The 72,089-nt window shown below is 42.8% G+C and overlaps 1 protein-coding gene and 1 long non-coding RNA gene across 4 annotated transcripts; one reads left to right on the top strand and one right to left on the bottom strand.

The window, feature by feature from the left end:
• The first annotated feature begins 24,007 nt into the window (after window positions 1-24,007).
• LOC147444124 (uncharacterized) lies at window positions 24,008-26,614 on the top strand. The gene is made up of 2 exons (XR_015190026.1): window positions 24,008-24,233; window positions 26,347-26,614. It is a non-coding gene; the product is annotated as an uncharacterized LOC147444124 (long non-coding RNA).
• On the bottom strand, window positions 25,333-55,348 carry LOC147444123 (putative receptor-like serine/threonine-protein kinase At4g34500). 3 transcript variants are annotated; one of them, XM_086526845.1, is made up of 8 exons: window positions 55,257-55,348; window positions 52,958-53,774; window positions 52,576-52,680; window positions 52,366-52,491; window positions 27,890-28,060; window positions 27,602-27,731; window positions 27,236-27,445; window positions 25,333-26,137 (listed from the first exon to the last, which is right to left on the bottom strand). In XM_086526845.1, exons 2-8 carry the CDS (start codon window positions 53,692-53,694, stop codon window positions 25,886-25,888), a joined length of 1,731 nt encoding a protein of 576 aa, XP_086382971.1. In that variant the 5' UTR covers window positions 53,695-53,774; window positions 55,257-55,348; the 3' UTR covers window positions 25,333-25,885. The 3 variants fall into 3 exon arrangements, with proteins under 3 accessions (XP_086382971.1, XP_086382970.1, XP_086382972.1); XM_086526844.1 differs by lacking the exon at window positions 55,257-55,348 and adding an exon at window positions 55,118-55,256; XM_086526846.1 differs by lacking the exon at window positions 55,257-55,348 and adding an exon at window positions 55,118-55,256 and having other exon boundaries at window positions 52,366-52,488.
• Window positions 55,349-72,089: the final 16,741 nt, after the last annotated feature.

Raw genomic sequence — 72,089 nt, 5'->3', positions numbered from 1 at the left:
CCCACAACGGCATACTGTCGGGTAGTCCGGTTTGCCAGGATGCTTGCGATCCTCGAATAAAGACAAAGGTTATTTTTTCCAAAGTATGAATGTTGTGCCAAACATGCTCATCACGAGCTTTTTCAAAGGAGCCATGGCTACACGGCATGCCCAGCACAATAGAGAGGAAGCGAGGCAAAGTGCTTTCGCATCTTTGGAAAGAAATTTCCCAGGGTGTTTTTGTTGAGATGTCGAGCTCTACATCTTGAGCTGGCATCCACTACGGGTCTTGGCCGCTTACGGCATTTACTCACAGGCGCGTTAGGTGACCGACACGGAGGATCTCTGCCAGTAATTCTACAGCTGGACTACACTTATAGTGCCAGCCTAGTACGCTTCTAGCGAGTTCACACTTAGTGACCGCATGTACATATGTGCTACTTTTCAGTTTTAGCACTTAGTCATTTTGTACTCTCTTTTCTGTGCGAAGAAGAAGAAGCTTTCCATCTCTGTGTGCTTTGTGCTTATCTTGTGTAGCTCTCTTGCATCCTCATTCTTTACATGGTATCAGAGCCTAGTGCAGGCAAGAGAGGCTAAGAGAGCAAGAGCATCACAATCCCTTCGTTCGCAATCCCTTCGTTTCTGAACAGGTCTCCAAAGTGCAGTACACAGAGATTTACTGTACAAGTACAATGGTTGTATGTACGCTTGATTGTGGACACTCGTTGAGTGTAGAAAGCGTTACAGGTACCACGATAGCAGGTTCATCAGATTTGCAGGTTTTTGCAGATTGCAGCTATTTTGTCTTTGTGCTTCAAGATGTTTGACGGTTTCACTCAGATTGTTACTGAGAAGCTTGAGAAAAATAACTACCCTGCATGGAAGTTCAGAATAACAAATTTCCTAAAAGGAAAAGGTTATTGGGACTATGTAGAAGGAGACAATGAAAAGGAACCAGAGATTCCCGAGGCAAATGCTACAGCAGAACAAAGAAAAGCTTTGAGGGACTGGCAACAAGGCCAGAGCAAAGTGATGTATTGGCTTTCTATGAGCATCATAGATGGCATGATGGGCTATCTACAGGATGCTGAAACCCCCGCCATTGTATGGAAAAACTTAGGCAGAGTGATCAAGGTGAACACCAAGGCCAGGAAGCTTCAACTAAAGTCGGAGCTAAATCAGGTTAAGAGGAACAACCTCTCCATCAATGATTATTCCTTGAAGATCAAGAGTATCATTGAGGCTCTTGGATCTATTTAAGTCTCGGTGGAAGACGATGACATTGTCCGTGCATGCTTGGATGGTCTAGGAGATGAGTATGTACATTCAGGTCTTCCATGAATACAAGAGATGACATCCTCGTGTTCCAAGATTTGATTTCTATGCTTATTCTTGAGGAGAAGAACCTTGGTCTTGACACATCTACTTCTCGTGGCAGAAATAGGTCTGAACAGGCCTTCTATTCTAACTCCAACAGAGGTAGAGCTAGAGGTCGTGGTCGAGGCCCAAGTGGTTGCAGGGTCCAATTTCAAGAAGGCCAATCAAATCAAAACAATACAGGTGGCAGGGGAAACCAGTCTCAAGGCAGGGGGAGTCAAAGAGGTCATGGTGCAGGATCAAGCAGGCAGCAACATACTGCAGATAGCAGAGAATGTTGGACTTGTGGTGAAAGAGGTCACATGTCACGTGATTGTCCAAAGGGAAAAGCAAGTGGAAAGAGAGAATAGGGCAACTATGCATCTACTAGCAGAGATGCAGATGACAACAAAAACGAGCGCATGTTTGTTATGCAGCATGTAATGAATACAATGACTGCAGAGAATTCCACCCAAGATGATGTTTGGTATGTGGATTCAGGTGCCTCTAATCACATGACATCTCATGGAGAGTGGTTTAGAGATATACGCAAACCAGATGTGTCAAGCTATGTGCAGACAGGAGATGACATAGCTCACCCCATTGCTCATGTAGGGGACATACCTCTAAATACGAAGAGTGGGAAATCAAAGTACTTAGCAGATGTACTTCATGTCCCAAACATTAAAAGGTTCGTTTCAATCCGAATGGCTGTTATGTAGAAGATTTCCAGAATGGCTATAAGCTGATCACAGAGGGCAAATGTGTGGGCATAATGTTTACGCTGAATGTAGATATGCCTGAGGTAAAAGCTGCATTATTTGCACAGGGCACAGGTGTTGTGGCTGATGTTGACATTTGGCACAAACGCATTGGCCATGTCAATGAGCAGAGATTGCGCAGCATGCAATCAAAACAGATTGTAAAAGGTTTGCCCAAATTCAAGGTGGATGGTATGCATAAAGTGTGTGCAGCATGCCAGTTTGGAAAACAGTCAAAGGGCTCATTTCCACATGAGCGCAATGTATGTAAAAAGCCACTTGAGGTGGTGCACACAGATGTTTGGGGTCCAACCGATACTGCAAGTATACATGGTTGCAGGTATTATGTCTCTTTCATTGATGACCATACAAGGAAAGTATGGGTCTACTTCATGCGTAACAAAAGTGAAGTCTTTGGTCACTTTCAGGACTTCAAAGTCATGATTGAGAAGGAGACAGATATGCAAATCAAGACATTGAGGTCAGATGGAGGGGGAGAGTACTTCTCCAACGATTTTTCAGATTTTCTGCGAATGCATGGTATACGCAGGCAGTTTACATGTAGATATACTCCACAACAGAATGGGGTCGCAGAAAGGAAAAACAGGCACATTGAAGAGGTTGCACGTGCATTGATGAATGAGAAGAACATGCATCATCAGTTCTGGGCTGAAGCTGTAAATACACCTATGTACATTATGAACAGGACACCATTGCGGTGCATGATGTAACGCCTGAGGAAAAGTTTACAGGTACAAAGCCTGATTTGGCACACTTGAAAGTGTTTGGCTGCATAGCTTACGTGCATGTACCAGATGAGTTGCGTAGGAAATTGGATCCTAAAGTAGAGAAATGTATTCTTGTGGGGTATTCCCTTGAACAAAAGGGGTACAAGTGCTACAATCCTACTACACGAGAATTACGAGTGAGCAGAGATGTAGTCTGTGATGAGATGAGCAGCTGGTACAGTAATGCACATGGCACTATTGGGGCTGATGTAAAAGATGATGTGGTTGTACAAAATGTGAGGCCACAGTCACAGCTTTTGAGTGGACCACAAGAGTCGTCTTCTCGTGGCTCTGTTGAGAAGCCATGGAATGGTAGACTACGTACGCAGGTTACTCCACCAGCAGGTACAGGGAATGTATCACGAAAAGCAAAGGAAAAGGTTGATGAACCTCCCTTTATGGCTGATGCATCATCAGGTTTTTCACATGTAAACATGGATTCAGATGGTTCTGAACAAAGCCTTGATGAGGAATTTGGAATTCCGGCTGTCAGGACACCTGGTGTAAGGAAGGTACAAGAAGATGCTAGAGGGCAAAGGAGTGACCCAGGACCTCGCAGATCTAATAGAGTCAGAAATCCAGTTCAAAAATTGACTTATGATGGGTATCTAGCGCATCACCAAGCCTACATGGCTAAGGTGATACAGGATGTGGAGCCCACATGTTTTGAGGATGCAGTTGGAAATGTGCATTGGAATGATGCAATGAATGAAGAGATGGCTGCATTGGAAGCAAACGACACATGGGAGTTGGTGCCATTGCTAAGTGGTAAGAAAGCTATTGGCTGTAAATAGGTGTATAAAACCAAGCATAAGGCTGATGGTAACATTGAGCGTCACAAGGCAAGGCTCGTTGCAAAGGGTTATGCACATACGTATGGCATAGACTATGAGGAGACCTTTGCTCTAGTGGCAAAGATGACGATTGTGAGAGCTGTCATAGCAGTGGCTGCATCTAGAGGATGGATTATGCATCAAATGGATGTAAGAATGCCTTCTTGAATGGTGAGTTGCAAGAGGAAGTGTATATGGATCAGCCACCTGGTTATGTTGATCCAGGTTACCCAGATTATGTATGCAGACTTCTCAAAGCTTTGTATAGTTTGAAGCACGGCTCTAGAGCATAATATGACAGGATTGCCAAGTATCTTGTCAGTATTGGGTTTAGGAGAGCTCATGCTGATCATTCACTCTATGTACGTGAGAGTGATGTGGGGATTGTGGTCATTACCATATATGTAGATGACCTTGTTATTGTGGGTGACAATGCTATGGAGATTGACCATGTGAAGGGTCTTCTCAAACAGGAGTTTGAAATGAAAGATTTGGGCAAGTTGCGCTACTTTCTTGGCATTGAGGTGATCAGGAGTCCAGAGGGTGTATGGCTGTCACAGAGACAATATGCTTTGGACATGTTGTCAAAGTATGGTATGGCTGATTGTAAGCCAATTTCTATTCCCTTGGATGTGAATGCAAAGCTGAGTGCAGAGAAGGGTGACGTTGTTGAGGATGTCAAGATGTACAGGAAGATTGTGGGTAGTCTAATCTACTCGACTATCACGAGGCCAGACTTGAGCTACACAGTAGGCTTGGAGAGTCAGTTCATGCAGCTTCCGAGGAAGCCACATTTGGATGGAGTACGACGCACACTTCGGTATGTGCAATGGACTCTTGACTATGCATTGTTCTACGCAGCAGATGTGCCATTAGCATTGTATGGGTATACAGATGCAGATTGGGTAGGTAGCATTGTTGATAGGAGATCTATGAGTGGCTTCATGTTCTCTTTTGGGAGTGCTACTGTTACTTGGAGCAGCAAAAAGCAGCCTACGGTTGCTTTATCGAGCACAGAGGCCGAGTATAGAGGTGCAGCAGTTGCGGCGTGCGAGGTAGCTTGGCTACGCACATTACTTGAGGACTTGGGAGTGCAGGTGGACCAGTAGATTGTCATCCATTGTGACAACCTCATCAGCATGCAGTTGGCTAGGAACCTAGTGTTCCATGCCAGGACCAAGCACATAGAGGTCCATTACCACTACGTTCGAGAGCGAGTGTTGGTGGGTGACATCGACTTGGTCTACGTCAGCACACAGGAGCAGATAGCGGATATCTTTACCAAGGCCCTTGGAGCTAAGAAGCTTCGACGTTTCCGGACTATGCTTGGACTCTGCGACATGCAGAGCTCGAGGGGGAGTGTTGAGATGTCGAGCTCTACATCTTGAGCTGGCATCCACTACGGGTCTTGGCCGCTTACGGCATTTACTCACTGGCGCGTTAGGTGACCGACACGGAGGATCTCTGCCAGTGATTCTACAGCTGGACTACACTTATAGTGCCAGCCTAGTACGCTTCTAGCGAGTTCACACTTAGTGACCGCATGTACATATGTGCTACTTTTCAGTTTTAGCACTTAGTCATTTTGTACTCTCTTTTCTGTGCGAAGAAGAAGAAGCTTTCCATCTCTGTGTGCTTTGTGCTTATCTTGTGTAGCTCTCTTGCATCCTCATTCTTTACAATTTTTGTACCAAAATCACCAATGATTTCACTTCGATCAAGGATTGCCCTCGTGGCTGAAAGCTTTTGAGAGCAAAAGCAATGCCGGCAAGGATTCAGGGGCAGCCACGAGCACTGTCTTCCTTGTCGGTCAGCTGTGAAATTATACACGTCTTTACCACTCGAGCAACGATAACAAGACTCTCGGATTTCAAAGAACGATGTCGAGACCACGGCAAATAAAGGCCATGTCTTCCAGCATGGAGCAATCCCGACAAGGAGATTACGACAAGGATGATGATTATTGGTTGATTCAAGACGCGTTGATTGAGGTAAATTAAGAGTTTGTTATCAAAATTTCCTGTGAGTACAACTTATTACAGATCAACAACACCCAGCAAGGCTGCAATCGACAAGGATATACCCTACCATGGTAAGGACCATGGTTATAGCTACAATAAGTCCTCAAGCACGACTTGAGAGTCAACATAGATCATGGCCAAGGTATGCAATAGCTTTTGTTTTGGTTTGATCACGCTTTCAAACATGCTATGTAGCTCTTGTATGTAGGCACAAGCACAACTTGTGACAATTTCCGTACACAGTCAAATGTTTACAAAGCACCATTGTTTGGTTGAGGGATCAACATCGAGCATGGCTTGAGTACACACAATCTTGACCAGCAAGTTGCTTAGCATGGCCAACTCCTTCTTCCTGTTTCTTGAAGCAGACAGACGATGCTTACCACACAGTCCTGCCCAAGCTCAATTGAAATTGCTCGACACAGTCGATTCTTTTTTGTTATGATATCTGTAGCACAAACATATGTATGTGAAACACGGCTTCAATTTACGACTCTTATATTACGATTTTTCCCGTTTGGGGTCTGCTATGAGCACACGCCCTTGGGGAATTTCTTCATATGCCTGCAGGATATTTCAGGCCAGCTTTCTCTAGCACAACAAAGATGGTTATGCTCTACATTTGAGCAAGATTTTCTCCTGACAACTGGTTTCAGTAGGATGACCAGTTCTTTGACACTTTTACATGAAGCAAGGCTTCTCCCTTGTGCCAAGGTACTGCCCAATGATTTGGGATCACGGGCAATGGCACACAAGTTCGGAAAAACTAGCAAAATAGGGAATATCACCTCACAAAATCCCTACTAGTCTAAACTGTGCAAGGCACTTACGGTTTGGTTCTCACGGTTGAGGCCATCACTCTCCGCAAGGGCTTACAATTCTGCATGCAAGGCATGCTAGTAGGTGGATTCAATTCTACCACTTCATGTATTACGCTTCCGCTATCACACTCACAACTCTGTCAAGGACAGACTAAGGATGGATTATTGATATGATTATTGGTTGCTATCAACACACAACAACACTTAAAAGAACCTACAATTTCGACTTATTTCATAGGCAAAGTGCCATATTAAGTCATTCTAAAGCCACGACCCCATACACGGTCAGAGGTTCAAGCTGTGGCTTATGTTTTCTGTTCCCTCTCTCGATGAGAGTGGTATACAGGCTGATTGCTGCATGCTTCTAGGATAAGCTGCAAGTCCGGCATAAGATGCGTCAGAGGACACAGATCGGGCACAACATATACAAACTCATCACTTAAGGAGCCAAGGTGCTTTAACTCTCAGCTAGAAATTGGGCACGACGTCCTCTACATTACTCTTCATCGTTTCATCGATTGAACACTAATGGCCATAAGGGCTATGAGCCAAACACGCTGACTAAGAGTCATGGTTAGATTTTGGGTCGGACCCAACTATTGACATTCCTTGGGTGATTGTTCTTATGATCGAACAGATCTGCCCAGTGGAGTACACATAGAATATATTGACGTTAATGGGCGAGCAAGAGTCTTGTCATTTCGGAGAATTAGGGTGTCATTTTTCCACTGTATGTTTCTAGTGCGATGCTCAAGTTGAGTTTTTGATACTATTGCACTTACATCAGCTAATCTCTACCATGGAGTCTAGAGGAAGCAACCAGTTGAGACAGCATGGCTGTTGAGCTAGGCATCTCACTTGTGTGGATATCTTGCTCTCTCTATAGCACTACGAGTGTCTATGGACGCACTGTTCTGGGGTAAGACCCCACGGGTGCTTACTGAATCACCCCATAATCATGGAGAATCACAGTTGATCTACTTTCGTTATACTTTCACAGCCGCACTACACCATGTGGTAGCAGACAAATTCACCTTCTCAAGTTGATTCTCATCATTCTGTACACAATTAACTAGGTTGGTTACCATTACCTGCTAGTCGAGCAGTTTCTACAAAAGACCTTACCAAGGGGTTTGACTACGTAGATTCTACCCAACGGGTTTGAATTGCGAAGGCAGCACCCAGAGTTTCTAGTGAAATGTTGCTTGATTTTTTCACAGGGGGAAAACGTACTCCTCTGCATTTGCATACGGTTAACTGAACTTTCAGTTCAATCCCCAGGGCCATGCCAAGGGCATGTCGAAACAAGTATTTTGGGCCGTAGTGTCCAAAGTACCTTATGCTATTATGAATCCACTTGTAGGATTCGATTTGGCACATGTTGTCACATGGGATACAACATGGTCTAGGAACTCAAGGAGTTCGGTTTAGCCAGTGTGGAGCAATGAATGAGGGTCCCTCTCACTCTTGTCGCTGAGTGTTCAGAGTTACCTCCACACACAAGTACCTCTTGTACTTGTAGGATGTTCTTTTTTTAGATATCCTTAGTTGAGACATATTCCACATGTGGCAAATATGAGTCTCTGGGACTGACACTGGCGCCCACTATTTCAAATATGTGTCACGACAAAGTCTCTAGGTGCTGGTCACATCTGTTTTCTAGACCATTTTTTAGCACGACATATCAGGAGCAATTTCAGTGGCCAGAAATTGTCGGATACTTAGAATGACTTGTTCAGCTACAAGTATTGCTAAACAACATTACAGATAGTTGTTTATACATATAGCAAGGCTATAAGTTGTTAATGAAAAAGTTTCATGGTCTGTACCAAGAAGTGATCAATGTTTCACCTTCTATTGTGATTCAGACATTTCAGCAAGGCTTGCAAGAGATTGCAACTGAAAGTATTTACTTTCTTTTCAAAACCATTTACATTCCTTTTTAATGTGTGCTAGGCACACCACATTTGCCATAAGTATTGGCAAGGATCACTATGGATATACAGGTTCGGATCTGTTTTTTGCTAAATGCATGCACACTAGGTGTTATGGGCCCTAGTGTTTAGCAAAGGCTGATTTGGAACGGCATGCATATCCCTCAGGTTCTTGCTTATGAAGCATTTTGCACTCTATGTGCACTATCTCTATGAGATTACTTTTGGGTCTACTAATCACCAATAGAGGTCATGGCTCGGTTTGGATGTTTGTGGATTTTTCAAGTTAACCATGATGGTTATTCCGGACATTGTTGATTCCTCAACAATGTTATGCGCTACTGGATTCCCCGTTTACCAGTCGTTTGGGAAGACTGTCTGTAAACCGTGGGGGAAACACACCTCAGTACTGTCAGTTATCCAAGGGGATAGGCAGATTACAAAGTGTGAGGGAAACACACCTTAGTACTGTCAGTTATCCAAGGGGATAGGTAGATTACAAAGTGTGAGGGAACACACCTCAGTACTATTAGTTATCCAAGGGGATAAACAAATTATAAAGTGTAATCTGGTGTTGAAGGATATGTAAAGTGTGTACGTTAGCACCAAGCGATTCAATCAGTAAAAATTTATTGCTCTACTTAGAATTTGCTTACTATAAGTTAAAGCATGTTTGCGACTAGGTGTAGTCTCTTCATGTTTAACTCAGGTTCTCAACCTTGGACACTCGTTAGGGTGGGGTTGTTTACTGATGATGAAAATTGGGAACAAGTCAAGGACTTAAACTTGGCTGATGAGTTCTGTCAGCAAGTTACTTCAATGGAAAGTGACAAGAGGTACTCTTTTTGGTACATCTTTGTTGTGATAAACTCGTTTACCATGCTCATGAGCATTCTAAATGGAGTCTACACACTATGTTGTGATAGGAATCGGTACCATTAGATCGTTACAAATGGACAACAATGTAGAAAATCAAGATGTTACTCTTGGTTTCATTGAACCTCCTACTGAACCGGGTTCCGCTCAAATGAACCGTTGGATCCATGAGGGATGTTACGGTAGAAAACATTAGTGTTCTTATGAAGATACCATCACTTGTGTTTTCACGGACGAAAACGCTTCTCCAAGGGAGGAGTAATGTTAGGACAAGGGTAGGACCAGTCACGGACAAGGGCCAGGATGGACATGCAGTCAAGGGGGTCCCTATATTTAGCAGGCCAAGGGCCTATATAGGGCATGGCTGGGTGGAGATTAGCATGTTCAATCCCCATGTCCTTTCAGAGAGTCATCATCATCATGCCTTTCTTCTCGTTCATCCTCCTTCTCTTCCTCTTCTGTTGCCTTATCGTCATCCTCATTGAGGTTGTTCTGCTACTCAATATAATCTAAGATAGCTTCATTTGCCAAAGCACTATTGTATTCAGAGATTTTATCCTGCAAATCACTCTACATTGTTTCTATAAGCGCTCTTAGATTATCTATATTGAAAACAGCATTCCCCTCTGGATTCAATATCTCAGCCAAATTATTATAGATATATCTTTCAGTTAAAATGGCTTTTAAGGCAGTGTGACTAGTCAGCAATGAGTTGAAATCAACTCGCTTCGCAGCATGGTCTCGAATCTGTCAGCAGCTCTTTCAGCCTCTGCCTTTTCTTCTCGAAGTGTCCGCATCTCAGACTCCATCTTGGACAACTCATCTTCTAAGTGTTGAATGGTCCTAGCTGATTGATTTTCAAGGACACAGTGCCGCAGTGACCGGGATCCTCTCTCCTGCTCCAACTTTTCAACTTGCTGCTTAGTCTCCCTCAGTTCAGTTTCAACTTGGTCAATTCATCATTTGACACTGAGGCATCCAACATTTGTCCTATGGCATTCACCATAGTGTTCCAGGATAACTGAATAAGTACGGAACATCCATCATTCACTGTTTCTGGGTCAGAGACAACTGGCTCGTAAACTGTGACAGGAGCCATATATGGTAGTGTAGTATAATCGGATTTGTGCACGAGTAGACATCCTTTAAGGGAATGTGTCTGCAGCTGTTGTAACCGGTCCTTCTTGGTTAAATGCAGAGCCGCCTCATTGTAAGGAATGAAAACCTTACCAAGTGGACTTGAAGGTACCGCTGGTCCTTTTCCTTTATTAGTCTAACCTGCTGGCTCCTCAGCAGTGGTCCTATCTGACTGACACTGGTGGTTGCTGAAACTTGCCCTGCTGTCTAGCTGATTCCACCAGTGGTCTGGATGAGAGGTTGTTCTGACTGACCAGCTGAAGTTTGGTCTGCTGGAGTTCTTCCAATAGACACTGTTTTGACTTGACTTTCCAGCTGCCTAAGGAAAGCACTCCTTTTGGCCAATGTAGTTTTTGGTCTTTTCGAACTGCCAGCCTCCTCTTGCATGGATTTCCTCTTTTTCCCAGTGATGGCTAGCTGGTTATCTGGGGCTTCTTCATATGATGACAATTCCACATTGTTAGTTATCAGAAAGGGCTTTTGGCTCCAAGGCATCCTTACATGGTCATGAGCATTCGGAGAAGTTGCCCAGTAAAGGAACTGCCAAACATACCAAGCTTTGAAAACATATTGGGACTTCAACTTAGCAGTCTGTTGAAGCACATTATGTGACAAAATATGACATAGATTGATTTGAACTGTGGCGTCCAATCTTTTTGCCAGTAACATAGCAAACAATTTTTCTGACACACAAGTTGGGTTGTTTTTGAGACTCACAACTTCAGATACAAAGTGGTAAGCAACAGGAATGTCCAGACCTACCACTGGAACCCCTTGAACGCTGGCTTTGCATTTCTTCTTAGCAGCATCATCTTCTTTCAGAGCTGCACTGATCTGTTCTGTTGTTGCTACAGATGGCTTTGGCTCATTTGACATTTTGAATGCAAAAGCAAGATTGTCAAGTGTTACCGACATCTTTCTACCATAGACCATAGCACTTCCATCCTCCACATCAAAGGTATCAAGAACATGTCTAATGATAGCTGTGTCAAACTCAATTCTTGTCGCTTGCACAACCACATGCAAGTCCCACAGCCGGAGTAATGCCTCCGCTTGCTTAGTGAGCACGTACCACTGTATTTTACTTTGAGGAATAAGTGGAAGAGAAGCTTTTGCAGTAGCAATAAGTGCTTGGTTTTCCTCTACAGTCTCTGCATTCTTTTCGACATTTTCTTCCTACCCATACACTGTGAAGACGATGACTCAGTAGAGGGAGAAGAAGAGGACTTACTTGAAGCTTCAAATCCGTATCCTAGTGTAGCTGGTAAAGATAGATAGTAATCAACAGTTCCCTTAGACGAAGAAGTTTGTGGTTGTAGTGATGAAACTTCAGAGCTTGGCGATGGCGCATGGATAACAGTAGGCAGACGTCGCACAAGAGATTTACGAGGAAAAATACCTACGCGCCTTACTGTTATACGCGTCCGCGCCATAAAATCTCCACTACTTACCATTCCTAGAGTCCTGTGCATTGCAAATGATGTGGCACACATGCATTGGCTAATCCTCTCCATCTTCTCTGAAATGATTACCACTAATAGTCCAACTGACCCTTTTCCGCATAAAAGCTGATATTGATTTCTACACTTTACTGATTCTGGTACTGCCATAGTGTTATTGTACTAAGACTTTTCTGACCATTTGACTGGTTCTGGAACTGGCTGTATATGAAAAAGGCTTAAAATAGCTGATTCTGGAATTTCCTGGTCCTCAGTTCCCAGACTACTAGTACCCTTATTTCAGGAATTCTCTTTGTCCTGTGAATAATAAAACTTGATTTTAGCCCCATTATATACCCCTGACAACTATAATCCAGATAAATATTTCAATCTGACTGTGCCACTAGAGAACACCCAATCAACTTCATATGGACCTGCCCAAGCTATTTTTAAGTTCGGTTTCTTAGGGCCTAGCTTTGATTGATATAACCGAACCAAATCATCTTTCTGAAACTCCCTGACTTTGATTTGTCTGTCATGCCAATGTTTCCTTCTTTGCTGAACAATTTCTTGTTCCATCATAGCCCTCTGCCTTAACTCATCCAACTTTGTTAATTCCTCCAGTCTCTGTTTCAGATTGTGATTAAAATCTAACCCATACTCGACTGCCATCCTGAGACTGGGTTTAACAAATTGCATAGGCACAACAACTTCGGTGCCATACACCATTCTAAATGGTATCAATCCCGTGGTGACCTTATAAGTTGTCCGATATGCCCATAGAGCTGTTTGAAGTTTCAAGTCCCACTGGTGTGACTCTTTTTGCACAATCTTAGTGAGAATAGTCTTGACAGTTTTGTTACTGCTTTCGTCTTGCCCATTGTATCTAGGATAATATGGTGTGGATTTTCGATGCTTGACTGAAAGAATATCCATGAGAATATCCATAGTGTCATTGATAAAATGCGTACCCTGATTTGATACAATCTCCACAGGACATCCGTATTGACAAACAATATTTTCAAATAGAAACATAGCAGTAGATTTTGTCGTGTTGTCGGGAAGAGCCTTAGCTTCTACCCATTTGATCACATAACAAGTGGCCATCAATATATACCTATTCTTACTTGGAGTGATTTTCTTGAAGGGACCCATACAATCTAGACCCCATTTCATAAAAACACCCAGTGGTTGAATCGGTGTGAGAGGAGTCATATCTGCTGTCGTGGGTCTGCCCATTCTTTGGCATATATCACAAGTTTTACAAAAGCTTCTGACATCATATATTAAAGTCTGCCACCATAAACCAACTTGCAGAATCTTTTTGGAAGTGATATTAGTAGAAAAATGTCCCCCAGAATCCCCATTATGTGCCTTCAAAATGACTTGCATTCGCCCCTCCATAGGCACACATCTGCGAAGAACCCCATCAACTCCCAATCTGTAAAGTGATCCTCCAATGATGGTGAACTTCAAACTCTTAATAATCAGAGCCTTCTTCTGATTCTGAGTCCAGTTATCTAGGAATCCTCCCTTAGAAAGAAACTGATATACCTCATACAACTCTGGATCAGTTGATTCTGCCGCTGTTAACTAAAACAGTCCTACATCCACTGGCTCGTCTCTTAAAGACACCTCAGAGTAACCATCCGTACTCCTCGACAGGAAATAAACACCACAATGGTTTTTGCCGGGCTTATGGAAGATATGAAATTCAAATTCCATCAGGAACATCATCTAGCGTATCAATCTGTCTTGAATAATGACTTTGTTGATCAGAAATAATAAGGCCTGATGATCCACATAAAAATGAAATAGCTTGCCCAGCAAATAATGTCTGAATTTGGTAGCACTGAAAACCATCCCTAAGGCTTCTCTTTCAGTAGTTGTATACCCTTGTTCAGCCTGACTGAACCTGGGACTGGCAAAGTATACTGGATAATAAGTTCTTCCTTCGGCTGAGCCAGTATTGCTCCCATCGCTAGTCCTGAAGCATCGACATGTACATGAAAAATGACATCCCAATTTGGTTGTCGAAGAACTGGCTTACTGATAATAGCATTCTTTAAATTCTGAAAACTCTCCTCACATTCATCAGTCCAACTGAACTTGTTGGTCTTCTTTGTAAGTTCATGCAAAGGTAATGCCTGGGAAGCAAACTTGTGCACAAATTGTCGATAAAAATTGATATATCCAGAAAAGAGCTTAACTCTGATACATTCCGAGGCGCCTTGGCCTGTTGGACACACTAGATCTTTTCATTGGCCATTTCTATACCATTCTTGGACAATACATGTCCGAGTATTGTCCTTTCTAGACTAAGAAAACAAATTTGAATGGATTCAAACAGATCCTCTTTTCCTCACAGCGCTGGAAAACCATTTCAAGAAAAAGCAAATGCTTCTCCACCATTGAATATATAGTAAAATCATCCATAAATATGGTAAGAAATCGGTGAAGAAATTCATTGAATATTTCCATGATACATCGTTGAAAAGTGGCTGGTGCGTTGCAAAGACCAAATGGCATTACCAGATATATGAATGCTCCCCACTCAGTAATAAAGGTGGTTTTACTCCAGTCTTTAGGAGCAATCTGTAACTGGTTATAGCCACTATAACCATCCATAAAGCTATACATCTCATATCCTGCAATTTCATTAAGCAACATATCCGTAAAGGGTAATGGAAATGGATCCTTAATTGTTTGAGCGTTCAGCTTCTTATAATCCACACACACTCTGAGCTTTCCATTTTTCTTGGGTACCACCACAATAGGGAACAACCAGTCACTAGCTACTTCAGTAATGAACCTAGCCTTTAGAAGGTTAAAATCTCTTCCTTGACCTTCTTCACACACACACACACACACACACACACACACACACACACACACACACACAAAGATGGAGGCAAATCTTTTACTTCTTCTTCTTCACCAACTCAAAATAAGAGGCCTATAAAACAGAAAAGGGAAAATACAACATAAGGGGAAACTAGCGATCTAGTGTGAATTGCTAGCGAGTGAGCTAGATGAATAGGTGTGCCATCACACTCTAGTAGGTGGACCAAGCTGATATAGTCCAGTTTTAGTATTATTGGTGAGGATATGTGTATCCACCAAGGCACGTTAGAGTGATGATGATTGTCAGTGATAAGTATCCAGGAGTAGTACATGTTGAGATTGACATCTCAATAGATCTACCTCAAGGGAGCGGGATGTTTCACACCATTATGCAACAAAATCCTCATTACAATTCATGTGAGGAGAGAGGAAAAGGCTTAAGGAGCTATGTCATGAAGGCAAGACACCCGAGGATGAAGCAAGGCCATTCAATAATTGTTGGAAGTGTGTTTGTGAAATTGTAATGAATATTTACGGAATGCAAAAAGTGGCATAGATGAGCTAAATGAGGAATTTAATATCATACTTATTATTGAGACATGGAAAAATGATGCCCAATTGATTCTTGGATTGGGAAAATAAAATGTAGATTCCTTGATATGGACCAAAAGTCCAAGGTGGAGAAAGAGGTGTGGCATGTATAATTAAGAAGGAACCTTAAAAATATTGATACCAATCGGCAAACCCACTTTTGTGCGATGAGAAATGTTCCAACTTTTATGCTTTCTTGGATAGAGACTTGATAGAGATCAAGATTTTGTCAACCTAAAGGATCAAATCGCTCACTCAAGGTCAAAGGTGAGATTGTTGTCTTTGGTGAAACGAATGCATGTCCAAGAACTTTGCAAAATGACATAGAACTATTTGACATCTCACATATTCAAGGAGAGTGGAGGATATACACATGTATAGTTAAACCTCTAGTGATGAAAAAGAGCCACATCAAAATGTAAAATCACTTCTACACATGTGAAATTGCTCCAGAATGCTCATTGCATATGGTGTATCTTTATGGAATGGTACCAATGGATTTATATGTAGAAAACAAAATGGAGATAGTATGATTGATTCCATGTTATTTTTGAAAGCCGTATTGGATTACATACAAAGTTTTACAGGTGGCAAATGGATCCAAAATTAGATCACATGACTTTATGTTTTGTACTCAAATGTAGGGAGAGACCCAAGCGTGTAAATTCCAACCATAGTATGGGATAATCATCTTCATACATAGATGTCACATTAACACTTAGATATTTTTTAAGGTCAAACAAATGTGATGAAAGATAAAGCTCCTAAATGATCCAACACTAGTATGCAAGTGGAAAGTTTTGCAAATCATTTGCTCTTGTGTGCAAGAATGCCTTGCTATGAAGCACATGTCTTGCAAACGAGTCAATAAAGGTAGCTCAAAGAAGAATTGGTTTGATAAAAAATGTAAAGAAGCACAAAAGTACTTGATGTGTTTAAATGAAAACAAAGGTAAAGAAGACAATAAAAAGCATCTACATGCATACAAAGCACTTCTTCAAAACAGAGAGGTGAAGGGAGGAAAGTAAAAATCAAAAGTCTTTCCAAGCTCAAGAAAAAGCACACGCATGTGGTAAATACTGGAGAAATCTAAAGGGCAAGTGTGTTGATATTTTTGGTGACATGTCTCTTATGTATATGCTTTACAAAGTAATCAAACATAGAAAAGATGCCATGCCATGGTTCTCTTGTGTTGATCACATTGTTAGTCACTCTTCTAGTTCTCATGGACACAAGGTGGTTGAAAGATAAAGAACTATATTGTTGCTTTATGAGCTTCAAGAAAGATATTGATATGCTTCTGTAGGGGAATCTTTGGAGATGTATGGAGGAGCTCCAAGTGAATACATGCATGTGATTTCTCATATTCACAAGAAGGCAATATGTTCAATGAGTGTGGGAGTGGGAATCTTAACATTTTTCACAAGTATAATGGTGTCAAGCAAGGGTGCCCAACTCTTTTTGGGCTACTCATCAACGAATTGGAGCACATGTTGAGTTTATGCGACAAGAAGGTATTGAAGGGGCTATGATTGGAAATGCAATGATCTTGCTTTTTTTAGTTGTCAATAATGGTGCTTTTGGCCCATAATTTAGAAAGTGCACAATAGATTATGATGTTTTGGAGCACTTTTGTTTGCATAGTGGTTTAATTGTGAATGGCTCCAAAAAGAAGGTTATGCTTGTATAGATGCTAAACAAGAAGACGTTTCAAGCTATATGGAAAGATTTATCAAAGAGTAAAACAAAGAATCTAGAAATTGACTTGGCATGGCCAATCGGCAAGTACTGCACCAACTCAAAAAAGCTTTGTAAGGTATTCTTTACAAGGTACTCATTTTTCTCATTAACAACAGCCCTGCACCATGGATTCAATCATAGACATGTAGAATCCTTCATTGATTAGTCCTACCATTACCACGCTACAAGATATTCTCATGGAGAATACCTACACAACAACTGGCACAAACAACAACATAGAATTGCTTGACCTTCAAGAATTTAGGGCATGTAATCATGCATGTTTGTGTTAGAAATGAACGTTTCCTATTTGAGTGAGAATGTTACTAAATTGTTTGATCTAGTAATGTTGTTTATGAATTAGTAGGCGACGATCACTGCAAGTGGGCCACCTAGGACTTTTTTGAGCTCCAAACCTAAAAATCCAATCCATAGCATGTTGAGACAAGGCTCCAATCCAGACACATTGCAATTCTCACTCAGGAAGAGGTAGATGAGATGTTGAAAAACACAAAATCACCGATCTTTCGAGGAGAGGAGAAATAACACAAGAAAGATATAAAGAATATCTTCCTTAGTAAATGGGATGGTACCTAACAAAGCACAACAAACATACAATAAATATCTTCCTTATAAATAGGATGGTATTCACCTACTTTGTCACACTTTGGATATGGTGAAAGCATTGCAAATAGCTTGACACTAGAAGGTGAAGCCTATAAATGGTGGATGTCGCTCAGGGAGAAACGCTACATACCGCACACATGGGTTGCTTTTGAGGATGTGTTTAGAAAAGAATTTCTTCCTACTAATGAGAAGGATAAAAATTGGATAGCATGGGTCAAGTGTTCTATTTATGAGCATAAAACATTTCTTGAATATATCTTGCATTGTCAAGAGGTTATCATTAGGGATGAAGGGTTTAGATGAACTCCAAAAGGGACGAGGGTTCATCCCTGGGTTAACTCATGAGCTTAAGAAGTATGTTAAAATCCAGGATCCCAAAAAACTTGAGGAAGCTATATTGAATGCATATATTCATGATGATCCTCATAAAAAATCATTGCATAACACACTGATAGTTTGCATGCACATGCATCTCATGGTACTTATCAAGCACATAATAAAATAAAATTTGTGGTAACCTCATTCAATGCATCCAAGAAGCCCAAGGGTCCTAGAGGCCATTTTTCAACTAAGAAATTTGAAAAAGCAAAGAAAGATAAGTTACGTTTTACTTGCATGAGAAGTGGGTATGGAAAAAGGAATTGTCCCAAGGGAAATTTTCTGCCCAAGGTATGAAAAAAGTGATGCATATGGTGCTCACACATGCCCATATTTTTACAAAAATATTTCTACGATTGGGGTATCATCAAGTAAGAATTAGACTTGCTAACATACCTACAATTGCTTTTTAAACAAAGTTTGGACATTATGATTTTTTGGTTATTCCTTTTGGTTTAACCAATGCTTTAGCTACTTTCATAACACTCATGGATAGTGTCTTGAAACCATATCTCAACAAGATTGTAATTGTTTCTTCTCAATCATATCCTAGTCTAAAGTGCATATAAGGAAGAGAACTTACAACATGTGAAGTAGTTGTTTAATCTTCTTAAGCAACATAGATTATATGCTAAAGTGTCTAAGTCTGATTTTTTTGAAGACAAAAATTCACTATTTGAGGCATGTATTTTCTGTTGCATGCCTTCATATGGATCAATCCAAAGTGGATACCATCAGTACATGGCCTTCTCCTAAAAATTTGGAAGAGCTCCAAATTTTCTTAGGATTTGTAGGTTTTTATTGTAGGATAACTATGTAGCAAGAACTGTTGTTTTTATAATAGACCAATTGAAAGCCAAGGGCAAAGCATTTCATTAGGAAGAAGCTCAACATCAAAATTTTGATGTACTTAAGGACACTCTAGCTATTGCACCCATCTTAGCTATTATGGATCCAATGAAATCTTTTGTGGAGACATATGCCAATAATCGAGCTATTGGACTAGTTCTTCATCAAGATAAAAGGCCAATTACTTTTGAAAGAAAGAAACTTGATTCTGCACAACATAATTATTTTGCTTATGAAAGGGAGCTATATGTAATAGTGTACGCTATGAAAGGGTAGAGACATTATTGTATGGTGCTCAGTTCGAAATATTGTTTGACAATGAAAGAAATAAAATTTTTACTCAAGAATTCGATTTGGAGACTCAAAACCTCATGTGGCTAAGATTCTTCAAGAGTATGATGCAAAGCTTTGGTATCCCGCGCAAAGGATGATACAGTGTGGTAGCTGATGCTCTTAGTCAAATGCTTGATATCAACTCTCTTCTGTTCACGAAACTTAAAAGTGAGTTTTTGGAGTCTCTTAAAGTTAAATTAGAGCATGATGATAATCCAAGGTGAGGAGTCATGTCAAAAAGAGGGACCCTTGTCATTCCAATGTTAGTAGTGTGTCTATTTTCTCCACACCCAGTTCTTCTCTTTTGAGTGACGACTAGATGGAAGAATCTTTCCACAAGGGGAGAGTATGTGTGCCGATGGATGCAAACATTTGGTGCCAAATTCTTTATGAATGTCAAATGTAGGGTACCCAAGCATAAAGAAGACTTATGCACTCATACGACGATAGTTTTACTGGATTGAATAACATGGGTATATTCAAGAATACATCTTGCATTGCCATAAATTTCAAGTTAATAAAGCAGAGCGCTTATTTCACTTTTGGCAATGCAAGAAGTAGCAAAGCGCTTGAAGGCAGAAGTCTCTTACATTCTTTAAAGATTCTCAATGGTGAATATGAGAGTATCTCTAAGGATTTTCTTGTGGGTCTACCAACCACTGTACGAGGTAATGACTTGGTATGTGTGATCATAGATAGGTTGACTAAACTTTGCAAGTTTATTCTAACCAGGTCCACCATTAAAACTCTAGGGTTATCCAAGTTTTTTGTTGACAAATGTATAGGCTATATGAACTACCTAGCAATATTGTGAGTGAGGAATGTTTTTAAACAAATGTATAGGCTATATGAACTACCTAGCAATATGTATAGGCTATATGAACTACCTAGCAATATTGTGAGTGAGGAATGTTTTTAAACAAATGGGAATACAACTCAATCTCAATACCGTAGATAATACAGAGATGGATGGGTAGATTGAACGAACTAACCAAGTGCTAGAGGATATGCTACGAGTATATGTTACCAAGAAGCAATCTGATTGGAAAGATTATCTCCCTATATTGGAGTTTCTTAATGATAATGCAAAGCCTGTTACTAGCCGATTTAGACCCTTCATACTTATGTACAATTTTCAACCTAGGTCATCACGATGGGGTTGGTTACTGAGAAAATTCAGCAAGTCAAGGCTCAGGGATAGATATAAGAAGTATGCTAATGGGAAATGTCAGCAAATTATTGTCATGGAAGGTAAAGAGGTATTCTTACGTATTCTAGAACATTCAGAAAGTTTGAAACTAGTCCTATGCCTAACTTATCTCCTAGATATTGTGACTCATTTGAAATACTCAAGCAAATTAGAGATAAACTTTCTTAACATGTACACTCTCACATTCATCCGATTTTTTATACAAAGCAACATAAACACTTACATAGAGATGACAATGTAATTGATCAACAAGTTTTGATCGATTTTATTGAAACTCCCAACTAACCACATGACGCCAAGCGTATTCTTGACTATCATGATTTACGTACTCGTCATCATGTCCATTGCCAAGCATTAGTTAAGTGGAAAGATAGACCTAAAGAAGGTTCCACTTAGAAAAACATTGGTGTTCTTAAGAATAAATATCCCACTTTTGTTTTTGAGGACAAAAAGACTTCTCCAAGGGAGAGTATGTGAGGCCAAGGGCCGAGCACATCCTAGTGGGGAACCGTCGTAGGGACCTACCTATAAGTATATGCAAGGATGGCTAGGTGGAGCATCTTGTTCCCTACCCTTGAAGCCTCTGACACTCAACATTGTGTAAATTTCTTGAAATACTGCATACGATGCACAAATTTGATGTAAATTGCATAGCATGGCAAACTTAGCATCAGTAAGATGCTCCACATGCCATCACAACTTTCAAAGATCATATTCCAACTATACCTAAAATGGCCTCAAGAGCTCGACATTGTAGTGGCAAAATCAACTCTAGAGCTGCTCAATAATCAATGTCATATAACAATCATAATAGACATAGTCAAGCTATCAATACATCAAAGCTATCACAATGAAAAATTGCATCATGGTGCTCATGAGCACATCAAAGAGCATCAACAAATGCATGTATTATTGTCAAGAGACTAAAACCAAGAGATTCAACACTCTCAAAATATGCAAAAATATGCATCTGTTTTGACATGCTCTTTCATGTGCATAGCTGAGAGCAATTTGCATTTTGTCTAGAATTATCTCATAACCTGCCAAGATTCTGATCATCACAACAAAGCATTTGACGATAGTGATGAGGAAAAATCAGATAACAACCAATGAAATGCAAAGACACTAGTGATGAGGCCGATAGAGATTCTTACTTTTTGGATAATTTAGTGGAGAAAAATATTGTGGATTTCAAAAAAGAACTTGTTTAGGAGCCTTCATCATCACAACATGTTCATTATCCTCTCTTGCTCCACATGTAGACTTGCCAAAGGAGCTTTCAAACGATAAGCAAGGGCAATGAAGAACTTGAACATTTTATCAATCTTTTATACGAATATACTCATTCCTAAAACTTAGGTAAGTTTATAAATTTTTACTATTTGGAAAGGTATTTTTTGTTGCTATTTAGTTCAATCTCTACATTTTGATTTGCCAGCTACTCGGTCCTTTCTCATACATGAAGCGGAATCACACTGAGATTCTCTTTCTTTCTCTCTCTCTCTCTCTCTCTCTCTCTCTCTCTCCGTGTTCCCACGCACCCACAGACCCCCGCTTTTGGCTCTGGTTAACTGTCTTCTGCAGCTCCCCACCCCCTGGGCTTACTTCGCTCTGCTCCTCCTCTGCGTAGCTTGCTCTGCTCCAGCTCACCGATAGCTCGCCACTGCTCTGCTCTAGCTCGTCCTTGGTCATCAGCGCTACACCCAATCCACCCTCTCTCCTGATCGTGCATCATCGAGGAGCTCGACCTTGACAATACCAATACCAAGCTTGTAGAAAAGCAAGATTGCAGAGCCTGTTCGTGTCCATGTCAAAAAGAGATGGGGAAAGAGCGTGCCTTTGCCTGTTGCTCTCTTTGGCTGCGCCTCTCTCTCCACGCCACATGCTGATGCAAATGTTCGCCACAAAATAACATAAAATAATAAAAAATATATATATCTGGCTTTGTCTCTCTCGCTCTCTCTCTCTCTCTCTCTCTATATATATATATATACACACACACACACACACATATATATATATATATCTTCCTCTGTCTGTATCTCTCTCTCTCTCTCTCTCTTCCACGTCTCCACCCCCTTTTCCTTCTATTCGGCCAAAAGAGAATCTATTAATATCTTTTAGGGAAAATTACCAAAATACCCCTCTAATATGTGCAAATTCTCAAAATACCCCTCAAATTTTAAAAATTCCCAAAACATGCCTCATATTTTGTAAAAAAAATCCCGAAATGCCCTTCAAATTTTCCAAAATTCCCTAAACATCCCTGGACAGTGGATAGGAGAGTGAACATCTCCAAACATAATTTTTTTTAATAGCTTTTCAAAAGAAGATTGATTGTCTATCATTGTAAGATGTTGAAACAAGAATTTGAGCTGGTTATGTACACTTTTAACTTCAAAAACGCATCTCTGGGAGATTCTTGTCCCGACGGGCCGCCCTCAAACACGAGAGAAAAACTCCCCGACTCGACTTGGTGAATCGCACGATTGTGATGACACTCATCACTTCTTTCTCTCTCTCCTTCCCTCTCTCTCCTCCACGTGTTATCCCCCCTCCCCAAAATACTCAAAGAAATGACAGCTTAAAACATTTAGCTTTTCTTTCCTTCCTATCCAAATAGCATTCAAATGGACTTTTCTATTTTTTCTCAATCCCCAGGTTAGCATCTAATGTGATTCCATCTAATTCAAACATTGGCACTACCTACTAGGCTAGATACTTCCAAAGTATTGGATTGTTTGTTCCAGGTGGATCATCTAATTGAGCTAGCAAGTGACAATGAGCATCCTTAATACATCGGTTAGAGTGATGCATCTTATTTCAAATTTATTCTCTTTTTTTAGTTATGGAAAGTTACAAACTATGGTGGGGTGGGCAAAAAGTCTCAAGGTGATAGCTCTTAGAGCTAAAAAGGAATAAAAAATGTGTAGTATACAGAATAATTCCTCATAATGATCCTATAAGAGCCTTTTAGATTCTAGCTTTCAAATTTGATTTATGTGCCTTAATGGTGCACTGCCCTTGCTTCATGATTTCCTAAAGTTTTCCATCCTTGTTTTGTTTTGATGTGCCTGCATGTATAGTACCCTATACACAACTTCGTTGACTAATCTCACCACAAATGTCAATTGCTAAGTATATGTGATTGCACGTGGAAAGAGATCCATGTTTTGCATCCTTGGAAACAATCAAGAGCCTCTTGGCTCTACTATCACTACATTCCAACTTCACTTCAAAGAGGGACATTTCGGATACGGAGCTCATGTCCATATTAGACTTCCTTATTGGGTGCGGCTTGGCCGCCAATATGCAAGCTTTTTCTAGCCCGACGCTACTCTAAGTATTGGCTCACAATTTTTTTCCAAGTGTCTGCCCCAATTAGAATTTGTAATAACCAAGAAATTATTCAAGCATGAACAAGCCACCTACTTTTATCAAAAGCAAGAACAATCGATCGACATATCCACTTAAATTTTACTAAGTCGACTAAATTTAGCAGGAGCAAGGAGGATTGACAAAGCTATCCTTACTAGCTCAATTGTGCAAGATCGATCGGGCTGCACCTCTAGAATCACAATCGACTGGACCGGACGGACCGACTCACCAACGTTAGAATAAATTGGTGACCATTTGGGTTGGTGTTCAGCATGCATCACATGAGCCTGCTTGGAAATTGGACTCGACAGAAGGACCCAACACGAAATTACTCTCAGGTACAAGGACCAGAACGTGCACCATAAGCGCTATGTTAATTCTAGCATCCGTTTGAGGCTCCATTTTCATGACAGGGATAGGGCACAGAAGCACAATGGATAGGTTTTTCAAATACAGGCTCACAGAGCATGCAGACATAAGGCTTATTTGCTAATGTCATCTTCATAATAACTGTAGAAGTTTCATTTTGAAAGCTGATAGAGATTCTTTTATGTTAAGTAACTGAAGATCAATGTTAATTCACCTTGCGCTTGAAGAGCAATTTTTGGGGGAAACAAGTTTAAATATAGTTTAAAGTAGAAATACTTGCACAATTTGAATGGGATAGTGCATAAATCTGTAGTCTTGTATAAGAAAAATTGCAGTGCCATCTTTTGAAGGGCAAAAGAACTTTTCTACCCTTCTTGGAGAACAGTGAGTAGTTGGGTACCCTTCCTATGAAAGAAAGTGGCCACTCTTCAAAAATGAACATGGGGGGTTGGGGGTAATGCAGCCACACAAACTTTCTACCTCTGCGCAATAATGGTACTGATGATAATGTTGTGGACCGAGATGCTTTGATTGATTTTCTTAAACCACCAAGTATAACTCATGAACCAGAACATATTCTAGATTCTCATGTTCTACATACATGGCATCGTTAATGCCATCAAGTTTTGGTCAAGTAGAAGGACAGGCCTGAGGAGGGTTCCACTTGGGATGATTAAGAATCGTTTTGCCACTTCGGTTTTTGAGAACGATATCTCTTCTACAAGGGGGGAATAGTGCGAGGACGAGTGTCCTATGGGGGCTATGAGCTCACATGGCATATTGGCTAGGGGCTCTACCTAGAAGGTCTATATAGATAGGCATAGATTCGGTGGAGACACATGCACCATAACCCAAGTCCTCTCAGTTGTGCAATTGCAGTTTCTTCAGAATGTTTATGATCTCCAAACAACAGTCCTAAATGTTTTTGTCTCAATTCATAATCAGAAGTGTCTTAACATATATGGGCCTCAATACGTCATCATAGGTGATTCCGCTTTCACCTCATCATCTACACCAGAAGAGTGAGCCTCCTTTCAACAAAGTTCTTGGCATATTTTTCCTAAGATGTATCAAAATAATTATATTTTTTCTATTTCGATTAGACCCCCGAAGTTTTACCTTGTGCAGATCATAAATTCAAGTATACAGAGGAAAATCACATTTTGTTTTTGTCTCTAGCAGAAGCAGTGGGGTTGAAGTTATGCTAGAGGCTACAATATCAAATAACTGTTATAATTACATTTCCGATCCCAATCATGATGAATTTAGAGTGTGAAAGAATTAAAATGTCAGAAAAATGTCAAGTCATTGCTATGATTCCTTATTGTGCCTTTCTAGGCTGAAGATGGGACGACTCCTTCAATTCACTTGAAGCTGTCTTTCTGTAATTTAAAAATGACAAACTCTCCAAATTGGTGGCATCAACATCAGGAAATGGAAGGAGGTTTTAGTACAAGGAGCTCCTCTATGTTCTGTGCAGCAGAGCAACTTGGTTTCTACCATATTTGCAAACATGCTCGTATGCACTAGTTGCTTTTGGTTGTGCCCGCTATACAGTATGGTTACCGTTATATTTGTGCCATTTTTTCTCGGAACCTCAACTACAACAGCAGAAAACTTTTCAGTCTTCCAATTTCTTCCACCTGGCCTTGGGATCATAAGTCACGCTACTATCAATCTCCGAATCTCTCTCCATAGGTGTGTCTTTTGGCAAAAGAGCATCTCTGCTAACTACTCTTCGTAAGGAAGAATCTCTTCTTGTACCGGTGGCTGATGTGCCGTCGAAGGAAATGCCTTGATTTTGCAAGATTGTTTGCAAATGATGTGGGTTGCTCTTTGCTCTGGGAAGGAGGTCATGGGAACTCTTGCGGTCCTTGTTTGTGTGGAAACACATGCAAAGCCAGAAGTCAGAATTTAGTGGGGACCAAATCAATTTACTTTTAAAAGCTCTTCGCTGACTCAAATATTTTGAATTTAGAATATGAACAGTTTGTCTTTTTGTACATGATTCTAAACTGTGGAGTTCTTCCTTTTGTGACGAATATTTTTAACAAGAGGATTTGCATGCTCTGTGTCTTACAGTAACAGCCGTGATGACAGAGGATTTAAAAGGAGAGACCAGAAAAAAAACGGGAGAATATTTGGAATTTTTGGCTCAGAAATCAGCAACAATTTCACTGGAATGTAGAAGGCCTTGTCCAAACTTGAAAATGTACAGGCAAGTTTGTATAGATGATCAAAACATTTCATGAACTACTGAGTACTACTCGTAGGCAGTTTTGTACTTATGGTCATGAGTGATCTTTTTAAACCATAAAATGGGCCTAGTGGGACTGCTAGGATTGACACATATGCATAGTCATTGGAATTGATTTGGATTTCTGGGAGTATTGATTTCTTAGATAACATGGAGAAACATCAGCCATTAAAGGCCAAGGTTTTGATTTGTTGTTACCTATCTATATGATGATATCATATATTCGGACTATTTGTGTTTGGTGTGAACATATGTTTGTATACGCGCAGATAAGTACGCATGTATATATGTTCCTTTGCTTCTCCAGACTCATGATTTCTGATGTATATGCCTATGAGTGTCTGTATGTGCGTATGTATGTATATATACATGTAAGTGTGTGCATCCGTGTGTTTGTGCAATGCTGTGATTTCACACACCTGAAAACAAGTATGTGTATGTGTGTGTGTGTGTGTGTGTGTGTGCACGTGCACACGCGTGTGTGCACATGCCTATCTTAATGTATACATGGGTCTGTAGAACAGACTTGTATGTAGAGTTTGGGATCCTACCACGTCATAATTGTGGGTTTCTGGAGGTTTTCTAACCGTCATCTTGTTTCTGAGTTTCTAAGTTTCAACAGTCTTTTCAAGATTATAAGGGAGAATGTAATGATCTTTTCAGAAATGGTTTCAAACGTGCTTCATCATAAAGAAAAGAGAGTAACCTGCTTACCTCACGGAAAGGATTATCATCTGTCTCTAGCATGTGAATTACATGGCTCATCTTAGGACGTTTTAATGCATCAGGGTCGACACACCGCAATGACACCAAGAGGGCCCGCTTCAGTGATCTTAGTGATGGCCTTACTTCCATCTTTGGATCTGCAACTTCCTCAGATCGCCTGCTACCTACCATGTTCTTTAACCAGTCCACCAGGTTCACCTGGTAACAAATATATAGTGAAGTTTGGCATACTTAACAAAAAATGCAGAAATATGGATCATGCAAATAGTTAAATTTATTTGGATGCCAGCAAAGCTCTCCTAAGTTATTGGCAATGAAAATGGCAATATATTGTGCTAGATAATTCTAGCTAACCTCTCCTGGTGGCCTGTTATAGTCCACTGGATCTCTTCCTGTGATTAATTCCATGAGTAGCACTCCGTAGCTGTACACGTCGCTTTTCTCGTTCAGCAAGCCTGTACTAGCATACTCTGGAGCCACATATCTGCCATGACAACCAGTAATGAGCCAGATTCATTGCATATATTGCAAGCATGCACTGCATAAGACTATGCAAACCGAGCCAGGTGCATTGCTAATTATGCAAGCATACTCTGCTTGCAAATATGCGAACAACTGAAGAAGAGAGGACAGCCTTCTTACCCAAATGTACCCATGACTCGCGTAGTGACATGGGTATTTTCAGCTCCTAACAGCTTTGCAAGTCCGAAATCAGAGATTCTTGGATTCCATTGGCCGTCAATCAGAATATTGCTGGACTTCACATCACGGTGTACCACCTTTGGCTCAAGCCCTTCGTGCAAATAGGCTAGCCTGCAATAATGATGCTTTAAGTCTACCTTCTAGAAGCACATGCAAAAAGCTCACACATAAACTCTGTTGTAAGTTGTTTATTGCTCGTTCTACATTCTCATCTAGGCCTATGTTTAAGTCGTATTAACGGATATGAAGATTTCACATTGTGAAGTTTTCCTCCCATGTTTTGATGAGTTGATATTGTGGTTGAGTCTGGCCTACATCTTCAAAGCCTTGGCAGAAACTCAGCTTGCAAGCCTTTGTTTTGATTTATGCTCGTGTGTGTGGGAAAGGGGTGGGCATGTATATACTTAAGTCTTACTATGACTATTGAGTGTCGACAATCGTGGGGATGTAGTAGTAGTGGCAATTAAATTATGTAATAGTATATGCCCACCCCTTCCCCCTACACGATTGTGGATGACTATCATGATTTTATAAATGCATTTTTCTCTATAGGTGAATTTGGGTCTTTTCTTGATTCATCTAGGAATGTCCTTTGTAGGTTTACATGCGCATGAGTGGCATGCACCTACTTTTGTGTTTTTTCTCATCTCTTTGTGTAGCATTATCACGTGACACATCCAACTCTATGGGTCCGTGGACAAGATACAACATGACCAGGGTTCAGTTCAGTCAAGTCAGTCTAGAATAGTTAAGTCAAGTCAGTCTAGAATAGGAAGTGATCTGGCACTTTTGTGAGTTTGTTCGCAAACCGTGCATGTCCAGACACTTAGATTAGATGCATATCCTCTGGTTGCACAAAGCATGACCATCAGATTCCAGTCAGAAACCATCAGTAGCATAGACCTATTTTTCCTATTTTTGACATTTTTCACTTATTATTTTTTAAGTGACTTTTGTTGGAAAGTAGGTAGGGCAATTTTGCTAATGAAATATATAAGAAAACCAGAGTTAGCACTTTCTGGTAGAAGAGGCAGCAGGAGCACCTTGCTCAACAGGCAACTTCTTAGCAAGACCAACCTCCGCGACAACTCTAGCGTTTTTAGCTTTGCAAAAGGCCTAGCGTTTTTGCACTTGCAGATTCACGGCAACAGTAGACAGCAGATTAGCCCTAGCGTTAGCATATTTCCCCCGCAACAGGAGATCAGCCCTAGCGTTAGCAGTTTTCCTCAGCAACAGAATCCAGCCCTAGCGTTTTTGGAGCAGCAGGCAACCAAGCGTTTTGTAGTTCCTTCGCGACAGAATCCACAATAGCACCAGCGTTTTCAGTTTTCAGTAGTCACTACCCGTAGTAGAACCCCCAAACCTCGCATATCTCACCTTCCCGCAGTATATCCTCACCGCACAGTTAGATCCCGCGCAGTTTGCAGTTTCAGCCTGGGAAACGCAGATTTCAGCATCTGCATTTTCAGCGCGTCGTCGTCGCATCGTCGCCATCGACATCGTCACCGACATAGAGTCAGAATTCAGCAGATAAAGATTTGCAGATTTCAGCCCTTAGCGATTTCAGTTTTCAGCCCGTCTCGTCGTCGTCCTCATCGTCGTTGACATCGTCGTTGACATCGTCGGCAAGTCCAAGCATTGTAGAGATTTGTGCAATCATAAGTAGACCGCTCTTGCCATAGAGAGTGGGGCCTTCGGAGGAGGGTTTTACAACGTCTTTGGTGTCGTATTCTCTTCTCTATCTCTCAGTCTCATGCACCTTCATGCACAGTGTCCATTCACTTTGTTTGTGTCCATTGCACTCTCTCATTAAAGAACGGAAGGCTCTCCCTTTTGTAAGTAAAAGGAACCTTGAGCACAGTTCGGAGCACTCATCTTGAGCAAAGTTCAACATTCACTTCCGCTGCACCTAACATTGGTATCAGAGCTTTGGCAGTGTTCTGTATCACTCAAGGAAAGAACCACAAGAACCACATAATTTCTTTTTGCTTGTTGCGGTCGCACGAACCCAAGTTTGCTTCGGCGTGTCGATTCCTAATCGTGTTTTTGAAGGGTGAGAGGAATCCAAGGAAAGAAGGGCTTGTCGAGCCTCCCCTTGTGCCTCTTTTCACTCATTGAGAGCGGACCGTGCACTTAGCGGCCAGCCAATCGACGTGAGGTGGGAAAAAGCAACCTTGGTGTGAGCGCAAGGCCGCCAAGGGGTGCGCCTGCAGAAAAGAGCAGAACTCGGGTGAAGAGAAGATCCTTCTCAAACACAGATTGCAAGCAAAAGAAGAACCTCAAGAACCCAAAGAACCCAAGATCCACAAGAACCCCAGTTCCTCGAGAACTCAAGAACCCAAGTACTCAAGAACCCCAAGAACCCAAGTTCCTCGTGAACTTATGAACCCAAGATCACAAGAACCCACAAGAACCCACGACTTCAGTGGATGGTCATCACTCGAAGCGGATTGGATACTTCGCTTGGAGGTGATGAGCATGAGAGAGGCGAAGAAGAATTTTCCCAACCAGGAGATTTTTCCGACCCTCCTCCTTCCCCATCTACGACAAGGATTACACTAACTCCTATGGAGGCTTTCCACAAGATGGTGATGGACATGAAGTTAGAACGCAAAGCACGAAAAGCAGAAAGAAAGGCAGAACACAAAGAAAGAATGGCAGCCATAGAGCGTGAGCACAAGCAAGCGGGCTTGGAAGCCGAAGAAAGAAAAGCAGAATTTGATCGAGAGACCAAAGCAAGAAAAGAATGAACGACCGACACATGAAAGAGATGTTGCGAACTCTTTTCTCAAGTGCAGGCTCAGATGCAAGAGATTTAGGAAAAGGAGACTCTCCCAGTCTCTTCTTCTCCAAAGCATGGCACACAGGATTTGCATGATGATAAGCATGATGGTTTGAATGATAATGACAAGCATGAAGAATTGCATGACAATGACAAGCATGATGATCAAGATGTGATTTCTCACAAGTATGATGATTTACATGACGATGATGTGATTGTTCACCAGGATGATGGTTTAGTTGATACTTTCTCTAGTGAAGCTAACCTCATTGCAGATTCGATCAATCCGAAGAACCGATCTTGGCTCTCGAGTCGAGGTCCACAGAACCCTCACAGGAAGATTCGATCAATCAAGAAGAATTGATCTTGGCTCTCGAGTCTAGGTCCAAAGAACCCTCACAGGAAGTACTATGTGTTTGAATGATTAGTCAGCACGCATGATACGAGTGTTTTCATTTGTGATCGTTTCTTGTATTTTAGTCGGCGTCTGTATGTGATCCGTTTTCCTAGGCATGACATATTGTACGTTGAGCACGTTTCACTCATGAATGAGCACGGATGTATGCGGATTACTCATGAAAAGATGAAATGTTTGCATTCAAGGAATTCACATTCCATGTCTCTTCCTTGGCATGACACAGTATCAGAAAGAGCACAAGAAAGATTGAGCATCAAGCATCGGCATATCCATTGTGATTTGCCATAGTTGATTGATTTAGATCAGAAAGACGAGTTTGGATTCCATGTTTTGCATGTGTTTGATGAACGGTTTGGCACTCCGTCTCTTTGTTCATCTCCATTGCATACACAGTCATCTCGAAAGATTAGAATTTTACCAGTCACTTAACATGGAATGGGTATGTTCATGTTTTTGTGTTGGAAGTGGTTTCAGGAATTTTCAGCATCAGAGATTCTTGAAGAAGAAAGAAGCATGACTCTAGACGAAGTTGAAGCATCGAAGGAGCTACAGATGACTTTGTGTCGCTTTCGGCGCGGCCCAAAGAAGAAGACTTTACAGACCTTTATGAAGTTCAAGTATCGCACGACCCACACATTAGAGTGGGCCGACGACGAGTCCTTTCCAAGATTCCGGATATTATTGGCGATCTCCCTCGACGCCATACAGTTCGGTACGAGTACCTCACTTTGAAAAGGAGGGGATGTCATGTGACACATCCAACCCTATGTGTCCGTGGACAAGATACAGCATGACCAGGGTTTAGTTCAGTCAAGTCAGTCTAGAATAGGAAGTGATCTGGCACTTTTGTGAGTCTGTCGCAAACCGTGCATGTGTAGACACTTAGATTAGATGCATATCCTCTGGTTGCACACAACATGACCATCAAATTCCAGTCAGAAACCATCAGTAGCATTTTTATAGTGCATAGACCTATTTTCCCTATTTTTGACATTTTTTGTTAGGTGCAGCGGAATGAATGTTGTATTTTCTCAAGATTAGTGATCTTTATTGCTCAAGGTTCCTTTTAGTTCTTAGGGAAAGAGAGATCTTTCCGTCTTGTAGAGTGTTGTGGTCACGAACAAAGTGAGTGGATATTGTGCGTGCAAGTGAATGAGACTGAGAGAAGGAGAGAGAAGAGATACGACACCCGAGAGGTTTGTAAAACCCTCCTCCGAAGGCCCCACTCTCGTTGGGGAGAGTGGTCTATTCTTTGATTGCACAAAGGTGTACAATGCGTATGCAATGGACTATGCAACTTGGTCTATGCCGACGACGACGACGGCTGAAATCTGAGATCTTCTATTCGCTGAATTTCAGGACTGTTTCGGTGGCTGAAAATGATTGTTTTGGCTGCGTTTTCTTGGTTGAAAAATGAGGTTTCTTAGGGCTGAAAACTGATGGTCTTTACGGGCTGAATCTGCTACACTTTAGGTGAATAATGCCGGTCTTAATTTGCTGCTGAAATCCAAAAACGCCAGGGGCTGAAATTGGTCCTTCTGTCGCCGGGGTTCTGCAAATGCAAAAACGCTAGGCTGATCTGCTGTGTCGTGATGACGCCGGGGCTGATCTGCTGTGCACAAATCGCCAAGGCTGATCTGATGCAAAAACGCTAGGTCCTCTGTGGAGAAAACGCCAGAGTAGTCGCGGGGGTTGGTCTTGCTGAGAAGTTGCCTGTTGAGCAAGGTGCTCTTGCTGCCTCTTCTGCCAGAAAGTGTGAACTTTGGTTTGCTTATATATTAACTTAGCAAAATTGCCCTACTTACTTTTGTTGGAAAGTCACTTAAAAATAATAGGTGAAAATCCCAATAAATAGGAAAATAGGCTAAATGCACTAGAAAATTCCCCTAACGGATGCTAATGGATTCTGATGAGAATTCTGATGATCATGCTGTGTGCAACCGGAGGATATGCATCTATGCTAAGTGATTGGGCATGCACGGTCTACGAATAGACTCACAAAAGTTCCAGATCACTGCTAATCTAGACTTGACTCAACTGACTGGTGTAGCTTGTCCATGGACACATAGGGTTGGGATGTGTCACGTGACATTTTTCACTTATTATTTTTTAAGTGACTTTTGTTGGAAAGTAGGTAGGGCAATTTTGCTAATGAAATATATAAGCAAACCAGAGTTAGCACTTTCTGGCAGAAGAGGCAACAGGAGCACCTTGCTCAACAAGAACTTCTCAACAAGACCAACCCCCGCGACAACTCTAGCGTTTTCAGCTTTGTAGAAGGCCTAGCGTTTTTGCATCAGATCAGTCGGCGTTTTTGCACTTGCAGATTCACGGCGACAGTAGACAGCAGATCAGCCCTAGCGTTAGCAGATTTCCCCCGCAACAGCAGATCAGCCCTAGCGTTAGCAGTTTTCCTCAGCAGCAGAATTCAGCCCTAGCGTTTTTGGAGCAGTAGGCGACCAAGCGTTTTGCAGTTCCTTCGCGACAAAATCCGCAGTAGCACCAACGTTTTCAGTTTTCAGGAGTCAGTACCCGTAGTAGAACCCCCAAACCTCGCAGATCTCACCTTCCCGCAGCAGATCCTCGCCGCACGGTCATATCCCGCGCAGTTTGCAATTTTAGCCTGGGAAACGCAGATTTCAGCATCTGCATTTTCAGCGCGTCGTCGTCGCATCGTCGCCATCGACATCGTCACCTACATAGAGTCAAAATCTAGCGGATAAAGATTTGCAGATTTCAGCCCTTAGCGATTTCAGTTTTCAGCCCGTCTCATCGTCGTCCTCATCATCGTCAACATCGTCGGCAAGTCCAAGCATTGTAGAGATTTGTGCAATCATAAGTAGACCGCTCTCGCCATAGAGAGTGGGGCCTTCGGAGGAGGGTTTTACAACGTCTTTGTTATCGTATTCTCTTCTCTCTCTCTCAGTCTCATGCACCTTCACGCACAATGTCCATTCACTTTGTTTGTGTCCATTGCTCTCTCTCATTAAAGAATGGAAGGCTCTCCCTTTTGTAAGTAAAAGGAACCTTGAGCACAATTCGGAGCACTCATCTTGAGCAAAGTTCAACAATCACTTCCGCTGCACCTTACAAGCATGCTGTACATGTAATGCAGAGAAAGAAGGAAAGAAATTGTTAGTGTCTCTAAGAGGCCAATGTAGTATATGAGATCGAACAAGTACACAATGGAAGTATCTCTCATCCAAGCAAAAGAGAAGATGGTACAAAAATAAAATAAAATTGGTCTATAGGGTGGCACATGCTGATGAACTTGAACCTCCTGGAAAGCCTCTTTATTGTTCAGATTTACTAGTCTCGTGTTAAGCAAGTGCTGTGAACTTCGGGACAAGTACAAAGATTTACTGGTTTTCTTTTGTTCCATACAGATGTCTTAAGAGCTGATTTTTGCACTCCAAATGTTAGCCATATGTCATGGGCGGGCATGGATTGCGTATCGTCGGGCAAGGTCTGTCAATAGTTATCACATAGGACATGAAAGTGTGAATGACTTTAAAGCCGATTTTTTTGTAAAAGTAGATGATTTTATTCAAGAAAGCTTCTCTCCTTTGTTGTTTGATCCAGTTTTATGAAGTTCTCAAACTAGGTAGAAGATAAATTTTATTTAATTTTATCAGTAGTGTGCGCTTTTTAAACGTGCACGTATTTCATGCCCAGTTTTGCACAGTAGATCTGTCCGGCACACCAAACTCTAATGACGAGAGCGGCAAAGAGTGGGCCCTTGGCCCGAGTTTACTTTTTTTCTTTTTGTCTTGGTCTACTATTGCATTGGTGGGTTTACTTTATGTAGCTATGTTTTCCCATGTGGGTCGAGGAAACCCATGCAGGGGCATGGATACAGCACTAGCTTACAAAGACAATGGGCAGCCCTAGGTGGCCGTAGGTCTTCCTCAAGGTTACTCTCGGCCATTCTCCACCACTGAGCAAGACCCGGGATTCATTAAAGATCCTTATGGTGTCTCCTGGCATGCTCACTACGGGGGAAGCTTGTCAGAACAATGGAGAGATCTTGATGATGGTCACCATGATACGCATTGGGGTGAACCCTTGAAACTCCTGAAATGTTCCAAGCGGTGCTGAAACACCCATGTGAAATCTGGGCTGAATTGCCTCAAAATTATTTACTACAGGTCACAAAGTTGAGTTGTTTTGGGCAAGAAATCTCTTGATTTTCTATATTTTGAGGATGGAGGCTTGGGTATTATTGATCCTAAGAAGCAGAGCAGTACATAGCTTTCTAAGCTCGTTGTCTAATGTCTTATCCATGGGGCTGAGCCTTGCAAGCAATTTTTGTGCCAAACATTCTCAGCCAAGCCACCAAGGGCTGGTTCACTGGATATTCCAAGCCCATAGAGGAGGGCGTTCCAATTTATTTTTCCTGATGCCACTTTTTCTACAGCTCATGCATCGACAATCATGCATTCTCTTGTGCGTAATTGGTTGACTTTGCAAAGAGGGTTAATTTGTTAGCGGTTGAACTGCGGAGGAGATGGAGAGAGAGACCTTGATTCAGAACGCCTACGTCAGGGATGAGGTTGGCAATCAATTGGGAGAAAGGACTCATATAGACTGGGTCATCCCATTAAGCTCTTTCGTAAGCATCATTCAATTGTAAACCATGTCCAAGTGTGACAAGATCTTTTGAGCATTTGTCATACTCTTAATGTGTCCCAAGTACCTGCCAATTACAATTCAAGAACATTAAGGAACGGATCTGAGCATCAAGACACGGATCCGAACATTCAACCAATCCCATGAACATTGATATTTCTCAAGCTTCTCCAACTTCCAAGTCCTTGGAGGTGAGCTTACCGTTCTTGGCAGTGTCTAGCCGATCAATCTCATCATTAACCATCAAAATAAGGTCATTGGCTCACAATATTGCCTCCCATCATATTTTCCAATCTTGGTGATTGGTGGCATCGATCTTCTGGTCCAGGGTAAGACTGGCAACACCGGGATCTTCTTGTCAACTAACTCTTGCACCTTTGTATCATGAGTAGTCCTCAATTTCTTCGAGGAGTTGTCCAACGTCTCTATAATAGTGGTGTTTGCATAAAATACTCTCCAGTGTCTCCGTTTCAGAGAATCTCCTTTAGAAAGGTGCAAAGAGGGCTCAAGGCTGCAAGGAACCTTCTCTGTCCAACCTCTTCAGCAAAAGACGAATGGACCCAGCTGGAATAGGCTCCAAAATCCGGCCCCTTTGCTGACGAGACACTTCCTGCTAACTGTCTGAGAGCCGCAGGGATACCAGGCTGGATCTGTGCACAAGCCGCCACACACAAGCCCCCTCTTGTCATCATCATGCTACCAATATCTCCTCTACTGCACAAAGACTATTGTCATGAATATGTTCCAGTTGATTCCGATGGATTTAATAGCCACAAGAAAGGGTCCCAGGGCAAACAGTTTTCAGCCAAGGGCAATGTCGCAGCAAAGCCTTCTCTACCTCCCACAAAGAAGCCCTCCACTGAAGAAGCTGACACGTCCAAGAAGCAGTCTAAATCTTCTTCGGGACGAGGACAAGGACAAAAAAGGCATTTTTCTGGCAAAACTTTTGAAGGAAGGAAAGCTCTTTGAGAGGCCAAGAAATGCTACATTTGTGAATAGGAAGGACATTTTGCAAATGAATGCCCACAAAAGAAGTCACAGGATGAGGATGACAAGTCAGACCATAAAGGGAAGAAGCCAAAGCCGAGTGCAGGACTTGTCCCAGATTTGATTGGTGACCAGCCAAACATAGATGCCACGGAATTGTGCAGAGCTTGGAGCAAAGTTAGAGATCAGACAATGCTAGTTTTCTTTGATCCAGGAGCCTGGGCAAATTTTATATTACCAAGAATTGTCATCAAAGTTGGGTCGTGCAGAGGAGATGGGTATGACAGGTGAAGCATGCTAAAGCATGCCCAAGTCATTCAGAGCCTGTTACTCTCATTTTGGGGAAGCTTCGTGTGCACATTCAGAGTTATGTGCATGTGGAAGAATTTCATATTATGCCACTTGAGGGTTGTGATGTGTTATTGGGTATCCCATGGTGTTACAGGTGGCATGCTATGGTGGATACTTACAACAAAAAGATTACCCTTGTACATAGAGGAAAGACTCATGTCCTTCTTAAAGGAAAGTCTGTTTCAGTTGTTTTTGCTTCTGCTATTTCATTTGTAATAAAGAATCATCTTTCTGCGTACTTGATCTTTGCAAAAGAAGTATCTGAAGTTGTATCTAATTTGTCTACCTTAGATAAAGACAGGTCAACTTTTTTGAGTGGTTTCAGTGATTGTTTTTCGGACTCTTTGTTACCTCCTGAGAGACCTGAGGATCATACCATAGATCTTGTGCCAAGTTCTAGTCCACTGAATAGACCACCATACAGGGTTAGTGAAGCTTAGCAGAAAGAGATTTTGAGTCGGGTCAACGAGCTTTTAGAGAAGGGGCTGATTCAGCCCAGTTCATCCCCTTTTTGTTCGCCTGTACTCCTAGTGCAGAAGAAGGATGGTTCATGGCGCATGTGCATTGACTATCACGCCTTGAATAAAAATACCATCAAGAATAGGTTCCCCATACCAAGGGTAGATGACATTCTTGATCGGCTTTAGGGAGCGTCATTGTTTACAAGGATAGACCTAAAGAGTGGTTACCCCCATCAGATACGCATTAGGCCAGAAGATGTCCATAAGACTGCGTTCAGGACAATATTTGGTCTCTATGAGTTTCTTGTCATGCCATTTGGTCTCACAAATACCCTTGCCACATTTATAGAATGATGGATATAATTTTTAGACCACATAGAAACTACGTGGGTATCTTCTTCGATGATATGATTGTCTACTCAAAGTCCGAAGAGGAGCATAGGGATCACTTGACCGGTGTTTTCAATGAGTTATGTAAGAACAGGCTACTCATTAACGAAGAAGAGTGAATTCTTTTTGGAAGAGATTCACTTCCTTGGGCACATTGTTTTAAAGGATGGGGCACGCATGGATCCCGCCAAAGTGGAAGCAATTAGGTCATGGACAGACTTGAAGTCTGTACATGACATTCAAAGCTTTCTAGGCCTATGATAGGAGGTTCATCCGAAATTTTGCTGAGATTGCTTCTCCACTCCATGCACTGCAAAGAAAGGAGTTACTTTCAAGTGGACAGCCAAGGAAATTTTAGCCTTCAAACACTTGAAGAGAAGTTGACTTCAGACCCGGTAATCATTTTGCCAGATCTTTTGAAACCTTTTGTGGTTCAGTGTGATGCATGTGGCAATAGTCTTGGTGTAGTTCTAATGCAGAATGGCTGAGTAGCCGATGAGAGCAGAATACTTTTGAAGACCAAAAGGAACTTGCAAGTTTATGAGAAAGAATTGATGGCAGTAATTCATGCTCCCATTAGTTGGAAACACTATTTGCTAGGGGCTGATTTTGTTGTCCAAACAGATCATCTATTTTCTCTCACAAACGAAGTTGTCTAAGGAACCATTGCGATGGGCAAACATCTTGTCAATGTTCCATTTTCAGATTGTGCATGTGCAAGGGAAAAAGAACGTGGTGGCTGATGCGTTGTCACGAAAGTCCCAAATTTCAGCAGTGTCAATTCCGTGTAAACCGGCCTGTACAACGTAGAGGGCGGTACTATTTTAATTACCTGTTAACTTTACACAGAGCACTGTGAAGAAATTAGAACACAGTTGCGTCCAGCGACTAGAATGTCATTGCGCACACGAGATCGACACCCTGTAGGCCCCAAAATTGGCACCCCTTTCGGTATTTTTTTATTCAATTAACAGTTGATCCGTACACTTAGGCCAAACTCTCACAAAGCTGTCCAAACCTAGTGAGGGCTGAAAACACAGGTTTCTGACCTGATTTCGGTAGCACAACGGCGCAAAAACCCCTGTAGGTCAAAAACACCTGTCTAGGACAGATTCCCTCGCAATTTAGGAGCTTTCTGATGAACTGTCATAGAAATTCAGTTGTAATTCTCTGTTTTTCTATTGTCAGGTGCCCAAAACCATGTACATACATCCCAAGGCTCTCACGGAGCTCCCCTGGTGCTGCCTTGCAGTTTAGGTGCAAAACCCTAAACCGGCAGAAAAACACAGCAGGCTGTAATTCTTGGTTTCGGATCATTTTTAGCGGAGCAAACACGCCTACGCGCGTCCCAAGGGCTCCCGCACGCGATGGGACAGTCCCCCTATGAATTGGATGAGTTTTCACGCGAGAAAACTCTCCAAACTCGCAATCTTCCGCGATGGAACTGTGCGTACCTATGGGGAATTAGCAATTAGCTAATCCGGTTCTTGTTCAGAATGCTCTTGCCTTGGCAAACGCACATAAATCCTCATAACTGTACATATTCATCTGAGTAGCCCAACTAGTGGGGCATTACCATATGTGCCAAAGGGGAGAGAGAGATGCACGAAAGCAAATCATCGCGCTACATGAGACAGAGGAGAAGGCAAGCTTTCCATTAAAGCTGTCAATCTGCACCCACTACTCACACACTGTAGGTCACTGAATGAGCCAAAATCAGCCTCTCTCAAAATGGGCGCCCCCTCTTGCTGGGGTGTTCTGCAAATGGATCTCCTTCTGCCAAGTGTTAAGTTTGCCCCTTTGAGTTAATTCCCTAGTTCCCTCTCACTTATAAAGTTGTAACTGACTTTTCGAGTGGCCCATACTTTATTTGGCGCACACAGGCTTCCATACTCATCAAAATACAGTGCTAACTGGCCCGACCAGTCCCAGACTGACCGACCTAGACTCCCGAAGTGAGAAACCTATTCGGCCACAACCGTTCCACACTGGCCATGCAATGTCCACTTGCACCTTTTCAAGGGTTCCGGGAAAAACAAGTAAAAATAAAAATAAATAAAAATATGTAGTGCATATTTAGAGACGGCAACAGGAAAATTACACCTCTTGGTGACACACCCCACCCTTGAAATACTGCAAGCGACCTCGCTTGCATGCCAATAATACATGCGGATATCTCCTGGTATCACATATATTCTATGATGGGAATCCAAGATATACATGTTCCCGGAAATGTAGCATTAGACCATTAAACAATCCCACCAACCTGGCTATCACACATATATTAAGCATAGAAGTCTTTTAAAGTACTCTTAAGCACAAACTTCTCTAGCTAAATTCTGTATGGAAAGAGTAGATACGATTGCTTAACTACTCTCTTGAGCATCAAAATCCATGCTCCTGCCTTGCTCCAAAAAGGCTACATCAAGCCGCTGTGGGTTCCATCTGAAAGGCTTCAATATACAGTTGCAATAGCTGAGGTGAATCAACCAATTCCGGCTCTTCCGAAAAGTGACTATCCCATCGATGGAACCATATAACCGGCCTGTACAACGTAGAGGGGGTACTATATCAATTACCTGTTAACTTGACACAGAGCACTGTGAAGAAAAGAGAACACAGTTGCGTCCAGTGACTAGAATGTCACTGCGCACACGAGACCAACACCTTGTACGCCGCAAAATTGGCGCCCCTTTTGGTATTTCTTTATTCAATTAACAGGTGACAATCCCTACACTTAGGCCAAACTCTCACAAAGCTGTCCAAACCTGGTGAGGTTGAAAACACAGGTTTCTGACCTGATTTCGGTAGCACAATGGCGCAAAATCCCCTGTAGGTAAAAAACACCTATCTAGGACGGATTCCCTCGCAATTTAGGAGCTTTCTAGTGACCTGCCACACTGTTCAACGTGCTGTAATTCCCTGTTTTTCTGCTGTCGTGTGTCCAAAACCCTGTACACGCAACCCAAGGCTTTCACAGAGCTCCCCTGGTGCTCCCTTGTAGTTTAGGTGCGAAACCCTAAACCTGTAGAAAAACACAGCAGGCTGTAATTCTTGGTTTCGGATTGTTTTTAGCAGAGCGAACATGCCTACGCGCGTCCCAAGCGCTCCCGCACGCAATGGGACAGTTCCCCTATGAATTGGACGAGTCTTCACATAAGAAAACTCTCCAAACTCGCAATCTGCCACGATGGAACTGTGCGTACCTGTGAGGGATTAGCAGTTAGCTAATCCGGTTCCTGTTCAGAAGGCTCTTGCCTTGGGAAATGCGCATAAATCCTCAGAACTGTACATATTCATCAGAGTAGCCCAACTAGTGGGGCATTACCATATGTGCCAAAGGGGAGAGAGAGATGCATGATTGTGCTACATGAGACAGAGGAGAAGACAAGCTTTCCATTAAAGCTGTCAACCTGCACCCACTACTCACACACACACACTGTAGGTCACTGAATGAGCAAAAATCAGCCTCTCAAAATGGGCGTCCCCTCTTGCTGAGGTGTCCTGCAGATGGCTCTCCTTCTGCCAAGTGTCCAGTTTGCCCCTTTGAGTTAATTTCCTAGTTCCCACTCACTTATAAAGTTGTGACTTTCCGAGTGGCCCAGAGTTTATTGGCGCACACAGGCTCCCATACCTACCAAAATTCAGTGCTAACTGGCTTGACCAATCCTAGACTGACCGACCTAGACTCTCGACGTGAGAAACCTATTTGGCCGCAGCCGTTTCACACTGGCAATGCAAAGTCCACTTGCCACTTTTCAATGGTTTCGGGAAAAACAAGTAAAAATCAAAATAAATAAAAATATGCAGTACATATTTAGGGAAGGCAACGAGAAAAATACCCCTCCCGGTGACACCGTACCATTGTGAACTAGACGAAATGAAGACATAATATACTGAAGATTCAGATTTTGCAAGGATCTATGATCAGCTTGTTGATGGGCAACATCATGAGCACTCTATGCTTAAGAATTACTTTCTCATGATGCATGGAACGTTATGCGTTACTAAACAGTTGCAGCCAAAGGTTTTGATGGAAAGTCATGCTCCACCTTATCGTGGAATTGATGCGACATTGAAAGGGGTTGAGGCATTCTTCTATTGGCTAGCTTTGCGTCAAGATGTTGACACATTTGTAAGATCATGCTTAGGTTGCCAAAAAGTCAAATTTGACAAGCAAAAGCAACCGGGATTGTTGCAACCATTGCCGATCCCTGATAGGCCATGGAAAGCATAGCGATGGACTTTATCTTTGATCTTCCAAGGACGCAAACAGGTAATGATGGGATTTGAATTGTCATTTGTAGGTTCAGTAAGCAGGCCCATTTCATTCCTGTTAGGAAGAAGATAAAGCCTGACCACATGGTCAAGATATTCACGAGCATTATCTTTAAGTATCACGGGATGCCTTAGTCAATTGTCAGTGATAGGGATCCACGTATGACTAGTCTTTTTTGGAAGGCATTGTTTGAGAATATGGGCACTACGCTAAAGTTCTCATCTTCATTCTAGCCGCAAACTGATGGACAGTCAGAAGAGGCAAATTCTACTGTCCTGGATCTGCTCAATGTTATGTGTCAGAGCACAAGGCAACTTGGGAACACCATCTCCCATTGGTTGAATATGCTTACAATAACACTAAGCATACGTCAACAGGTAAGGCGCCATTTGAGATAGTGGAAGGAGGGAAAGTCTTGCCCATTTTACAGACTAAGGACAAGATATTTGAGGGAGACAAGTATGTACAAGATATGGATGAAACATACAGGAAGATAAAGATTGCTCTTAAGAAGACTTAGGCTAATCAAAAGAAAGCTGCTGATCATCACCGCCGTCATAAACTTGTATTTTTACTTGGTGATTGAGTGCTTTTGCGCTTTAAAATGGCCAGGTTAAGGAAAAGAAAAGGCAAGGAACGCTTGTTTCCTAAGCTCAGTATGCAATATTATGGTCCTTTTCAAATTTCAAAAAAGATCAGCGATGTAGCTTACAGGTTGAAGCTATCAGAAGGCTGGAAAATACACAATGCTTTTTATGTCAGCCTTCTAAGACCCTTTGTTGATGATGTGCCAGAGATGAGGAACAACCCGAAGTGGAAGAATTGGATGAAATCCTTGTTCCTGAACAAATATTGGCACATAAGGAAAGGAAGGTTAGAGGAAAGGTTGCAAGACGCTACTTGGTGAAGTTCAAGAACTATCCGTCTTTGGATGCCAAATGGATGGAAGAGCCTAAATTGGTTGATTCACCTCAGCTATTGCAAGTGTATTTCAGATGGAACCCACAGTGACTTGATGTAGCCTTGAGGGTACAATAGAGACTGCTGCCTTGGAACTGTGTAAAGAGATGCTGCATATTCACCCCAAATCTCAGTGGATGTGATAGCCGGTGGGGGGGAATGCTCATGAAAAAATCTTCATGCCTCGCCTGAATCCTGGCTCTGCAAGCTGGTAAGTCCTCTTCTTCCGTTGCACTAGGCGCCATAAGGCTATCTATGACTGTATATGAGTAATGGCTCCCAGGAGCACCTCTCTTTGGAGTGTGGCTCTTGTCTCTCTACACTCCTCATCATACCAACTGGTCTGGGGCATACACCCAGAATGTCGTCTGTGCCCGGGTTTAGGGTGTGTGGGTATGCCTCTACTGCTGCGTCATGTAGAGTCTTTGTCAATATTTGGGTAAGCTCTTGTAATGGGTGTCCCGGCTCCTCTGTGGCCAAGTGTCTGTAAATACTATCCTTGTAGATAGAGTCGGTCTCTGATGTAAAAGTGTATCGACTATACGTAGGTGTTTGGGCCAACGGACCTGTACTAAACTGGAATGAAACTGTAAATGTGAGGAGGGTGCGATCTATTGGTACCCCAACAGGCCTGGGGCCGACTGTAAAATCCTGAATAGATGGTATAAAACTGGGTTGAGCCATAACATTGTCCATTGTGCTAGCCCCATGTCTATGAGGAAAACAAGTGAACCCACTCGCTGCTGGAAATCTCTGTAGGCCATTCAGGATGGCGAGTCCATGTGTAGTTCCCTTGTCTGTCAAACATCTCGCATACTCATTATGCAACACATCCTATGAATACCTGGCCAATCCCAGGTCACTCACATCCAGCTCTCTTAACATCTCCTCTGAGGTATCATAAAAGGTTGTTTGAGAGTGGCCCGTCCTGGCATTGACGTCCCCTATCCCCATCCCTAGAGAACTCTTATAGTTCTTATCTAAAATCATGTATGGTGATTGCCCCTTAGGCGATGCATAGAGAGATGTGCTTGGGGGGAAATAGGATATTGCAGTATAAAGTGGCCTCCCCGTCCATGCTCTCACCCTGACCCACATATATCTAACATGCTCATCTCTCCGAACAATATGAATGCGAGGGTGCAACTCTTCCTCTATGCTTTGATCTCACCTCCTGAAACCGGCCCGTGGGGCGGTGGGCTTTGGCTTTCACCCGAAATTCTTTACTTTAGACACACACACACACAGAACGTGCAAAGGAACCCTGCGAGACGGGAATTAACACTTAAGCGCACACACGGCTCGGAAGCTAGAATGCTCCGAGCAGACGCCGACAACCTGTAGGCCCCAAAATTGGCGCCTCTTTCGGTATTTCTTTTTTCTTTATTCTTTAACAGAGGGAATAAAACCTGTGAATTCTTACAAGCTGTCCCGCATAATCCACCTTTTCTCGCCCGATTTCAGCAGCATAACTATACTAGGACTCTTCACAGACAGTATCCCCACGCAATAGATGACTTTCCCGACGCAAACGGGCACTTTGCAAAACCTGGCGAGAATCTGCAGCACACTGAATTCTCTGTTTTCTGCCCCGAAAATGCGCCAGTTCACCTGCACAGCGGTCCCCCCGCGTCCCCGAACCTCTTGGGGGTATTAGGGACCGTTTAGGGCCGAAACCCTAAACTTGCAAAAATACACAGCAGGCTGTATTTCCCTGTTTTGGGCTTTGTTTCGCGTGCCGGTCGCATCCGTAGCAAGTCCTCGAGCTCCCGCACCTGTAGGGCTACTTGCGCTTTGAATCGGACGAGATTTCTCACGTGAAACCTCTCCGAATTCACTTGTACCTGCTGCGGGGGATTAGCCACTAGCTAATCCAATACCTGTGCAAGAGGCTCTTGCCTCGGCAATCGTGCATGAACCCACACAAATGTACATTAGTCAAATGAAAAGCCCTCTTGTGGGGCATCACATAACTACATGTAGGGGAGAGAGAGAGCAGTGTGTAGTGTGCAGGGCATCACTCCTAGCACCACACTGTACATGAGAGAGGAAGGAAGCACTCCATAGCTCTTAACCTGTGACAAAATGCAAAGTGAGGCCTCTCTTCTCTTAAAATTCAGCGCCCATTTTTTTGCATGAGGCAAGTACATAGGAAAGTGCCACTTGGCACATTTACAAGCATTTACCCGTTTCGGGGTTACCGCCTAAAAATCTCCCGACTAGTTGCCCAGTTGAGTTCGCAGCAGAGTTGTAAAGTGTTCCCCTGGTCATACCGAAGGTAATGACGCGAACACATTTCACGGCCCAAAATAGCAGTTCCCTAATTTTTAGGAGATGCTTCCGTTGGGCTCCCACTGGTCATCTGACCATGTATCCTCATTGGGACCGCATCCAATATTGCAATGTGGCCCAACTGTCGGATACTTTCTGTTGGTAGTCCCACCTTGACTTTATGCCTTTATTGAGTTCACTTCCTAGTATCCACCAACTTGCTAAGTGCGAAGGGGGGACCTAGATGATCTTGCTCTGAGCCTAGACATCCTCTTACTATACGAATTCCAGTGTCGACCACTTCCCGTCTGCAGGTGAAACTACCGTTCACATTGGCCATACAATGTCTGACCGTTTGCTACTTGAAAAAGAGGGTCTCAAAAATAAAACAAAAATCATTGGAAAGAAACCAACAACTAAGGTTAGCAGTTGCCACGTCCTTGTGACATAGTTAACAGCTGCCACACTGATCCTCATCTGGCACATCACCCATGAATGGGTCTTAGAAGACTCACGTGAAACGCATTATGAATCTTCCACGCATCATGCAATTTCAGCCTGTAAGCCACATCGCTGATCTTGTCAAGCACTTGAAAAGGCCCATAGTAATGCATGCTGAGCTTAGGAAACAACTGTTCCTTGCCCTTCATCTTGTTTAACCTTGCCTTTTCGAACCTTAACAGTACCCAATCACCAGGTGATAACAACAATTCACACGGTGACGGTCAGCAGCCTTTTTCTGCTTTGCCCGAGTCTTCTCCAAGGCAACTTTAATTTTCTTATACATTTCATCCATGTTCTCAACATATCGATCTGCCTCAAAGATCTTGTCCTTTGTATGCAAAATGGGAGGAACCTTTTTACCGCCTTCAACAATCTCAAAAGGTGCCTTGCCAGTAGACGAATGCACCGTATTATTGTACGCATACTCAAGCATAGGTAAATACTGTTCCCACTTGCCTATATTATCTGACACATAACATTTCAGTAGATCTAAGACACTAGAATTAGCCTCTTCTGACTGTTCATCAGTTTGTGGATGAAACGAAGACGAGAACTTGAGCGTAGTGCCCATGTTCTCAAACAATCCTCTCCAGAACAAACTGGTCATGCGAGGATCACGATCACTGATAATTGATTGTGGCATACCATGGTACTTAAACACATTGTACATAAACAAGCGTGCCATCTGATCAGATTTTATCTTCTTCTTGACAGGGATAAAATGGGTCTGCTTGCTGAACCTGCAGATAATGGTCCATATACCATCATTCCCTGTTGGCATTCTTGGAAGATCAAAGATAAAGTCCATACCAATGCTTTCCTATGGCTTATCCGGAATCGACAGCGGTTGTAACAGCCCTGGTGCCTTTTGCCTGTCAAACTTGACCTTTTGGCAAACTATGCATGCTCGCACAAAGGCATCCACATCTCTCCTCAAGGTAGGCCAATAGAAGAATGTCTCTACCGCTTTAACTATCGCATCAATACCACGATGCCCTGCATACGGTGGGATATGACTCTCTTCCATGACCTTATGTCGCAATGGCGTAGTGACACAAAGTCTGCCATGCATCATCATAAAACCATCTCTGAGGAGGTAGTGCTCATGATGTTACCCCTCTTGCAACTGTTCAAAGATCCTTGCAAAATCTTCATCGGTAGCATACTGTTCCTTCATGTCATCTAACTCATGATGATAAGGAATTGACACAGCTGAAATTTGTGGCTTTTTTGATAACGCATCAGCCACAACATTCTTCTTGCCTTCCGCATGCATAATCTGGAAGTGGAACATGGAAAGAATGTTTTCCCATCGCATATGCTTTTCAGATAACTTTGACTGTGTCAAGAAGCATCGCAAGGTGTGATGGTCTGTTTGGACAACAAAACAACACCTAAGAGGTAATGCTTCCAACCAGAAAGTGCATGAATCACGGCCAAGAGCTCTTTCTCATAGACTTGCATAGCCGTCTCTGGCCCTTGCAAAATTCGGCTTTCATAAGCTACTACCCGTCCATCTTGCATTAGCACTGCTCTAATGCTACTGCCACACGCGTCACACTGGACCACAAATGACTTCCTGAGATCTGGCAAAACAATTACTGGATATTGACTTTTCCTTTAAGAGACTAAAAGCTGAAATCTCTTTTTGGGTCCATCTGAAAGTGACCTCTTTCTTTTGCAAAGCGTGAAGAGGAGATGCTATCTCTGCAAAATTCCTGATAAACCTTCTATAGTAGGAACACAATCCCAAGAAGTCTTAAAGTCTGGCCATGTCTTGATAGCTTCGACCTTTGCGGGATTCATTCTGACACTATCCTTTGAGACTATGTGGCCGAGAAAGTGGATCTCTTCCAGGAAGAATTCACTTTTCTTAGGATTGACAAGTAGCCTGTGACTGCGCAGCTCTTTGAATACAATGGTCAAGTGACGCCTATGCTCCTCTTCATTCTTTGAATAGACTATCATGTCATCGAAGAACGTCCCAACAAACTATTGATACGAGCGGAAAATCCGGTCCATCATTCTGTTGAACGTGGCAGGAGCATTTGTTAGACCAAACGGCATCACTAGAAACTCATAAAGACCAAATATCGTTCTAAATGCAGTCTTGTGCACATCCTTTGGCCTTATACGAATCTGATGGTACCCACTCTTAAGTTCTATCCTGCTGAAACGATCGAGAATATCATCAATTCGAGGAATAGGAAACTTATTCTTGATGGTATTCTTGTTCAACGCACGGTAATCAATACACATGCGCCATGACCCATCCTTCTTCTGCACTAGGAGCACTAGGGAGCAAAAGGGTGAAGAACTAGGTTGAATCAGCCCCTCTTCTAATAACTCCTCAACCTGGCCCATAATCTCTTTCTGTTGTGCCGCACTAACCCTGTAGGGAGGTCTATTTGGTGGGCTACACCCTGGCATCAAATCTATCCGATGGTCCTCAGGTCTCTCTGGCAGCAATTGCACGGTAATGAGTCAGAAAAACAGTCACTAAACTTTTGCAAAAATGGTGACCTTTCTTTATCTAACACAAATAAATTTGACTAATCATTATCTGAGACATCACATGCAAAAATCAAGTACGCAGAAAGATGATTCTTTATTACAGAAGTGATAGCAGAAGCAGATACAATAGGGACCGACTCTCCTTTTAGCTTTATATCCAAGATGTGAGTTTTGCCCCTATGCTCTACAGTTATCTTTTTGTTGTAGGCATCCAAGACTCAATGCACTTGGAACATCCATGGGATTCCCAACAAGGCATCACATCCTTCCAGTGGCATGATGTAGAACTCTTCTGTGTCCACATATGACTGGATATGCAGACGTAGCTTTCCAATAATGGGAGTAACACACTCTGAGTGGCCAGGACATGCCAACCTGCCTCTGCTGTGTACCCCATCTCTTCAGCTCTGATGCCTAGCTTCATAGCTAACTCTGGTGAGATAAAGTTGGCTTTGGCACCTGGATCAAAGAAGATGAGTGTCGTTTGATCCCTAACTTTACCCCATGCCCTGTATAACTCACTGGCATCTGTACTGGGCCTATCACCCACCATGTCTGGCACCAAACCTGCCGTGGGTTTAGGCTTCTTGCCTTTCTAGTCTTCTTTATCATCTGAGTCAACTGGTCTTTTCCTTTGTGGATAATTGGTAGCAAAGTGACCAGGCTGCTCGCATATAAAGCATTATTTTCAGCCATTAGGACCTTCTTTTCCTCGAGCGACTTGCACACAAAAGGCTTCCTTTTTTGTTTCTTTGCCTGCGCTCCAAAAGTCCCGGCTGAATCCTTTGTCTTTGGTGGCCTTTTCAAACCCCTATGACGCTTTAGGAGCCCTTTTCACAAAGGGCTTCTTCGCTGAATTTTTCTTTTGCTGCCCTCCTTTGTCGTTGCTTGGAAACCCACTGTCCTCTCCTTTCAACAAGGCAAGACCAGTGTTCGCAACTTCCATAAGCTGAGTGAGGGTAGCCACTCTGTTCTTGGTAGAGTAATCGCACACACCAGTACTTCAGGCAGCCCACACCAGTATTTTTCTATCTGCTCTGTCAATGGCACAAATTCGTAAGAGGTCACTGAGAGTAACGCTTTACAAAACCTCCGATTGTACTCCAGCAAGCTCTTGCATGTAACCGAAGTAAGCTGGTGCCAATCTGTCATGACGTCGTCTTCAAATTCATTTGGCAGCCAAGTAGATGCAAACATTTGCTTGAAGTAAACCCAAGTGGTGGGTGCCTGTCCTTGCATTAACAATGCCGTCCACCATGTAAGCGCATTGTCCTTTAAGAAAGTGGCAGCTTTCCTTACTCTAGAGGCCTTTGTAAAATTCCCTCCTGTATAAGCTGTATCAAACTGCTGGAGGAAAGTGAGAGCCTTTGTCTTATCCTCAAAGCCGCTGAAAGTGCTAAACTTCACAGCTGCACCACCTTCTTTGTAAGCTTTTGGCTTTTCCAGTGCCCCCAAATTGTCATACGGAATGGTCTGCAACATGGGCACTGTAGTAGGCATGATCGACACATCTTGGCCATTCACATTTTGCGTAAGAGGTCGCGATATCTGGCTGCTGTCCAGAAAAACCAGCCATGCCAAAATGACCCTGTGGCACCCCAAACTGGCCCTAGTTGCACTGAAAACCCTGCTACATGCCGATACTACCATACATGGAGTTTGACATCATGCCTTGCATACCCCCAAACACTGTTCCTAGCATGTACGGCTGACTTCCAGCGCATAACCAGCCATACTTTGGAACATTGATCCACCCCCGAAATACCTAGGATGTACCGTGGGTGGTGGAAAAACTGGGTGTATTGCCTAGTAACCAGTTCTCTGTCCATTCAAGATAGCATGCGGGCTCTGAAAGGTGGCAGGCTGAACTGGCATAACTTGTGGAATAGGCGTTCTAGCCACCTGTTCAAGCACGGGAGGAACCTGTTTTGGAGCCCCCGACTCCGCGAGTGTTCCCTATCCTGCTGAGTCGCATTAAGTACTTGGGCTTGAGCCCGAAGATGGGTTCAGAGGAAACTTTGAGGAAAAAGAGTTGCTTTTTGACAAAGCGGGGTTGCTTTTTGGGAAAGTAGATGCTTTCCCGCGAGGAGGTCTAGGTCTGCATTGTATTTGTGCATGTGGTTGCATCCAAGGACGCCTGGGAAGTGCTATGAAAGCATTGTTTTCAACTTATAAGGTTTTATTAAGTTTTTGGGCAAGTTCAAACCATTTTTAAAAGGTGACCAGCCGCCCACTTAATAAGTGGGCAGCCTCTGATTAAAAAGGCAATAGATCAGCCAGCTCTTTCTCTTTCCCTCTTTCAAGCAGAAGAGGGGGGGAAAAAAAAGCCGCTCGCAATCTCTACGCGGGAAGCCAGCGTTCAGCTATTCTTACTGTGGCCAGGGAGCTATAAAAGCATCACACGCCCTCTCTCAGAGAGGAGTTGCTAGCACCAGCAAGAGGAGACTACGCCGCTAGAAGACGCAAGAGATCACGAGACTACGAAGCACGGAGGTCGCTTTTCCCGTGCAAAGAGTGAGAAGTATCAATTGTGGATTCACCATATGAATTGTTGTCTCGTGTTTGTGTGTTTACAGGTGTACTTCCTCTTCACGAGGGAGTAGGAGCAGAGGAAGGCATGAGCGTCTGTAGGAGAAAGCGCTCTGAGGAACTAGAGCCAGGTCAGCCCAAGGGTTTCATACCCAAGTTAGGGAAGTAGAACCACGGATCGGAGAGAGGTAGTCTCTCGAGTTGTGATACGGAAGTGGGGATTCCCAAGTAAGGACTCCATGTCCGGGAAAGCAGAGTTGTTCTGCAAGAAGAGGACTCTGGGAATAGAGTCGGAAAAGAGTTGCAGGGATGCCATTCCCTGAGTCTGGAATGTGAGATCCAGAGGGGAGAACCTTGGTTCTCAAGGATTTGGAATAAGGAACGGAAGTTCCTTGGAATAGGGTTTTGCCCTAGGAATAGGAAGCCGAGGTTTTCGGGAACCATCAAGTCTTATTCTAGAACGAACGTGGTAATACGTTCGGTTCAAGTGCTTGTATAGACTTCTCCTCAGTAATAAAGATACTATTACGGGGGGGGGGGGGGGGGGGGACCAACCCATGACGAGCCCATCTTCTGGTCCCCAGTACTGTGTCGATCTTCTCTCTCTCTCTCTCTCTCTCTCTCTCTCTCTCTCTCTCTCTCTAGCTTCAGTAAAAAGTGATAAATCCTATTTACCCGAATTTATTTTATATTGCTATGCACTCCCATTTGTGACAAGCTGCCTCTATTCTCTCAACCACTGATCTACCCTGTCAAGGATGCGTGTCTACAGGAGTAACATTGGATAGGGCCTTCACCATCTGTAAAGGCAGACGTCCAAGATCACGAGGACTTTGCTTACAGAGCTTCACCATGAGCAGATTCGAGCCAACCTAGATGGATACACTACGCTGACCAAAGAGCACTCCTATTACTCGTGAGTTGTAGCCTACAGCTCTAGAATCATTCTAGAGGTTTTCCTTTTCTAGTCTAGCTAGGGATTTGAGTAGATTATGCTTCCATTTTTATTGCATTTTATTGTGAGAGATCTCATCATCAGTGGAACCTTGCTCTGATCTCATGGGCCTGTTTGACCTTTAAGGGACATTAATATATCTTTCTTTCCTATCTTCTCTAGTAGGGTTTAAAATCATTCTCTTATATAGAAAAACAAAGTAGCTAAGCGAGCGAGTAAGAAATGGTGTTGGATAGTGCCACGTTTATCATCCGCTGAACCCCCGGCACTAGAACTCTCAATAATTCAAAGCAAGGAGCTTGTTGCAACAAAGAAAGGGGGTGTCTATTTGAAGGTGAAGGCTTTGCTTAAGTGATCATTGCTACTAAACTGTATTGAAAGCTTACCCTTTTGCAGTTCCAATGATTATCTTCATTCGCATATCCCATGACAAGGGCTTCTTCTCCCCTAAAGATCCATGCAGCCACTGGTCCAAATTTCCATTGTCAATGTATTCATACACCAGCATCCTGCTGAAGGTGAGTTAGTGCAAGAGAACCTCTGTTTTCCCTGGCATGAATTTAAAGGTTCAAAGAAGCTCCAGATGCTTTACCTACCTTTGTGGACCTTCCATACAGTAGCCAAGCAGGCGAACTAGATTCTTGTGTCGCACTCGACCAATTGCCTCCACTTCTACCTTAAATTCTCTCTCAGCTTGGCCTCTGCAAGTTCAAGTCGACACAAGAATTGCGTGAGAAATTAACTTGCAAATGCATCAAGAACATTTGGCAAAGTAGGGCCTTGGATGAAGCTTTTGAAGTGCATTGCATGCAGAGGAAGAAAAGCTCAGAGAAGCAGGTGCATTTATGAATTTTGCAACTTATCGGTAGCAATGAGTCTGTTATTCCTGTCCTTCTCAAAACATTGAAAAATACACCGCTTTTAACCAAAGTCCATCTCTCAGCATACAGACGTTATTCACTTCAGGAGAAGAAGTACCGGGTATTTACTAATTTCTTCACTGCCACTGTAGCGCCATCTATTAAGATGCCATGGTAGACGATGCCATAGCCACCCTTGCCAACAATCTTGGAGTCGGAAAAACCATCTGTTGCAGCTTCCAAGTCTTTAAGAGAATACCAGTGCCCCCAGCCAAGGTGTGAAACAAGTGCGTCGGATGGGGAAGGACAGGAAGGACCAAATGGTAACACCTGTTCCTCGCCCTCTTTCATGTCAATAGCTGGTGGAGCATTTGATGCGGACTCAAGTCCACTCTCCAAATTGGTTTGCTTGCTGATTTCTGATGAACTTTTGCCAATTTCATAAGAGGTTTTGGCTGCAACAAGTATTGATTTGTGGGTTTCTGCTGAGCTGGGAATCTCTGTGGAGCCATGGCGTATGTGTACGATCTCCTTCTCAACGGTTATTCTATCTTCAGATATATTGCCAGAGGAGCTTGTAGGCTTCTCTAAAACAGTTTGTGGAATGGGTTTTGGTGGTACCATGTCATACTTATGATGTGATGCCGCCGCGCTAAGCAGAAGATTGCGGGAGCTCTCTGTATTTACAATGGGTAGCTTCACAGCATTCCGACTCTTTACTTTCCTTTTGTAGTTTATCCATATGGTGATGGAGCACACAAAGAGGACTAAGAAAACTCCTACTACAATAGCTATCACTGCATATACTTTTAGTCCGAAAAGACATTCCTGAGTGAAGACATCCTTGAACGACATTTTTCAAAAGCACCAGCAGGCGGTTTCCACCTGGTTATGCTTCACCCATTTGTGTTTGTGGCAATGACTGACAGGAAAATCTGAAACACAGTCCAAATCAAGTGAATTATGGGCATGCTTTTACAATTGGGAAGCTGCAAGTAGATTATCTTTATGTGCCTTAGACGGAAATCCGTGCACCAGTAACATGTTACTGGTGCAATTACACCAAAATCGGTGTATTTGCAAAAGACTTGCATTGTTGCATATAAGACAAATAACTGATGCATGCGTGACTATGCACGAGGGACAACTATTGCAAAAAGTTACTGATAACTGTGCATCGTGTGAAACCAGTATTTGCTCTTTGTGGGGCTCTCTGCAATGGGGCCTATTTAAGACTTTTTGAACCAGATTAACCAAGGCAATCAAGTAAATTTTTTTCCATCGTAGTACTTTCTATCAATAGACTAAGCATGAACCAGATAAACAGCCTTCTTAAAACTTGCTTATCCATATCATGCCCAACGTGTCTTCCAAGAGGGATAAATGCAACAAAAATTGTATGACAATGATAAGACACAATGATGGGAATTTGGCCTAGTTTCATCAAAGCCGGTCTGTTAAGCGTTGCTCTATGTGACTGCTATCGTAGTAGGTGAGGAGCCGAGGACTTCATTTTGGCTGGCTTTCTCAACATTTACAACGGTGGTTTTTTTTTTTGGCTCTTCACACTCACAAAAAGTTTAGGTTCCAGGGCAAATTAAACCCATGCTCTTTTTTCTTGACATGGCAGAGCCCCAAAGGATTCACTAGTAGTACTATCACCCCCTTGCACCAAATTTCCTTTTTGACACCTGCATACAAGAACCTCCTTTGTAAAAATTATCTTTTTTGCCTTAGTTACCATACGGTAACAATTAGTTAATACCCCAGGGCAGAGCAAGAAACTGCAAGAAGAGACTGCAAGAACACTGAGAAACAGAAAGTAGTTATTGCATCAACGAGGCAAAAAGCCAACCTTGTGAGCTAGCAACCCATGAGCAATTAATGATGATCGTATAAAGAACTTGAATTATTGCAGTGCAACATAGGCTATGTGTGTGTGCAATTGAGCAAAGTTGGGGGACAATATAATTAAAGTAATGGCTTTTCTGCTGATAATTATCAATCAAGTTGTCCCAATAAGAACCGAGTCTACAATTGGAGCTTTCAAGGATTGGTCACGCACTCATTGGTATCGGTAATATATTACTGATGTAACTATGCCAAAATTGGCATAGTTACAAAAAGACTACCAAGGCAAATAATTGGTGCACTTGTGACCATAGTTATTTCAAATAATAACTGATAACTATGCATCGCTTGACCCAGTACCGCCTAATTAGAAGAGCTTGTATTTAGCAGACTTAAGCATCCATGGAGTGGAGTGTGTGGTCGATACCTCCGCTTTCGTGCAGGGCTGAAGTTTCACGACGCTGACGGCAGGCTTAAGGATGCGTGGAAGAACTTGAACAGCCACAATTCATGCTCCCATTGTTACCAACTGTGATCCTTTTGAGTGAATAAATTAGAGAGAGCACCTTTCTGTTGTTGCTCGCGCTCGACCGCGCTCCGTTGCGTTTGTCGGACTTTTATCAATGCTTTGAGGGCAGCCGTTGTGGTTGTGTGCTACCTGTGAAAGAGAAGGGCAGGAGTGTAAGCAAGGCAAGAGAGAGAGGCATATGATGAGTTGTAGCTACCAGCAGGTGAGAAAGGTATCTCTTGGGGGGAAGAGAGAGAGAGAGAGAGGAAGCAAAAGCTTAGAAGAAGCAAACATGGCGTTATATCACAGCATTGTGAGAAAGCAGGCCGTGTGTGTGTGTGTGTGTGTGAGAGAGAGAGAGAGAGAGAGAGAGAGAGAAAGAGAGATTATAAAAAAATTAATCAAATTTCCAGAAATTCATAAACATGGCATAATGCCAAGAATTTGCAAGCTCATAGTTCGTTTTGCAATCTCACTGGAAAATAGTATTTTCCAAACTTTAGCTGCATTTTTCAATCACCATAACAGAGCAAAAAGGGTATTTTCTTACTCAATTTTTATCAAGTCTCTACAAGTCAAATATGATAGAGAATTATTAATTAAATAGTTAATAAGTATTTTATTAGGAAGTTTTAACGTTTTATTAAAAATTAGAATGCTGGGCGAAGATGACGAAGTGTTGCAGTTGCCGGGTTGATTTTGTCCAAATGTGGGTTTTGTCAACCGCAGAAAACTAAGAATGATGGGCGATCATGGGCGGAAATGATGAAGAGGGAGGCTGCCGAGGTGAGGGCACTTGGGCAGGGAAGAGAGAGAGAGAGAGAGAGAGAGAGAGAGAGAGAGACGGGGCGACACACTCTCTCTCTTCACTATCATTGCCACCCTGCATGCGTTTTCTGCAAACCCATCTCATCACACACGCATTTGCAAATCTCTCTCTCTCTCTCTCTCTCTCTCTCTCTCTATCACACACACACACACGCTTGCTCAAGCTCGAACTCGAGTAGAGAACGTGGGCGCCAACCTGCGGAAGCCACAGCTCAGCGCCTCGCTCTTTCATGGGAGCTGCCGTTTCGCAAGATGGGTGACCATCCAATCTGGCGTTCTTGCAAACCCGCCATAGCCAAAGAGCTTAATGATCACCAGCAATCAGCTGTGGTGGGTGGGTTAACGAAGGAGATTAAGTATTATAGGCAAAATTAAGCAGGTAATTAGGATGTACTAATCAAGCAATGAATTCTTGAACAAGCTTGTGTTGCCCACCCAAATCAGGGCCCCAACCACCATTCCCAATTAGAAGGCTCTCTCTCTCTCTCTCTCTCACACACACACACACACACGCGCGCGCACACACATTTTGAAGGCTTTGTAGGCAAAGTCAGTTTTGGACATGCAGCTCTTTTGTTAGCTTTTCTGCCCAAAAGCTTGTCAAGTTGTTTGGGGGCACACTCAAAGCGAAAGAGGCCCAATATCAAACTCCTTTCACCCTCCAACTTTTCCTTTTTTGGGGCTTCGCATAAACCCCAAATAAGGAGGGGAAATGAGTCACTTTTCTCGGGGAGTAAGAGCTGCGTCCCACTGAGTGGCTAGGGTAAAGGGGCCAATACAAGGCCATGTAAGAAAAAAATAGTATTTTTGGGGGGGATTTTTCATATCCTGCCAGATTTGAAATTTGAAGAGTGCATTCAATTCCTCATGAAAAGACGCATTAGATGATATCAAGATTGATATTTTTTTGATTTTGCCTCAGCACTCTATTTGAAAAAGCGTAATTCTGAGGGCTTGTTAGGAAACAGAGACACTCAAGCCCCAATAGTAGTACACTTTTTAGCAAATCAGATGTGGACACCTAAGCAAGATTCCAAGCATATTCCTTTTTTTTGTCTCTCTTTTGGGGGTGGAGCCATCTTCCTTTTGGGGGGTGGTTCCTGATTGGCCCCTTTACCGTACAAGGACTTAAAGTCCTCGTTGCCTTCTCGACATGAGGTTCCACCAAGTGGTTACGGGTCTTATAGCTGTGGTGATGCCGTTGTCACGTGGCTCGGTTCTCGCTACCAACCGACCCACCAGGGCAAGACAAATCACCTTTAGAGATAAGCCAACAATTCCCGAGGGCCATGGTCGGAACAAAGCACATAAGTCTCACCATCCGCAGAAGGAGATGGCCCGACGTAGACAATCCACCACATCGCACAAATAGAAAACTCGTAGCTTGTAAGGGGAGCAAACCCCCCCTGAGAAGACCCAATTCGGCCACCAGATGCTTCTCCAAAGAGAAGAGAGAGGTGGGCACTCCTTATTGCAAAACATAGAGGGAGAGGGCAAGGGGGAGGAGAACAAACCTGGACGTTGTTTCTCGGGCCCTCCCTCATGAGGAACCCGTAGTCTGCCAAGGGCCTTGCCCATCTTGCTCAGACCACCCCAACCCAACATACATCTCTCGTCAAAACCTGGCCACAACCCCACCTAAAGCTCTCCCGACATGCGTGCTTGTAGGTTGCCATACACAGAGATGCCTAGTCCCTCAAACCCTATTTGTTTATGAAGTCTTTTTTTCCCCCCAAACTTACAAATGAGTAATAAGTGTATTCAAACCCAAAAAAATTACATAGGAAGCCATGCTCCACTCAAGGCATGGCATCTGCCACCATCCCAACACCATATACATCAGTTGATAAAGGGGGCCACCCTGAGACCATTAACAATAGAGGGGAGGTAGGTAGGGTTGGAGTTGCCACCAAGGAGTTAGCCCTACCACAACACCCCCCTTGACTGCCAAGCCAGAGCCTAGGAGTCATAACGCCTCAAGAAGAACAAAGAAGAATCATAGTTTTCTTTTTTCTTTTTCTTTTGTTTAAGTAAACTCTAAGTGTTGGTCATAGTGCCCGAAACACGAACAACATGGCTGATGAGATCAAGCTTCTGGTTCTGATCACCACCAATGTTCGAGCCAAGTTGACTGGGATTGTTTGTCGTCTCTTCATCGGGATTGACAAGTGATTCTGGTTTATCTTGTGATTACTGCCGAGCTTATCGTCTCTTTGTTTATCTCTCCATTAGGCGGACCGATCGATGCAATTGGTTCCTCTTGCATCTCCACACAAGCAAACCTTCTCTTTAGCCGCCTCCATGCTAGAGAGGTCCTGTATATGGCGGCCTTATCTTCTCAAGTCCAAGTACTTGGGAATTGGCTTGCTCATATCTCACTTGCTACAAACCTTAACAACAAACTACAAAAATCCAAGCTAATTAGGTAAGTTTGTACCCTTGAACTCAAGAGCAAATAAAATTCCAACTGCTTACAAAAAAATTGAGTCCCAGTGCACAAAAAAACTGACCTTCAGTGTATTTTGAAAGGACAAAAATTGAAAATTCTCGGCTAGTTTGGAGGGTCTTCTTGAAGGAAACCGGCTATATTTGAAGGACTTTAGTGAAAAAACCAATAAAATCCTATAATTTTCACTAAAAATCGAGAGATTTCTGGTGCTCTTCTTTTTTGTATTGGTTCCTAAAAAGGTAATTTTTTTCCATTTTCACAATAGTGAGTGTTTTATATTAAAGAAACCAAAAAAGTTACAATGAGTAGCCGAGCCATGGCATCATAAAACACTCAGATTACATAGAGCCAAATACATCAACTGATAAAGGGCGCCACCCTGTACACACACGTCATAGCAAACTCATTGACCACCAAACTAGTGTCAAACATATCGCCGAAAAAAGAGATCACTTTTTTTCACCCTTTTTAACAGACTAATAGTGTTGGTCGTAGTTCCTGATACCTTAACAATATGGCTGATGAGATCCAATTTCTGTGCATGTGCATCACTTGAAGGAATGTTGGGTTGAATGGAATTATTGGGTATCCGAGTTTCAATGACTTGACCTGCAGGTGACTTCGGTTTCTCTAACATAATCTCTAACTGGCACTTTGTCTCTTTGCTTATCTCAACTTGGTTCATCTTATTGTCAACATTACCTTCTGTTGGCTCGCTAGGGCCCGCAGGAGGCTCAGCATCCCCTCCGGATGGGCAATTGCTCAGAACAACCACCTCCTATCGGGACACTCCTAGTCATTAGTTTTTTCTTTCGGCCTTGTGTCACCCGCGGGGGGTATGTTATTCCTGGTGACACGACTCCAAGTTGTTCTGAACACTGGGTTGCACACAACTTCTGACTCAAAGAAATCTCTCACAAAATGACCAATTCTACTACATTTATAACAGACATTCGGACACGAGGCAAAAGCCAATTCTTGCCAAAAGGCACCAAACCTACCCATTTGAATATCCAGATACTTTGGGATGGACCTGCTCATGTTACACAATATGGACACCTTTAGATCCAAACCTAGTCTAACCTGTTAAAGCTTCGGAATGACCAACACTTGGCCCAACATCGTTGCAATGGTATTCACCTGGCTATGGAGCCAAAGCGAAAGGACCTAGTGGAAAGCCCCCCATACACCTCCCTTTATAACCAGTTCCTGAGTGTTTGCTCGGACACACACTCTGCCACATAGAAGCCTTTGCCCACCACTGAACTCGCATATCGCGTTTCTGTGGTTTGTCATTGCAGGCGCCCACTCCCATAAGCCTTAATGGGATGGCACACGACGGCTTATAAAATATAAGCCGTACCACCAAGTGAGCACAACAGGCCTCCAAGCTATGAATCGTTGCTTCTGAGTTGAGCTCTACCTGCATCAATATATATCCATCTTCAGCCTTATTCTGACTAAGTTGAACCACCCTATCTCCTCGGTCAGTGTTCAAGTGCCAAAAGAGGACTTCAATAACTTTGCTGGACTGGAAGTGGTGGACTGGAAGTGGATGCATTGGAGTCATTAACTCTCTTCTTCCTCTCTGTTGTGAAGACAAAATGATGACCCTCCCTCCCACCTCCGTCGTGCACAACAAGCAATTAGCCAAGCAGGCTCAGGCCCTACCCACCGCCTCACGACTTAGACCCTGCGCACCATCGCTACTCAGACCCTGTGCTACTCTACATGAGAGAGCATCTTCTCACTTCCTCAACAAGGCTTACACACTGGTGAACACTGTTTTAGGTGGATTTGTACCACTACAAGAGGTTGTGTGCTCTTGTGACGCTGTTAGCGACGGAAATACACTGGGTTTTTATAACCCCCGGCGTCGCTAAAACCGTCGCTACGAGCGTCGCTACGAGAGCGTCGCTATATGCGTCGCTATAAGCGTCGCTATATAGCGACGCCTATAGCGACGTTTACACAGAAGACTATAGCGATGCTCATAGCGACGCTACAGAGCCATAAATAGCGACGCTTATAGCGACGCCCGAGAGATTTTTTTTTTGGTGGCAGGGCATTCAACCATATTGTACTTGATTCACTTTTTAAAAAAAGTGCAAAGGTAGATAATAGACCCAAAATAGTCACCCACAAGACACATTGTTTGCAAAATTGACAATTGTACACATCATAAGCAAAATGAATTGATTGGCAAATGTAATAATGACAATTGTACAACATCATAGGCATAAAGAATTGATTGGCAAAAGGAACTGCGGTGACAAATGTAATAATATACATGGTTCAAAAAGACGTATAAAATCCGTCTCATGATACATAAGCTATGAGAAACCCTAAACTAATGCTATCTAGCTACGGCTAAACTGACGTCGTCTAGTCAGACGTCTCATCGCGTCCAAGCGGCGTATCTGTCGGATTCTGCAAAAAAAGACAATAAGACAGCTTTTAGTAAGTATAAACATATAACGACATTTATAAAACAATACAAAAAATAAAAAAGAGTAAACCCTAATACTAACCATGCCGCCGCGAGAACTGAGAATGTCCATCAGGGCGTTTAAGCCCTTCCTGCCTGCGTACTCGCGCTCGTACGGTGTGGGATCACGTCCTGTCACGACCACTGTCAAAACATACAAAGATTTCATTATGTTAGAACTAAAAAACTCATAAACCCTAAACTATCGAACATGCATAAAGAGCAATGTGAAAACACTTACAAAATCGGCCTCAAATGATGCCCATTCACCGCTCCCCAAGTGGTGCGAGCTCCCTGCCTCTACTCGCGCTCTGGCTGCATCCTTTTGTTGCTTCCACTTGTCGGGATTCTCTCGCGCTGCTTTCTTCGCATTCTTCCAATCTTCTTTGACCAGCCAATCTGGCCTGTTCCACCCATTCTTGATTGCTTTTTGCACTTCGGAACGCTTGTGTTTGTAGTATTCGAATCTTCATCAGGTCTTCATTGAAGCGCTGATCCCGTGTTGGAACGGGAAACTCATCATGAAGTATGCTGATGACTCTATTTTTTAAATCACTTGGTACTTCACTCCATTTGTTTAGTATGTAGTGTCTAAACAGCTGAGAGCAAAGACCACGCATGCGCGAGATCACCTTCTTACCGTCATCATCCATGATGATGCCGTCGCTGATGTCGATGGAGTAAGGCAAGCCCTCTGGCCGGTGACGCGTGAACCTGGGTGTCCCGGCAGGGGTCTCTAGCGGCGTGTCGATGGGGGTACGGACGTCAGGTGTCTCCTCGGCGTGTGGAGGCATCGGTGGCGGAATCCCCACAACAACCGCCACCGCCACCACTAGAGCGCCTGTGTCTAGACGAGTGTGAAGCTCGTCTAGTCGACGCCGAAGCTTCGGAGCGCGCCGAATGCTCCGAAAGAGAGGGAGATGCGGATGGAGTAGGAACGCGCGATGATGCGCCAGAGCGATGACGCTCCACGTACCACTGTCTCTGCTGCGGTGACAAAGAAGAAAGAAACTCCTCATCATCCATACCTGCATTAAACACACGAATATTTAAACTTAATATTGAATGAATAGAGTAGACAATGACGCAAAGACCATTAAATACAATGACGTAATGACGCATATAAATACAATGACGCAATGAATCGAGTGATAGAAGAGGCAAGTCGAAAACTCAGAATTTTCAATCAAAAGATGTGAGCGCGAGTAGAAAAGAGCGTTATACACCATGGAAGGTACTTAGAGAGCTAGAGCTTTTACAACACGGAGCAAAATTGTTCAAATACAATATTTGTGGCTTTAAGAGATCTCTCTCTCATCCTCGCATAACTCAGCATAACTTCCTATATCTATATAGAGCTCTCCGTTTAAACACATATCCTCTGTTTCATTTTGTAGCTCCTCTGCATGCACCCCATATAGAGTAGTAGCATCTTGATGCTCGTCTGGCACCACCGCAGCGGCTTCTGATTGAGCATCTTCTCTGATCTCCTCCATTGATGTCGTTGTGATTGGCACATGGTAGCCTTCATATGTCCTTGCACTACGAGGGGCTACCTCTATGACGTACCACCAGTTTGATGTAGACTTTGTAGGATGAAATATTACCTGCCAGAGCCACATAACTTACATGAGAGCTTTCAAGCACATAACTTGTAAAAGGGGGATGTTAACTATTTACATACTTACTTGTTCACAATGCTCGGGTAGTACGAAAGTGTCTCTTAGGTCAGTCCATTTCTTAGTAGAATCCACCTCAAGAAAACCAGACTCTCCTCTACGCACAGTAGCGTTGCGACCCTCCATGATTATCTTGAACCATTGCACGTCGAACAAGTCGACAAAAAATCCTCTGTAATCGATCCTCAAAATCTCTTGCAGCGTGCCGAAGTAAGTGAGTTCCGCCACCACAGGATCTGCATCAGAGGAACGTCGTCGACTAGACTGTTCAAATTTTGCCATGATTCCACAATCTTGAGTAAAACGCTTTTTGTCGATTCATTCCACCCTAAAATGTCGACCTTTACACCATGCTGCTGTGTATGACTTATACTACAACGAACAAAGATTATGAGTGGCTGTTCAAACGTTTATAAATAAAGTCACTTGCTAGTCGTACATTGCAAACTTACCTTGGTCGCGCAACCCCGAGAGTACTCCCACTCTTCTTCACTCACTTCGTCACCGCATTGTTGTGCGCTTTTCAATTGGTTGTGCAACCATCTTAAGCTCATGAAGGTTGGTAGGCTCTCCAGAACCGCTGGATAGTGCATCGGTGGTCGTCTTCCCCGTCTCCACTCGATTCGTGCCCTTTGTCGCTCTTGCTTTGCATCCTCATATTGTGAAATCCACTTTTGCATCACTGGATTGTGAAGCATGCAAAATCGGTTGATTTTAGCCTCTAGATCTTCCGTCATCTTCTTCTCAACACCGAGATTGCACATGACAATCCCAGATATGCGCTCATCATCTATGGTTCGCCATAGCGTGTCCCGGGATTTATCAAATCCGTCTAGCCACTCTCCAATGTACACTAGGGACTCTGATACCAACCAACCTTCTGCCATGCTACCCTCCGGACGTGCCTTTTGACGCACATATCCCTTAAGCGTTTTCATGAAACGCTCTAAGAAGAACATCCATCTGGAATGAACTGTGCCAGCTATTTCCACCTCATCAACTATGTGAACAAGAAGATGCACCTGAATGGTTAGCATTGTAGTAGGAAAATGTTTCTCAAACATGCACACAAGCTCCGCAGCATTTAGTTTGGCGAATGGTATGGAGTCTACGTTGATCTCCTTTTGTGAGATCCATTGCACCAGCTTTGCAAGTTTGTAGATTGTGTTACGGATGTCGAGAGACAAACATCCCTCAATGGCAACCGGTAAAATAAACTGTAAAGTATGTGCAGCAATGATATTAAAGTCCACATTTTATGCAATGATATTAAAGTCCACTATGAACGTACCTGACACATTTTATGCCAATCGTGTGACTTCAAACCGGTAAGCTTTCCTTCTTTAGTAAAACACGTTCGGAGCGAGTGCATTACGCCAGTGGGGGTCCGCAAAGATCGAATGGTCTCTTTTACTTTGCGTTCTTGGGCTCCTGTGAAAATCCATGGTGCTTTAGGGAGTTTTATCGATCCATCAGACGCTGTTTGCGGCCAATATTGCTCCATACGATCCACATTTCTAAGGTCAACTCTGGCTCCCAAAGTATCTTTCTTGCCGGTCAAATGGTCCCATAGTAGATTACCCACATTCTTGAATATGTGCATTGGATCGAGCAAGTGATTGATCATGAGTCGGGGCCAGTATGGTAACTCGTACCATAGAGATAGTCTCTTCATCCCTGGAGGCAATCCGTCATCGCACATCTCCTTCTGCTCTAACCATGCTTGTGCAAACATCCTTGGTGGCTCTCTTCCCAAAAAGCCGTCGCGTAACACATGATTCTCTGGAAGATACGCTTGATGACCTTCGTAGATTTGCTTCTTCAGTGAGGGTGCCCTACGTGCATTCAGTCTAGGTCCACATGTGACACATGCTCTGTATCCGCTTGTTTGAAGCCCTGCATGTATACACATGATAATAGATCAACTATGGGAAAAAACAAGATTTACAGTGTCTGAGTGAGGAGTGTCAATAGATCACCTGAGCATTCTGTTAGCCCGGGATAGTCATGCATGGTCCACATTAGAATGCCTCTGATCAAAGCATTCCGTCGTCCTGTGTGTCGGCTCATATCCACCACCTCTATGCCAATCCACAATTGTTGTAGCTCTTCCAATAGTGGACGAAGATACACATCCATATTCCCCACTTTATATCGCCCTGGCACAATCAAGCTTAGCCATAGGTGCCCCTTCTTCGTAGTCAACCACGGGGGAATGTTGTAGTTGACGATGACAACGGGCCATACACTGTAAGATGTTGATCTTTGACCAAATGGATTTACGCCATCCATAGCCAGGCCTAAGCGCAAATTTCGAGCTTCCCTAGCAAAATCCGACCATGTTCCATCTATATGTTTCCACGCTACGCAATCTGCAGGAATTCGTAGCACACCATCTGAAGATTTATTCTCCTCATGCCATGATGCTAGGGCGGCCATGGACTTACATTCGAAGAAATGCTTGATGCGAGGAAGCAGAGGGAAATGTCGCAAAACCTTTTGTGGAATTTTTGTCCCGTGGAGATCTACTCGATATCTTTCGGAATCACATTTCGGACACTTCTCCATGTCTATGTATTCCCCTCTGAAAAGAATGCAGTCATTAGGACAAGCGTGGATAGAATTGTAATCCATCCCCAAGTTTCGCAAAATCTTTCTTGCTTCATCTCGGGAATCTGGTAAAAATCTATCAGATCATTATACATTTAGAGTTCTATTAAAGTAAACTAATTGTAATAGATCACCTGAAAAGCGCTGTGACGCTAGTGTCACTCCGTCCAAACTTTGCCTGCATGTTGAGAAGAACCATGAGTGCTTTCAATCTAGACATACGTGCTCCATTATACAATGGCGTATTGGCTTCACTTTTCATATCATCATAGATAAGCCTTTCTAAATCCATGATCGTCTCGATCATTTCATCAATCTCGGGCTCAAACATTGCCTCGTTGGGAATGTGCTCTGCATGATCATCCCCCGAGCTGTCAGAGGCTACATCTTGTGGCCTCACATATGCTGCTTGACCAAAGCGCCTGCAAACACGTCTATTGGGTTGCAAGATTGCTGCTTGTTGGCCAGCGTCAGAGTCCGACGAGTTATAATTGGCAACAACTCGATCTATAATAGATGGATCGAACTCGCCAAATTCGCGAACGTGCTGCAAAGAAACACGTCTTGTCCGTCGCACAGCATGCTTGCATTGTTTACAAGGACATAAGACCCTCGTTGAGAGATAGGTGTTTCGGTTGGACGGTCCCACATCCTCGTCGCTACTCATAATGAGGATAAAAAACTTATAACCTGGACAACAAATTTAATATTCTATTGGCATTCTTCGTCTTATCTCTCTCTCTCTCTCTCTCTCTCTCTCTCTCTCTCTCTTTACCTCACATTCTCTAGTCATGTCCAATCCCCGCACACCTCGGTCTAGAGGTGCACGGAGATCAGAACCACCGGGTTATAATCTCGTCTTTATTGGTCAATACCTATATTTGTGGGTACAAGAAATCTACACACCCACGTCTACATGATACTGCATGTAGTGGACAAAACCCCTTTGCCTCTTCTCTAGCTGTAGCACTTCACTTCATCTTAACATCTTTTCACAGTAGATCTTTTCACTGTTCGTCTAACTCTAAACCCTAAACCGTAAGTAATTCTTGCGTGGACTCGATCTAACGTAAATAAGTGTAAATCTAAATAAACGTAAATCTAACTAAAAATAAAGCTAAATCTAATTTAACGTAAGTCTAATGACTAGAGGTTGTCTAGATGGTCATTGTGTCGGGGATGTAGTGACTCTTGCCGCCCTGAAGATCCACCTTCTTCCCTATCTTCTGAAGACATTTCACCAGTACTTTTGGATCGACGGAGCCCACCATGAGTGAAGGCAGCAATACCCTATATTCCATTGAGGGCTTTCTTCACCCGCTTCATGCAGGCATCGCAGTCTATGGAGACCTAAATCTAATCTAATATAACGTAAATCTAAATCTAGCTTAAATAAACGTAAATCTAGTTAAAAATAAACCTAAATCTAATTTAATGTAAGTCTACATATAACCTAATCTTTAACGTCTTTTAAGATAGTTTCCTACGACGTTATAACTCTCTTCTTCTTGTGTGTGTGTGCGTGTGTGGATGTGTGTGCCAATAAAAAGAGATAAATGGTATAACCTTTCTATCACCCATGCCAAGTATGATAGATTGATTATGCCATTTCCCTCTTGAATAATAGGTCTTGAGTTCAACTCCTCGTCGGCTAGATCTTTAGGTCTTTTAATTTTAATTAGTTTCCTACGACGTTAAATTAGTTTCTCTCTCTTTCTCTCTCAATGTGTGTGCGTTTTTTTGGATCGTATGCATGTTTTCTCTCTCTTTTTCTCTCTCAATGTGTGCGTTTTTTGTTTATACATGTTCTCTCTCTCTTTTCCTCTCTCAATGCGTGCGTTTTTTGTTTATGCATGCTCTCTCTCTCTCTCTTTTTCTCTCTCAATGTGTGTATGCATTCTTTGTTTATGTATGTGTGTGTGCGTTTTTGTTTTTGTTTGTACTCTCTCTCTCTCTCTCTCTCTCTCTCTCTCAAAAACACTATGTGTGTGTGTGTATGTGTGTGTGTGAGAGAGAGAGAGAGAGGGAGAGAGAAAGAGGGGAAGGGAACATGAGAATGAGGAGAGGGAAGGAGCATACTTGGGTCTCCTTCCTCTCCTCGTGTGTGTGTGTGTGTGTGTGTAGAGAAGAAAAAGAGAGAGAGAGAGAGAGAGAGAGAGAGAGAGTGAGGGAGAGCGTTACCTGCTCCTTGCTTGAGGGCGTCGAAAAACTCAGATATGAGATCTGAGTTTTTGGGCGCGCTCGATTATTTTTTTACCCCAGTCGACGTCGCTATGAGCGTCGCAAATTTACAAAGAAATTTGCGACGCTCATAGCGACGCCGAGAATTTTTTTTTGGAACGTCGTTGTGTGAGCGTCGCTAATATGAAGAGCCTCTTGTAGTGTACCCTCAGCTTACCACTTTGTTAGCCAACACTCCATTTAAATCCTTCTCACTAGGCCTAGGTGCGTCCACTTGGCAGCTCCATTTATATCGTTGCTCTCCATCCACTTGGCTCCTCGCTATAGGTGCACGTTGTAAATGGCAGACTCCAAGTGTAAGTAAGAGAAAGGCCCAACCATCAAGCTATGTAATAAAATTTATATTGACATCGTTCACAACGAGCCTTGCTCGGTCTTCCCAAAAACTTTTGAGGAGGTTGTGCTTTATCTCACCCTTTTGCTTCCAAGAGACGACAATTTCACTCTCGTAAGATTTTGAAAGCACACAAAAAGGGAGGGGAGAATGCTTTGACAATGGACTTCCTTTGCACATGATTTGAGAGTTGGTGCAATGGTGAAGGTGTAACTTTTGCACACGACATACGTGTGCATGTCTTTGTAAAATCTTTGCCTTCCTCTCTATTTTCCCTAGAAACTTGGCACTTCATAATACCTTTTTGGCCTCTGTCGGCCGATGTAACTATGGTTGTTGGAAGACGTTATGCCTCGGCACGAACATGGCTAGAATCTGTTTATGGGTTGCTAATATAATCTACTCACAATTGTGAGTTTTGGGGGGAAAAAAACCCTTTTTGGCCTTCATAAGGCCTTCGTATTGTATTAGCCCGTGAGACTCGTCTTCAATGAGTTTTGTTTGCTCTTACCAATGGTAAATATGTGCGTGTGTTTATTTTTATACATCTCCCATGATACACACGGTATTTATAAGGTGTGTAATTTTTTTTTCTTTCAAAAGCAATGTAAATAACATGTTCATTCTTGTTACTTCTTTTATAATATAAATGTTTTTCAAATGCAGAAATAAATGCTGCTATTTGGATTGGCCTATCGACCAGTTTGTCCCACTCTACCTTCGGCAAGATATAGAGACTGCTAGAGAGAGAGAGAGAGAGAGAGAGAGAGAGAGAGAGAGAGAGAGAGAGAGAGAGAGAGAGAGAGAGGAAAAGGGAGATAGTTAATGAGTGCATCTTTCCTTTATGTTTATATATCAAGTGTTGATCTTTCTTCATGCACTTGAAGGTATACAATAACCCTCGTTGTAGATAGAGAGAGATAGGGTGCAAGAGTGAAACATTTATCGTTGTTTCTACTCTCTCTCTCTCTCTCTCTCTCTCTCTCTCTCTCTCTCTCTCTCCCCTTCTCCTCTACCAATATGGGTAGCTCTGGTATCTCCTCTCCTTTATAGGTGGGCTCTGTTGCCAACTTGACAATTTGGATATGATAATTAATGTTTGAAAGGAATACACATAAATCGATGATGTCAATAGTGCGCATGACAAGAAGCGGGTCAAGCAAAGGATTGCACAAGAGAAGCCCTGTAATGATGACTTGGATGAGCTAGAAAGATGCAAGAAGGGATAAATGTGACACCGCAGCACGCGAACTTGCCCGTGGGTGCTGTAGACAGTAAAGAAATCGATGACAATGATGACTTCATCATGATCAGTCATGCCAAACCCAAGCCTGCTGCACTGATGAAATAAGTTCTTTAGAGGAAACAATCAGGAGTGTGCAAGGGGAATCTATGAGGACTGAAAGTGGATAGAATGTGCAAGATGCCGGTGACTTATCATGATCAGTCATGTCAAACCCAGGCCCGCTACACTGATGAAATAAATGCTTCAGAGGAAACAGTCAGGAGTGTGCAAGGGGAATCCATGAGACTGAAAGTGGGCAGAATGTGCAAGATGTTGGTGATGACAGCCCTCTCCTGCGTTTTGTAAACAAAGTGAAGCTGAAGAGGAAAGGACAATTGGATCATATGGGTTGTGACCACAGAAAGCATGCAGAGAGCGAGATTTTGCCACAATGGCACAATTCCACTTGACTTACCTGTTCACATCTCCCTCTTTAACCTCCTAGAAAACTTAGGCACATTCCCTTTCTTTTGAAGGATATGATGCAGGGGCTCCCTGTGACAGGTTGGCTTGGCAATAAGTAACCACATCTGCTGCACACTGCAAAAATAGCTCCACGTGGTTTTAGCTACTCATTCAACATGGTTCTTTTCACAACTTCTCTTGCCCCATCGTGCTTGCCCTTGCCATGCCTTGATTCAAAGAATAACCAGCTCATCCCAATACCTGTGAGTCCACACCATAGCTTGCAACAAAATAGAAAGTCATGGCTCCCTTGAAGTGCAAGGCCGCACCATCGAACCACACCTAATGTTGCATAGGAGTGACACCCTCTTGATGTAACCAGTCACGATGTAGAATGAAGCAATGTTGCACAAACAATGTGTCATGCACCTTGTCATCTGATATGAAGAAGTGGATTGTTTTATCTCCCCTGCCTTGCGATAGTATGTTATGTGTACAAAAATGGTTACCTGACTAGAGTGCCAATGCATCGATTGAATCTCATTTTGCTCCTCAAAGGTGTTATTCTCGGCAAAATCAACAACTGAGACAACAATATCATCCGAAAAACGAAGTATGATATTATTGTCCTTGCCATCGAGCTACATTCTTATGAGTGATGAAGAGCTTCAACTTGGCCTTCAAGAGTTGCAAAAACTCCTAGCACTACATTTCTTTATGCAAAAGACCTTTTCTTTTTGTACGGTTTCCATCCTTGTCTTTTGCTTCTACATATGCAAATACTTCACAGTAATACTCTTACATGGATTTTCTGTCTCCAAGCAAATTAGTTATAACCTCTTGACTCCACATATCTTACAGTCTCCCATCAGGCATTCTCTTCTATGAGAAATTGCATCTGCTGACTTTCAATAGAGAACTGACTCCCACATTTGAGTGACACCTTTGAACGTGTGATGTGAAGCCAAACAACCCTTGCTAATATTCTCGCCTGTGGCACAGATACTGCATGGACAATTGCAACCCCAATCATGCAACCAAAGGTACGAGAGCGCATGTGGTTCATTGAGTCCTCTAAAAAGGACATATGAACATGGTATTCGCAACAACCTGTGTATCTATCCTTCCGTCGCTTGCAAAAGAATGGCTTCAACATCTCAAACATTCTCATGGCAATCTTGCAATCTGGATGTTTTTCTTTGAATCTGTGAAAGAGCTCAACCCGCAATATCCGAATTTGATTAGTATGTTTACTAGGATAAATGAGGGCCAAACAAGAATATGCAGATTGCTACCTAGAACATCCGGCATGTTCATAAAAAAAATCAGAGTGTTAAATAGCACACTCAACATCCTAGCATGCATGTAACAAGGTGTGTTGACTCTATATATAGTGTTTTCATTAGCATAATAAGTATGCTACTAGCATATTCAGTGTGCCAACAAGCACATGTAAATAGCATAGCAACTAGCATACATGGTGTGCTAACTGTTGGGGTGCGAGTTTTGTTGCACCACAAGAACTCCCTCTATCCATGTAGACTGCCATGTAGATGGCATGTGTGTAACATCATGTGACAGCCCATGTGTGGGCATGTGATGTCCCAAGAGTCATGCTTATATCCAACTAGAAGGGTCAAGGGTCTTATTGCCCGTTCATGAAGAGTCAAGTGAGCTTTGGATGGGTATCAGCACTAGGTGTTATGCCTATTTAATAAGCCTTGTAATCATTTTCTTGTATTGATGAATAATCAAGTGCGTGTGTACATTCTAAACTCTTGTGCTTTGGTTTAAACCTTAACTAATATATATATATATCTCTATCTCACAATTATGAAGTGAACCTACAAAACGACAAGCAGTGAACCTACGAAACGACAATATCTCTAGCACATGCCAACCTATCACTCTAGAATCTTGCAACTTGCATATGTCCTATGTCACCGCACTCAATCATTACCTTATTTCATTTACCATATACATGTGGTAGTGATATGTGTGAACACAATGAGGACCGCTGGGGCATTTTTTCCCTGACTAGGAGGTTTTTTTCCCCCGTGCATTGTATATACATCCATCACTCTTGGGCTATCTTATCTTTCCATTGCACACTAAGTAATACACTCTTTGTTTTGTTCCTTGAGCTTCCTTCATCTTCTCCAAGCTGTGTGTATTTTTTTGAAACCCTAATTCAAACAATTGGTATTAGAGTATGTTGCATCCTCTCGGGCTTAGTCGCCAGCAACTCCAACACATGCCTGCTCACTTTCTCTGATTTTTGTGAGCTTTGGAGAGCGTTTGTGGGTCAAGAAATATTTTGCGCGTGCTCAAAGAGCTCAATCTACTCAAATTTTTGATTCGGGCTTCTTTTGGCCTCTGTTTCCACTACAGATAGTACTGCGTAGGCTATTTTGTCATTTTGTGGAAAGATTTTGTTAGTGCCATTTTTTACATAACATGTCCTTTACATTCTTCTACGGTTTGTGCTATATAACATGTGTTATCCACGCTTTGTTTTTCCTCTATTCGGGTAGTTTTCAGATTAGGTACAACATTTGTCATGTCTGACAAC

Source organism: Adiantum capillus-veneris, chromosome 13 (assembly GCF_014529385.1).
Source record: "Adiantum capillus-veneris isolate H3 chromosome 13, ASM1452938v2, whole genome shotgun sequence".
Lineage (NCBI taxonomy): Eukaryota > Viridiplantae > Streptophyta > Polypodiopsida > Polypodiales > Pteridaceae > Adiantum > Adiantum capillus-veneris.
The sequence above is the reverse complement of the archived record's forward strand: the minus strand, read 5'-3'. Positions and strand labels throughout refer to the sequence as shown.

Coding starts and splice junctions, on each gene's coding strand:
- LOC147444123 (XM_086526845.1), bottom strand. CDS start 53,694: ATGTCGTTCAAGGATGTCTTCACTCAGGAATGTCTTTTCGGACTAAAA. Junction 27,732..27,889: donor CGAGTCATGGGTACATTTGG/GTAAGAAGGCTG, acceptor TTGTCATGGCAG/ATATGTGGCTCCAGAGTATG. Junction 27,446..27,601: donor ATAACAGGCCACCAGGAGAG/GTTAGCTAGAAT, acceptor ATTTGTTACCAG/GTGAACCTGGTGGACTGGTT.